The sequence below is a fragment of the Aotus nancymaae genome, unplaced genomic scaffold (genome assembly GCF_030222135.1).
Source record: "Aotus nancymaae isolate 86718 unplaced genomic scaffold, 86718_ANA_hifiasm-v0.15.2.pri h1tg000022l_1, whole genome shotgun sequence".
Classification (NCBI taxonomy): Eukaryota; Metazoa; Chordata; class Mammalia; order Primates; family Aotidae; genus Aotus; species Aotus nancymaae.
Genome location: NW_026988435.1, coordinates 14,593,252 through 14,665,340, shown reverse-complemented (window position 1 = coordinate 14,665,340; position 72,089 = coordinate 14,593,252).

Genomic DNA, 72,089 nt, shown 5'->3' with positions numbered 1-72,089 from the left:
TAAAACAGGAAAAATCTTCTAGAAAGTTATAGTAAAACTTGAAACAATGTATTGAAATGCTCTGAAGTAACTCCTGGATTTATGAGGAATCTGGTAGGTGATTTCTTCAAAACATGTCATATTATGCCCCTTCCTTGTCTAAACCCTTATATTTTTTCCCATTGCACTTCAAACACTTGTTCCTTACTTTAGGGTTCAAGGTCGTATGTAATCTGGTTTACAATTTTCCTGAACTCAACTCTTACTTCTCTGTATTATTATCTACACTGTAGTCCCAGTGTCCAATTTTCTTGTTAAGAAACTATTAAGCTTCTTTCTGCCTTAGGGTCCTTATCCATGCTATTATTTCTGAAAACATTTTTCCATACATTTCTTTCATGATTGATATTTGTCTCATTTCAAATTTCCTATTACATGTCAACTACTTAGAGAGACTTTTTCTGCACATACAATCTTAATATCTCCATCCATCACTACCCCGTTACTCTGCTTATTATCCATAAATAACTTGTCATTTCCTGAAGTTTTAACCTTCAATTTATTTGTTTCCTTGTTTACTGGCTGTCTTCTCACTTCTAGAATGTAAGTTTTATGAGAGTGCGGATATTGCATATCACATTCACTACTACACCATGTTGCATGTTATATTCAGTACTATACCCCTAACATTACAAACATTGACACGACTAAATGCTTGACAAAAATTTGTAAAATTAAGAAAAACAGTTCTTTAGAAATAGATTATGTTTTACTCTATTATCATTTATCCAGTCCTCCACTTTTCTATGACATGATTCTTATGAACATGATGGCTAATGAAAATCGTCATTTGGAATGACAAATCAATACCAAGGTTTGTGAAGCTAGTGTGAATGGATACAATAAGCAACATGAATTATAGACTGTTTGCTCTTTTTTCACTCAATTACCTTCTTCAGGGATGAATGGCTCAAATGACTGTTTCCCCTTTAAATTATATCTTAAGTTTAATCCATAAAGAAGAGAAAAATAGACACCGGGCCCTACTTGAGGGTGGAGAGTGAGAGGAGGATGAGGACTGAAAAACTACCTATCAGGTATTGTGCTCATTACTTGGGTAACAAAATAATCTGTACACCAAATCCACACAACAAACAATTTACCCAGTAACAAACCTGTATGTGGGCCCACCGAACCTAAAATAAATTTGGATAGAAAAAAATCTTAGATTTAATCTTTGTTTTTTAAAAAAGGGGTATTTGTTTATATTGCTATATAACAAATTGCCACCCACTTAGAAACTTTTAAACAATACCCATACATTATCTCAAAATTCTGGAGGACAGAAATCTGGATATGGAATGACTAGATTCTTTTCTTAGCACATCATAAGGTCAAAGTCTTGGTGTTAGGACAGGAAGTTTTCTCATCTAAAGCTCAAGATCCTCTTCCTAGCTCATATGGTTGTTGAGAATTTACTTCTCTGTGCTTTTGAGACTGAGGTTCTTCTTCCCTGCCAGCTATCTGCTAAGAGCTATAAGGCTGCAGATGTGACTCTCATTCATTCCCACATCACCCTCTTCATCTTCAATGTCTAACAGAGATTTTACCTCTTGTCATATTCTTCTCATACTTCTAATCTCTTTTTAAGTTTCACATAATAATCTATGACCACCAATAATAATCTCTCTCATTTTCTCTGTGAATCAACTGCTATCTAACATAACCAAATCCCAGGAGTGGTCGTTCATTATTTCCACAGTTTCGGCCCACACACAAAGGAGTGGGGAGACTATCCAGTGTTTATGATTAGCAGGCACAAATACTGAGGAACAATTTAGAATTCTGCCTATCATAAACAGATATAACCTTGATATTTAAACAATATATAAGTTTTATAAATATAATTTATATGAGTAGTTTTATCTAAAAAACAATGTAATTGCTGTAAAATAGGCAATAAAATATTAAAACAGTAAACACATCCTAATTTTATAGATGCATAACTTATACATAGATTGTTAAAGTCTTAGAGGACTAGTTAATCATAAATTGCATCATTCTCCACTACTGGTAAAAGATACTCAGATAAGTAAAATTTGCAATTCAAGGTATTTGTATAGGGATTTCATCTATCATTGAATGAGTACTTTCAGTTAATTAACATCCAGGAGATAACCAGTTTCCTTAGTAATCAACTTAAATTTAAATAAGATTTAATTTTATAATTAGATTATAATTTATACATTAAATGTGCAAATATAAACTGTTACCTGTTTATAATGCATGGAAGTAGGGCAAATGCTTTTGAGCTAATCAGCCATGTGAAGAGCATGTAATGTATTTTTGCTTTATAAGCGTTTATTCTTTCATTTAATTGAAAGGGAACCAGCTCAACCTGCAACTAATTGAAATTAAGTTTTTTGGGCTATAAATAACATCCAGAGAAGGAAGAGCTAGCATTTTGCTCCACTTTACCATTTGCTAGCTATACAGCCCTGACAAGTTTTTCCTGCAAGATATCTTTTCAATTACTCTTTTCAAAACCTCCTAGAATTGCTCCTATCAATGTATACACACTTCCATTCTCCTCAAATTCTTTACCATCACCATCAATCTTGAGACTAATATGACTAAACTCTTAACTCCTATTTATCTTGTTCAGAGCAAAAAGTTCAGGCTAGGATCACTCCTCGTCTTCCACATTCTAATCTCCATACTGTTGAGGGCACTTCTCATTCTAACTTGATGTGTCACACTTTTCTCAGTTTCAAAGCCCTATACTTGGCTCTGAAACTCAAGGACTGCTATAGGAAAAATCCTTTCTTTCCTCAGACTCTGGCTAGTTCTTTTCCCTTTTCGCTCCAACTTAGAATTGACTTTCTCCAAGGACACACCTGATAGGTCTCTCAAGTGTTGGATGATCTTTGTCCTCAGACTTCTGGTAATGCTAGGTCTTCAGGTATTGTAGGTTTCTTCCTTCTCACTGCAGCTTCTGGACTTTCCTCCAGTTCCTTCTCTACAACTCTCTAGATTTTAACCTTTTTTTTTTTTTTTTTTTTTTTAGGATTCTGTTTTAATCTTTCTAGTTGTATTTTATTACTGACTGCAAAATCAGTCTTTTCTCTTGAACATTTTTTTCTGCAATATTTTCTATCTTTTCTGTGATAAAATTCCTGTTTTAACTCATAATGCTTATATTTTAGTGTTTAGAAACATTCAATGGTACTTCCAAGAAAATTTTAGAAAACATTGAAAATAAAGGATTTCTCTAGAAACCATTTGTAGTTTGGTTTTGGTGTATGATAAATAATTTTTATAAACCTATTAGCAACAGAGGGAAAGCATCTTACCTGTAGAGGAGCAAAGACAAGAATTAAATCTGGTTTCTCCTCAGAAACCAGGCAAGCAAAAAGATACTGGAGTAAAATATGTAAAATTTTGTGAGAGAGAAAAAAAGAAAATAATGTAAAATGTTGTATCTTCGAAAATTATCCATCAAATGTGAAGGCGAAATATTTTCTCAGACAGAAATTAAGGGAATTTGTTGTCAGTAGACCTGCCTTGAAAGAAATGTTAAATGACTTTCTTTGGAAAAGAAGAAAAACCAACAAATGCAGACAGACTATACAATTAGAAAGTTTAAAGAAAAAGATTAAGGGATGCAATCCTGCCTATAACTTGGTTTTAGAACTTCTGAACCCCAGAATTGTAAGATAATAATATGTGTTTGCTTAAGGGGATAAAATATTAAAAGTTTATTATAAATCAAATCTTAATAGTAACAAAAAAGGGTACTTTTCATCACTATAGAAGCCTAGAAAAAAATGGAATGTCCACAGCAATAGTAGAGCAAAAATTCCAATTTTGAGAAATATAATTTCTCATTTTTAGTGACCAAGATACCTTAGAGAAATAACTGATTTTATTTATGAGAAAGAAAATGGGCATGATGAGCCTGAAACACATTGTCCTAACAAAAAGCTGTGAAGCCTAAATATATCTATATATTTTTCACACACATTGTGAAATGGTTATATCAAGCTAACTAAATAAAGTATATACTGCCTCACATATTTATTTTTCTGGTGAGAACCTTTAAAATCTATTCAGTAATTTTCAGGGATACATTTTTATTAACTATAGTCACTATGTTGTACAATAGATCACCCGTAGATATATATATAGATCTCTTTGTGTGTGTGTGTGTGTGTGTGTGTGCTCTATTATGATCTATTATGTTTGTGCATTAAAGCTAATCCAAAATTGAATTTCTATCTTCCAATTTAAAGTGAAGAAGCACACCGTATAAGTCATAAATATGATTAAAAGTAATACAAAGCTGTTGACTGTTTTGCTTAGATCTGATGATCTACCATTTGATTAATAAACATAGATCTTAATTTGTCAGTCTCCTTTAAATTTAATTCATTTAATCTGTGCTTCATTTTGGCAATACTTCTGTTATTCAAAGGGTTGGGAAAATCCTGGAATATAGACTCTTAGAATTTAACTATAACATTGATGTAGATTGGCTCAAATCTCTACATTTAGGAATTTCTTTTACAGATTCTGCCTCTAATTTAAATATTAAAGATTTTTAGTTTTATTGCCAATAACATCACTTCAGTTTAAACTGACATCTACTCATACACTGTTTAAAAAGCAGTGATATCCGTAGAACCTTATCACTATTTATGTGCATTAGTTCCAACATGCATATTAACATCTTTCCTCCTCTTTACCTAAATGAATCTCCCAAGATACAGTTTAAATACAGACTTATCTGTAAAAGCTTTCTTGAGTATTCTTATGCATGACATTCTCCCATTTTTGAATTCATTGTCAGCATGAGCCCTGCCATCAAATAATTTAAAATCCCTTGTTGATTCAATGAAACCAAACTTCAAAAAAATAACTAATGAAATGAACTAGGGTCAAAGGAGTTATGTAAACCAGAAGTGCATGTCTGAGGCAAGGAAAACCACCAGGAGTGGGTAATATCTGTGTTTACTTAAAAAAAGACAACAGGACCACAAAGAAAAATGCTGTCCACTTCAGGGATAAGAACTGGAAATGGTACTTTTGTAAATGAACATAACAGTGAGAAAAAAATTTACCATTACTCATTTCTAGAAAATTTATTAGGAAATGTATGTAAGGACACAATACGTTAAAAACAACTTGTGAAACTAAAATATTTACCCCAAATCACCATGTTTCCTAAATTCTATCTTAAAATGACTTTGGAAAGATACCACACCATGAATTAAATACAACTAGACATAATTTAAATCATTGTAAGTTGCAACTGTAGACATTTTTTCTAATGACTAGAACTTTTGTTGCCTTAAAGGAATATTATTAACAGAGCTATACAGTGAAAATTTGCCTAAATTTTTCTATCGTCATTCGAAAAAGAAATAATCTGATTCTTTAGAGGGGAAAAGGGCATTTTATCTCTTTACTACAGCATGATAGAAATATTTCTTAAAGAACATCAAACTCCCTTTGGTACCACTGAAACCTCAACTTGAATTGTATCTCCTAGAATTCCCACATGTTGTGAAAGGGATGCAATGGGAGGTAATTGAATCATAGGGCCCGTCTTTCTGGTGTTATTCTCATGATAGTGAGTAAGCCTCATGAGACCTGATAGGTATATCAGGGGTTTCTACTTTTGCTTCTTCCTCATTTTCTCTTGTCACCTCCATATAAGAAGTTCCTTTGTCTCCTACCATGATTTTGAGGCCTCGCCAGCAATGTGGAAATAAAAATCCAATTAAAATTATTTTTCACCCCAGTCTTGGGTATGTCTTTATTAGGGGTGTGAAAATGGACTAACACACCTCCATTCCTTATTTTGAACAGATAAATATTTCAGCTACCTGTTTGAAGTCCTCCAGCTTAAAATGTTTTAGATCCTACCCTGTATTTCCTAAAAAAACCTTCCCTTTTCCTAGTTTACCCTTGATCTCGCAGGATGATGGAGATCTCTGCTCTCATTCACTCACGTCTCAAGGAAGACAATATACTCAGTATCTTCTTCTTTACTTCTATGCTTTAATTTCTATTAAATTAATAGAAATTCATTAATTTAATTTGTATTTCTCTATTAGTTTCTGTATTCCTGCCTCGAAATATGTTCCAGTTTATCTTATCCTGAGGTATTTTTCTTTAGATCTTTACATTTCCTTTATCTGTTTCTTTTCTCTCTCTCAAAACCTTTTGAAATGTAGACATATCTTGTTGCTTTTGCTGGTTCATTATCTACTCCTCCAAATCTTAAAATCTGGTTTATGTTAATTAATTATTCTCAATGGCTTTCTTCAATATATTAGTATCTTTGTGCTTTTGGCAACTCCTAAAATGTTGTCACATTATTTCCTTCCGATATTCTTTCCTCTTGCTTTGTGGCTCTGGATCATTTCTCATCTCTACTGCTGCTTCTGGTCCCTCAACTGATTACTCTTTTTCCTGAGTTGCATTGAAATTCTTCTGTTCCATAGTGAACTTAATTTATGACATTAAATTAAAGAAGATATGTGGGTAAGAGAATATGTGTGAAAACACTCTTGCTATTAACTACAAAATAAATGAAAAAAATATGAATTATTATACTATAGATTACGTTTGTAATAATTATTTTATTTTTTATGTTATTATTATTTTCTCTCTCTTAGTTTAAGTCTTCCCTCTAGTAGATGAATTACACATTTGTATTCTATCTTCAGTGCTGGCATTTAGTCCCATTTATTGTTTTTATTTTCAAATGTATTTCCATTAGGATATCAACTGCATTTAGCATCTCAAATGTAGAATATGTAAAACTTTTACTCACCCTCTCTATTTCTTGGGAGAATAATTTTGGAACAGTGTCTGCTTTCTAAGCCTTCCCCACTTAAAAGTAGAAATCCTCTTGGTCACACAGAACTGAAGTTTTGGAACAGGATTAGACTTGAAAAGCAAGTACTCTGGATCCAAACTGCATTAACTTGAACTTTGACTTAGCACATTATTAAGGATGTGACCTTGAGATATTTATAAAGGTTTCATGATTTAGTTTCCTCATCTCAAAAGTGGGGATAATGATTGATATGATTTAGCTGTGTCCCAACCCAAAATCCCATCTTGAATTATAATCCCCACAATCCTTACAAGTCAATGGTGGGACCAGGTAGGGGTAGTTAGATCATAGGGGCAGTTTCCCCCGTGCTGTCCTCATGATAGTGATCGAATCTCATGAGGTCTGACGATTTTATAAGCATCTAGCATTTCCGCTGCTTGCACTATCTCCACACTGCTGCCCTATGAAGAAGGTGTCTACTTCTTTGCCTTCTGCCTTGACTGGAAGTCTCCTACGGACTCCCCAGCAATATGGAAACTGTGAGTCCATCAAACCTCTTTCCTTTATAAATTACCCAGTCTTTGATATTTCTTCATAGCAGTGCGAAAATGTACTAATACAATGACAAAAACTTATCTCACATGGTTTTCCTGTGGATTCAATGTGTTGAAATTTGCAACACTTAGAGTTACCTAACCAGCATACTATAAGCATTATATTTGAGTATATTATTATTGCACCTCTTTTCTCCTATTACTTGCTATTTTGTTAGTTTTTATTAGACTTTCTGCTCTTACAAAAATAAAACCCTACTTAATTTCAGAAAATCTGTATCTGATCTCAGTTCTAGCACTTCCTAGACATTTTTGCAAATCACTTAAAGGTAGGGAAATTTAGACTGGGTATGGTGGCTCATGGCTATAATCCCAGCATTTTGAGAAGCTGAGGTGGATCACAAGGTCAGGAATTCGAGACCAGCCTGGCCAACATAGTAAAACCCTGTTTCTACGAAAAATACAAAAATTAGGCAGGAGTGGTGGTGGGCACCTCTAATCCAGCTGGTTGGGAGGCTGAAGCAGGAAAACAGCTTGAACACAGGAGGCGGAGTTTGCAGCAAACTGAGATATTTGGTTACAATTTAAACATACTTCCATGTTTCTGCCTCTAATCCGTTTTCAATAAATGACAAATAGAGGTTTCTTAAATCAATAAACATATGCCAAATAAAAGTAAAAACATGTCTGGATGGAATTTCTACTTCTCAGTGTTTTCTCTTCTTTAGCCAATTTGTATATCACCTATATTATTTAATTTTATACTTTAATATATACAACACTTTCAATAACTTTTCCAATGAGATAAGGGTTAAATAAAAAGAAAAAAAAAGCAAATGCTCATGTTTACTTTCTCAACGTTTTTTATTTTTCAATGTTTGAGATAATCCCTCTCTTAAATATAAAACTTGAAAATAATGTCAAAAACTCTCATAACAAATAATTATTTTTATGTATAAGTGAAAAGACACTTGCTTGAATCCAACTAAAGTTATAAATTTCTTTTACAGCAATCCAGTAATGCATTACTTTAGCAATAATCATTTTCTCTGTTTAGGAGAGACATTACATAAGTTATTAACAGCTTAATATCCTAGAAATCTGATATAGATGACACAAAAAAATAAAAAGGTCATGTTTAAGAATTATTTTAATGAATTCTTAGTTTAATTGATTTCTAAACTTGATTCTTAAGCTGCTTTTTTTTACAAGCCTGTTGTGTTGTTTACTATTTAAATTATATCTCAATTATCATGTATTAGAATAAAAAGTAATTTGTTATTTATGTCAGCATACACCATCTCATATAAAGTAATGACATTAATTATTTTCTAATCTTCTCTTTGGCATGAACAATTTCAGACATTATTTTTTACTTGTTACATCCAATATTTTTTTCATTATGTCTCCTAGCAAATATTTTCTCTCTCTGGAGTAGTGCAAAATGTAACATAAAATATTTTATCTTTACTTTTTGCTTCTTATCCTACTTTTGTTTTCTCCCACACACAAACATCTGAAAGAAAATATGATATTATTTATTTACTACTACATTGAGAAAAGGAAGTGCCTTTTATGAAAACGTCTGGCTTCACGGACATGTAACAAGATATTTATCCTTGCATGTCTGAACTCTTCCATTTTATCAATTCTTCCATGAATACATATGTGTATTTTTATATGCAAAAGAAGCAAAAAGGTCACTGTTGTTCAATAAACCACTGACTGCTTAGTAAATTATTAAGTAATAATTTGGAGTTATATGTGGTACTGAAAATAATTATTTGGTCATTACTAACTGATTTTTAAAGTTTTAAGATTGTTAATATTTATAATATAGTTTTTTTCCTTAACCATATCCCTGCAAGGAAAAAAAGTAGTATTTGAGTTTTCTCAGGATTGAAAAGAAAGTAATAATGTGTTTCCAGCCAAAACCACCAGCATTCCTTGGAGAAATCCTTGAATCCAAATTTGAGGAAAAATATGAAGATGAGTATGTAACACCTTTTTCCCAGAAAGCAAGGAAATTTTTGTAGTATGATTGGAATATATTCAAAGGTCCAGAATCTGATTGAAAGTTGCTCCCATGGGTCAAATTTAGGACAAATAATGAAATTTATAAAAGATCAATAAATTAAAAAAAGATTGATAGTAACAGATTATAAAAATTTGAATGCAAAATTTTTCATGTGATGTGATGATGTTTAACAAAAGAAGGAGGAGTGTAAGGAGAAAATTTTTCTGAGCAATAAAACGTAATATACATTGATTAAAAAGATCACTTTCTTTGTCACTACTGATACTATAATTATCAATGGACCTAAAGAACTGAATAAAATGCTATTGGAGAACATGATATTTATAGGATATTTTAAAGCATCTCAAAGTATCACCTAGCTAACTACTTATTCATTGCAAAGAGAAATAAAATGCTTTTGCAATGGAGAATTTCGATGAACACTACCTTAACACAGTGGTTAAACTTAGCACAGAAATAATGGTACATGCTAACTCTATGTGCCTACATTGTGATGCAATGAAAACATGCCACCACTTGGGAAATGTTTTTGGCAACAAAGTTTAACCTAGTTGTGATTATGAAGAAATATCACACATATCCAGATTGTGTGTCATCCCATATGGGGATTGATTATACAAGTAGACAACGGCAGGAGTATATATAAAAAATAAACTGCCGAGGCCGGGCGCGGTGGCTCACGCCTGTAATCCCAGCACTTTGGGAGGCCGAGGCGGGTGGATCACGAGCTCAAGAGATCGAGACCATCCTGGTCAACATGGTGAAACCCCGTCTCTACTAAAAATACAAAAAATTAGCTGGGCATGGTGGTGTTTGCCTGTAATCCCAGCTACTCAGGAGGCTGAGGCAGGAGAATTGCCTGAACCCAGGAGGCGGAGGTTGCTGTGAGCCGAGATCGTGCCATTACGCTCCAGCCTGGGTAACAAAAGCGAAACTCCGTCTCAAATAAAATAAAATAAAATAAAATAAAATAAACTGCCGGGCGTGGTGGCTCACGCCTGTAATCCCAGCACTTTGGGAGGCCGAGGCGGGTGGATCACGAGGTCAAGAGATCGAGACCATCCTGGTCAACATGGTGAAACTCCGTCTCTACTAAAAATACAAAAAATTAGCTGGGCATGGTGATGCATGCCTGTAATCCCAGCTACTCAGGAGGCTGAGGCAGGAGAATTGCCTGAACCCAGGAAACGGAGATTGCTGTGAGCCGAGATCGTGCCATTGCGCTCCAGCCTGGGTAACAAGAGCGAAACTCCATCTCAAACAAAACAAAACAAAACAAAAAAACCCCGTAGGGGTGAGGGAAAGGATATGGGGTGGGGAGCGCAGAGGCATTTCATTTGGGCACTACAGAAAAGAGAAGCCAATGTAGGAATATAAAAGCAATTATTTAGAGGTCAGCCTTGGAGCAGATAGTGATTTTGATGTCTATTCTAGTGGAAAATAAGTTTGAAAATGTAGTTGGGGTGTAGATTTGGAGAAGTTTGAGAGTACACATTTGGATATGATACTGCAGGAAACTGAGAACAGTTGAAAGGAGTAATGGCAAACAAACATGAATTCAGAAAAATTAATCAGATGGATTTTATTTATGCTTTTTCAGGTGTCTACAGGGAGAGTGTGATGCTTGGCAATTGTTAAAGTGGTCATTACAACAATCTAAATGTGGTGCTGGAAACAGACATTTAAGAGCAATACAGATGCTTTAGAAGGGAGTATTCATAGTTCATGAGAAGTTACTGAAATTTGTGTCAAGATAAAGCGAGTTTTTAAGAATAGCTTCTGGAATTAAACTAAATGAATGGAAGAATATGAGCCCTACTGAAAGAAATAGTATTCTCTCTTGCTGTTATGAAAATCTGGCTGATACTACAGTAGAAATAATGCATCAGTTGAAGAAATAAATGACTAATGCTCATGGTAAGAACAGCATTCTGTGGTTTTGCATGTTTATCACCAGATCTTCTGAAAATTATTTTGAGTTTTCATTTCTTTCTTCTCTTTTTCTCTACATCTCTTTCTTCTACTTTCCTTCCCTTCCCTCCTTTCTTTAATTTCCACTTTTCCTTCTTCTCTCCCTTTCTCCCTTCCTCACTATATTTAATTTGTGTTTTTAAAAATAAAATGTTTATTAAGCATTTATTCTGAGACTGTTTTATTTCCCTTTTCTCTCAGGGTCAGTAACAAGCCTTGTGAGTTATTTCAACACTGAGATTAGATATTTGAGCTTTGGATTGTGAAGTCAGCCTGTTCAGTCTGATAAACTACCACTTCATTTACATAGATAATGAAAATATCAACTCCATTATTAAGATAAATTATAAATGAATGTATGAATTATTGAGTGCAATAAATAAATCTGTATAATAAAAAAAATCTATGGACCAAAATTTATTACAATCATATATCAACAATAAAGCATGTGTGCATGAATGGGTGCATGTGCGTGTGGGTTTATCTTGTGAGTATGTGGGTACACAAAACCAATTATTGTCTTTTGAATCAATTCTCCCTGAGAGTGGAGATTAAGGCTTGATGACATTTTAAACCTATTTCAGCCATTTGGAATAAATTTATCAATTTCAACTCAAATCTTCTTGATAAACCTAAATTTGTATCCCTATTTCTCCACTAATGCACTAATGCATGGTCCCTTATCATTCTCTCCACTTTGCAGGATCTTAATGTTTTGCCTTTTATGTTTCTTAAGATTTAATCACTAGCATTGTGAATATTGTATGTTTCTCCTCATCTTTCTCCAGAGTAAAAATTTGAAGGTTTTTGTCAGTTCATACAAATTATGTTGTGCCAAGCACATGATAGATATTAGAATTGTGTATATTTCATGATCAGGTGAGTTGAATTAGCTTATCAGAAGAATGGTTACTTTATTTGTTTTGTGAAAGAAAGCTAAGTGGATTAGGTGACTCCCAACAGAAGGTGAATTTAAGGACACATGATTTAAACCTTGAAATATTACAGAAAGTATGCCATGTTTAGAAGTAAGACTGAATGATTTTTATATAAATACTAATGTCATTTTTATGTTCTCACTAGTTCACTTCCTGCCATGCCAAAGCATTTAGGCTATTTTGTATCCGCCATATGTAGGCATGGATATGTTTAGCATTAAGCAGAAAAGAGTCACAGATAACCTTGCAGGGATTTTCAAGTCCCAGGGTAAGAAAGAAGCCAGGGATGATGCCCTTGACCTTTCAATTGGCATGAAAGTAGCAGCAAGAGCAGTAGAATCTGAATGAAGTCAGTAGTCAGAAAAAGAGAATGCTTTAATGACAACCTGAAAGAATCAGTGACTGAAGACCAAATTCGACAAAGAAAATCTCAGAAGATATTCATATGGACAAATTACTTCAGGGCTAGGTGATTCCAACAACATCTCAGTACTAAGTAAGCACCCCAGTTTGAGTGAGTTCGGGAGTTCGGGTAAAAATGCATATCAAATTTCAAAAGAAAAAATAGCCTTATAAAGATTGTATACCTTATTGCCATATTTTAACTGAGCTTTGCCTCTGAAATGTTGAGTTAGCACTTTTTAAAAAGGCATTAACCTGGCCTTACTTTACGGAGTCCACAGTTTTTAACCAAATGACCCAATTTCCTTTTTATTCATTTACTAAGCATTTCTTATTTTACCTTCTTTTGCAGGGTCGATTATGTTCGTCATAATACTTATTGTATTATCTGGTAATGGCAATAATAGTTATAGCAGATAATAGTGGTAATAGTAATTGTAGAAACAGCAGCAGGTGGCAGAAAAACACCTAAAAATTTTGAACAAGCATTGGGCGAGGCACATTCTCTATCAATTGTGCTAAGCATTTTCTCTAGAGTAACTCATTTAATATTCTCAGCAACTCTTGAGATAAGTGAGATTTTATCCTATTACATAAACGAGAAAACTTAGGTTCAGAAAAATTAAGCCACTTCCTCACGTTATTCAGATGATAAGTGTGAGCTGTAATTCCCATTGAGAGCTTGCTCTCCCAGTCCTCCTAGTAGACAACATGATACAAAGGGGAAAAACTAGGCAGGCAGCAAGCGTTAGCTCTTTCCCTGACTGTTGCAGGGGCTTTCAAACTTTGGCAGGTCACCAGTATCTGAAGAATTTCTTGAAATACGGTTGGCTGGGCATTTTCCCCTGGGTTTCTGATTAATTAAGACTGAAATAAGACCCCAAAATGGCCATTTCTAAGTTCCCAGATGATGCTGTTGTTGCTGGTTCAAGCCTCACACTTTGAGAGCCAATGCTCTAGGTTTAGATATGTGAAGGAAACCCACAAAGATAAAAAAATGGTCTTATTGAAGGAAGTGTAGGAGCTATTTATACTTGGATAAGGGCATGCGATCATCTAATTTTAGGCTCCTATTCAAAAGAGATTTCCTCATGTCTGAAATGTAAACATTAAAAAATTATTTGTTTCTACCACTATATTTTCTCCTTGTTAAAATGAAATTAATATTATGAAAAGGATCATATCTATTCATACAGTTATGGTTACTTCAGTGGACACAAACGTAATATAAAGATGAAATATATGGTGCTTATTTTTAAGAACCTTAAAATCTGGAAAATGAAAGCAAATCTATAAGCAAATAAGGCAGCAAAGCTTATACATGTTTTGCACAAAGGCAAAAATGTATTTATGGCATAAAAACAGAGTATAAATATTCTACTTGAATTGGAGTGTGCAGTGGGAGGTAAGATAGAAAAGTTAGATGGAGAATTTGATGTCTTAGCTAAATGCTGAAAACTAGGAAGATTTGCACTAATCACCAATCAATCACATAGAGCAAGGGCTTAGGATAGTAAAGTGTGGGACGGAGGGAGAATGCTGTAATAGGTAGTGAAGAAAGTGAAGGTACCAGATTAGCATAATTATGTATTTAACTAAAGCATTTGAACTTCCTGCTGCACATGATAGTGAACCTTTGAATGTTTTTTGATGAGTGTAAAATATTTTCCACTTTGTAATTTATACAGCATGGTCTGACAAGTTTGAAGAGTTTACTGACCAAGAGGCAGATCAAGATCAGTTTCATTAATTTTACTAATGAATTAGTCATAAGAAAAGATGAGTTCCCACACAAGGAAGTGGTAATTATATATAAACAGGAATTGAATTTGACAGCTGATTAAGAAGTGAGATTGACAGGATTTTTAGAAGTGTCTCTTGCTGGTGTTGATAGATACTAAATGAAAAATGAATCAGGTTCTAGCTTAAAATTGTTAGTCCAGTGATTCTCCGACTTCAGCATATCAGAATGATGTGAGAACTTATAAGTATACTAATACACAGGCCAGACCACTTTCAATCTATTCAGAATTTTTGGGATCATTTGTAATTCCCAGCTGATTCAATTTTGCAGCCCAGTTGAATAATCACTAGTATACTAAATAATGGTGCTATTTAATAAATAGAAAACAGATCTCTAATACGGAGCAGACTTTTTTTTTTTTTTTTTTTTTTTTTTTTGAGACGGAGTTTCGCTCTTGATACCCAGGCTGGAGTGCAATGGCGCGATCTCGGCTCACCGCAACCTCCGCCTCCTGGGTTCAGGCAATTCTCCTGCCTCAGCCTCCTGAGTAGCTGGGATTACAGGCACGCGCCACCATGCCCAGCTAATTTTTTGTATTAGTAGAGACGGGGTTTCACCATGTTGACCAGGATGGTCTCGATCTCTTGACCTCGTGATCCACCCGCCTCGGCCTCCCAAAGTGCTGGGATTACAGGCTTGAGCCACCGCGCCCGGCCTCGGAGCAGACTTTTAAAAAAGAATACAGAGAGAGGAATAGTTGGAAGATATAGGAAAAGAAATGAGATAACTAAAAAATAAATGGCCTGGAGATGGAGACAATACAAGAATAGAGAACAAAAGACACATGTTGAAATATTAAACTTTAAATTTGAGAAGGTATGCTTTGGTTTCTGAGATCAAAGGAAAGTAGGTAATGCTCAAGTACCTGGAAAAAAAACTAATAGGAAACTTTATCCTCATATCTTTGGTGTCTAGTCTTGAAAGCCACCTCTGATGCTAGAGCATGACCCCAGATTTGTATTTTCCCTGTAAACTTAATAGGTGATAAAAGTATGTATTAGAAATCAGTCTAGGATACTCTGTGACATGTGTCAGTGACTGAAGACTGGGCATGCAAGGAATGCACAAACAGATATTACATTTTTTGAAAGAAGGTACAAGCAAGCATAGTAGTTTATGTAAAAAAGAAAATCCCAATAAAATATACAAGCCCTAAGCATATTAAAACCATGGGTTTCTTTCTGCTTGTGGGTTATATTTTGTAACCGTTGCCCAAAAGCATTGTTTTCAAGCCTACTTTTTTATCAAGAAAAGTTTGTCTAAAAAGAATTACAAAGAAACATAAAATGACAAATAAGAATCAACTAGAATGGCTGTAGCCCAAGCTGTGAAAGGAAGTCATTGTTCCTATACACCCATATCGCCACTACAGATTGATGGTCACTGATTGAGAGTATATCAACTTATTTTCTGAGAAATCAAATGGATAAAACTTGGGATTCAATGAAAACTCTCTTTTTGAACAAAATGAGGAACAAGCATTAAAGCTACAGCTATTATTTTTAATATGGTAGCTACTAATTGTAGGTGGTTATTAGGCCTTTGCATTATATAGTCCAAAATCTAATATGCACACTTGATTTAATAAATATAGCAAAAAGAAGGATACATTAATAATAGTTATAATATTGATTACATATTGAAATAACACTATTTTGAATATATTCGATTAAATAAAATATATTGTTAAAATTAAGTTTACCTCTGTCTTTTCTACCTTTTTAAATGCAGCTGAATTATTCTGTGTTAATAACTTAGTAATAACAAGTGAAATTACTTTAGCTATTCATGAATACCTTCCACAGCTTTCAACATAAGGACTTATTTTTAAACTTTTTTTTTTTTTTTTTTTTTTTGCTAAGCATAAAAGATTATGTGTAGGATAATTAATGCCTAATTGAGTTAAGCAAACTCTAAAAGGGCCTCCAATAATTCTAGCTTCAAGAAGTCCACAGCCTTGTGTTATATCTTCCGCCTGAGTACTTTGCTTCTAATCAACAGAATGCAGCAAAATTGAGGAGATGTCACTTCTTGGATGAGGTTACAAAAGATTGTAACTTCTCCATTGCTAGCACGCTTTCTCAATTACCTTCTCAACTTGCATGCTTTGATAAAGCAAACTGCTCTATGAGAGAGGCCCATATGGCACAGAATTGCCAGCAGCCTCAGGTCAACAGCCGGCAGAGAACAGAGGCCCTCAGTCCAATAGTGTGTGGAAGAACAAAGTGCTGCAACAATCACTGAGTGAGTTTGCAAATGGTTTCCTCTCCAGTTGAGACTTGAGTGAGATCTCAGATCCTAAACCAGTAACTTGGTTACAGCTTCTTCAATGACAGTGAAGCAGAGTAACTAGCTACGCCATAGCTGGATTGTTGACCCATAGAAACTGTAATATAAGTATGTGTTAACTGCTAAATTTGGGGGTAATTTGTCATTCATTCATCAGTGACTAATACACTCATAGATCAATTAAAACCTTTTTGGCAGTTTCTTCTGATGCCCCTCAGGTTCTGCTTCTCTGAGTGCAATGATAGTTTTAAAAAAACAGGCTTTCTGGCGGGGCGCAGTGGTTCAAGCCTGTAATTCCAGTCCTTTGGAAGGCTGAGATGGGAAGATCACGTGAGTTGAGGGATTTGAGACCAGCCTGGCCAACCTAGTGAAACCCCAACTCTACTGAAAAAAAAAAAAAAAAAAAAAAAAAGAAAGAAAGAAAGAAAAAAATACAGTACAGTACAAAAAAAAAAAAAGGCTTTCTAATGTCAGAGAGTCTTTATGACTTAATCATTTAGACGCCATGGTAATCAGTATTATCTGGAACTGATAGAACCCTGATTAAACGGAAGGGGAAATTTTGGTGGTGTTTTTGTTTGTCTCCTGACAGTCCATGGAAGTGCTGAGGACAGGAGAGCCATGCTGGAGACCCAGTTTGCTAAAACACAGAACGGGATGCTAAGGAAACTGCTCCAGCTTTTGCTGCTCCCTCTGAGCTCTGGCATAACTCCCATAGCCAGTGCAGTCGCTGATACAGGAAGGGACTGCGCTTTAAAATAACTAGGTCCTTTGAAAGCTGGAGATACGTTTTCTTTTACCAAATCATCCCCTCCAAATGGAAGTATCTTGTGAGTTTATCAGACTAGTAAAGTCAACGTTGTATCTCTGAATCTTGACTCTTACAGAGGCTGATATTTTCAGTATTTCTGAGTTTCATCTCTTGGAATAATGGTACTTATGAGGCTAAAAATTATCCTAATATAACCAGGATTAATAAAAATAAATAAAGCACAAATGTCAAAGAAATAAGAACAGGTGTTGCTAAATAGGCATTATGTTGTTTAATGAGTAGCTACGAAGGGAAGAAATGAGGTGGTTGACCAACAGTGAGAAACAGGATATTATCTCACCAACTATAACACAAAATTCATATAAATATTTCCAAATTGTTCTACATTTTCAGTTATTATTCTGAGATTGGAAGGAGGAGAAAAAGTCCTTTGATTCCAAACTAAAGGAAATTCACATGCCTAATGATGTACACTTGGAAAGTCATTCCAATTTGCATTTTGGAAGATGAAAAGGAAGTCAACAATGTAAATCTACATCTAAAAAAAATGAAATATTCATTTAAAAAGGAGAAGCTCAGTAAATAAGGTAAAGCCTTATATCTGAAATTCAAACACATATTTGAAAAGGAAGTGAATCACACTAATTACAAAGAAAAAGGGAATAGAACAGTAAAGAAACAAAAGTTGTAAAAGATGTATTTTAATAGTTTAGTTTCAGGTATCATAGTGTTTTGTTGATTATGGATGGGTGGTTGTCCCTCATTACTGGATAGGCAGAAAACATTGTTGTTATCAACTATAAAAATTCCCACATGATATAATATTTTGGTACCATAATCTAGTTTTCTAGAATTTTAAGTAAGATGCTGCTCTCTGTCTCCAAGCCTGGAATATGTGTTTTTCTTACTTCTGATACCCACTTTAACTGTTGTTACACTTAAACTGTATTATAATTTCCTGTTTATATCTCTGGAATTCTATTTGACTATAAATTATTTTAGGACACAGAATAGTTCTCATTTGTCCTTATAATCATATTTGTTACCAAAACCTGATGCAAAAAATTACAGGTGCTACATAGATTTCTGTGGAAACTAAAAATGTGACTTACCTGACATTTCCCATACATTTGGTAAACTAAACCATGTCAATCTATGAAATAAGAATACTAGGACTTTTAAAAAATTATAAAACCTATAGAAGAAATATAATTAGTGTTTAATTTTTGATATATTAAATGCATTAGATTTTAAGATGTTGAGTAACATTAGATTAATATGGAATTATGAACTTTGGAAATCAGTCCTCAAAATAGCTTCAGAGAAATAGATCAGTTTTGAAATCATTTGGCATTCATAATTATTTGATTGAGTTTAGCCTAAAGCTGCCTCCCTACATATTTTAAGTTTATTCTAAAGATATTCCTGTATATGGTGAACTATAACCTAAGTGGATGTGTAAACAGACTGTAACCTTTTTGTGCCAATCATTGAGTTTTGACCAATTAAAGGGGGCCAAGTGTTCAAACCATGCTCAAATGAGGTAAAAGCTGAAACCAATCCAGCCATTTCTGTACCTCATTTCTGTTTTCTGTCTATACTCACTTTCCTTTTTCTGTCTATAAATCTTATTCCAACACATGGCTGAGCTGGAATTTCTCTGAGCCTACTCTGGAAGAGGAGGCTCCCCTATTAATGAATTATTATTTTTTCAAGAAATTCAACTCTGTTGAATTCCATGTGGCTAAGAAAATTTTTAACATAACAGAAGGCATACTTTTTTTCTGATTGTACAATGACGAGATTTAAAAAATTTTAAGAACATGTGTTGTCTGAAACTGACTTTTCTGTTGTTTATTGATAAATTTATTTGGAATTCTGCTTGCAATATTATTTTTACATAAAGGTTATGGATGTAGAATGCACATAAGGCTACCTCTCCTTTATAAATACCATCTTAAAATGCAGAGGCTCTTCACTAGCTCTTTTATGACAGTCAGCCTGAAATAAATATTGTAAAATACTGCTTAATGTATATCATTATTATGTTTTAAAATTATCTCATTTTCAAAGAAAACAAATATTTCAAAGAAAACAAATATTTCCTAATATTGTCTCATTTTCAAAGAAAACAAATATTCTTTCATATATTTACTCAAGAACTTTAACTGTGAGTCTTTGTCAAGTCCCAAAGATACCACCAATTGCCCTTAGTTTATTGGTCACTAAAACAAAAAATACTATTAGCTCTGTAGGGTCTTGGTAGCATATGGCGAAGAGAGGTTACAGGTAGGATGCTTATAAGAGTTTGGGATTGATATAAGGTGGATTTTTAAAATTAGAATCCTAATCAGCATTTGCAATATACTGGTTTACAAATATTGCTCACAGTGACTTGAACTGAACATTTTGATGTGAGTTTGAAGATTACAGCCATCTATATCTCTGAGAAAAGAATGATTACTCTGACTTTTCAAGGGGTCTAGTGTTTGGATAAAAGGATATTCTGACAGTTCTTAAATAATGTTATTAGCAACTTCATCTTGCAAGTGTTTTTTGCAACTTAACTTTCTGGATTAGAAATTTCTTAGAATAATAAAATCCCACCAATGCAGGTTTTTAATTAGAAATTTAACTTACTGTAACCCTTAAACTTTTTAGCTGTAGGTTTTAGTTTGCCCCTGCTATCTTACTATGTACCTTTATGGAACTCACTGTCTATAAGAGTAGAAGACTAGATGCGTGACAAACTCAAGGTCACATATAGAGTGTTTAGGAACAGACAAATATTTCTTGATGGTTTCTAACTGTATATACAATTTAATTATAAGTGTATTATAATATTCATTAATGACATGAGTCATAGTGACTTATCATTAAAGATTTAGCAAAATAAATACAGAAGAGACACTGTATATGCAATTTAATTATAAGTGTATTATAATATTCATTAATGACATGAGTCATAGTGACTTATCATTAAAGATTTAGCAAAATAAATACAGAAGAGACACTAGTATAATTGTTTATTATTCAATCAGTGCCTGTAAAGATTTTTCCAGTGTCCATATTTTCCTATATTGGTTATGGAACCACCTCTCTCTGTATATTTTAAAATTAATTGTCATATGTGCAGTTGCTGGCTCGTTTCATATCATTCACGTTGAAAAAGGACAGTAAAAGGTCATGGCATTTCAGAATCCATATTAAAACAATTCAGGTCTTATTGCCACGTACATTTCCTTAACAACATTGTGAGTTACTCATTACACCATTACTCATTGGGCTGCATTATCCAATGTGTAATCCATAGATATTGGCTTCTGTTGACTCACTGAATGTTTTTTACTATGGCATTCAATGACTCCGTCAATTATGTAAAGAGCACAGACAATGTGCTAGGTATTAAAGGTACTGAATAACTGTATCATCAAAAACATTTATATAGTTTCTAAAAATTGATATTGCTTTGATAAATTTTACTAGTGGTCTTACTAGTCAAACCACTAGTCTATTTATGTCAGGTTAAATCTATTGGCATATTTCTTAACATTTTTTAGTTTTTGAAATCATTAGCTACCTAAATGAATTTCATTCAACAGATAACAAGAAGAGTTTCCCTAATTTTTCAATCATTTAAATAGTTAATGAACTTCGGAGAGTTTATCTTGTCCAATGTGCTACACATGCACAAAGAGGAGAAAGAAAAAAAGATTTGTTTCTGCTTTTGTCTGATTTGATATAGGCTTGACATAATAAGAAATATGGTTAATTGATATTTCAATATTTTATACATCTAGAAGAAAAAATAAATATTACAAATTCTACCTTATCATTTTGTGATCTAAGTAACTAAAGCTCAGAAATTTTAAAGGAATTGCCTAGAAGAAGACACAGACCCTTTCAGTGGAAGATTAAATTTCAGTATTTAATTAGGCTGGGCGTGGTAGCTCATGCCTGTAATCCCAGCACTTTGGGAGACCAAGATGGGTGGATCCCAAGGTCAGGAGTTCAAGACCAGCCTGCCCAACATGATGAAACCCTGTCTCTACTAAAAACTACAAAAATTAGTCAGGTGTGGTGGCAGGCATCTGTCATCTCAGCTACTTAGAAGACTGGGGCAGAAGAACCAGGGCGGCAGAGGTTGCAGTGAGCTGAGATTGTGCCATTGCACTCCAGCCTAGGTGACAGAGTGAGACTCTATCCCCCCACCAAAAAAAAAAAAAAAGTGAAACTCAGGCTATTAAGACTCCAAGTCTAGTTCTTGACTTACTGATTAATATTTTGCTATAGGAAAAAGAAGACAACAAAAAAAATAGGGAAAGTGTGTCCGACATCGGTATCTTATCAAAACAGACTGTTGGTTGTTGGTTGTCACACCTAGAGGGAAACAACCGCCCACTTTAATAACACCAACAGAGAGGTAGAGTGATTTATAAAAGATGTCAACCATCTTTTTAGCCTCTACTGAAGGGACTAAGCAATATCTAGAGTTGCCATTCATTTATTAATTGTGGAGTCAAAAGAAACAGTTAAGAACGTAAATACTGGTGAAAAAGAAAAGCAAACTTGAAAGCAAATTGAGAAAATCATATTAGCTTAAGTCAAATAAAGAATATGTATAACATGATGTAAAAAAATCCCAGTCTAAGAACACTCAGTAATTTGGATATAATAGAGTGATTCAATGAAGAGCAGGGTAGCAAGATCACTGGCTGATGGCAAATAGGTATTGAAAAGTTGATTTAAAAATTAGGAGGATGATTATAGTGGCAACATCAAAGGATTCTAATTGAAATAGTAAAATACTCAGAATGACAAATGAAAAGGCCAAAGTTATCAGAAATGCAATGTGATATAGCAATAAAAACTCTTTTCCTCATTGTTCTTTGTTAGAAGAGAGTAGCAGTCTGCAAAAGTTCTTAGGGGTTCAAATATTATTTGAAGAAGGGTCCTATATGTTAGAGCCATTAGAGGAATCTGGAAGATCTAGAGATGATACCTTAAATTCAAGATTTTTATGAAGTACAATTGGTTCAGCAACATATCAGTTTCACAGAGTTTTCAATATTGTAGTACAAGACAATTTTTCAGTTTTACTTTAAGTTCTGGGGTACACGTGCAGAACATGCAGATTTGTAACATACAGATACATGTGCCATCATGGAAGTTCTGGGGTACACGTGCAGAATATGCAGATTTGTTACATACGGATACATGTACCATCATGGGTTGCTGCATCCCATCAATCTGTACATGACAATTTAGTCGCATTTTTTGGCATACATGTATTATAGAAATATTCAAACTAATTTTTAAAGTTACTTGAAATATGTGTATTTGTGTCACTCTGTGGTAGATGTCTCTACTTCATATTTAAAATGTTTCCTTAAGTGCTAGCATTGGAATTGCAATGGGAGCGGTAAGGAGGGACTGGTGGAAAGAGACCAACCATGCCTATAATCCAAAATCTAGTAAACATGGGGTGTTCAGGGAAAAAAATCAATAAATCACCGAGGTTTAACTGCAATGGTGGAACTACTGGCTACTATAGAATAGTTGGGCAGAATAGCAAACGTTAGATTTATTTTAAAGACATTCCTCTATCATCTATAATGACATTTATAGAGTTAGACATGAGATTTAAAAAATGCAGAATCTAAATCTAACTGAGGTGCAGTTTTTGTTATTATTAGCTTAAAGGTCAGTGCTAATATTGAGAAAGACTCTTTCTTTAACCAGAGAGGTTCCTCTGAGTTTTTTGTTTGTCTACTCCTAATCCTTGGGCCTTGATGTCAAGAGCCTAGTTGGAGCAAAAAATCTTGTCAAATAAGTTTAGCAAGAAGCCTCACCATGGATGTCCACTCACTCTCAATATCTAATCAAATTCCTCATCCTCCACCACCCCCAAGGGGTATGTGATCACCCTGTCCTGTTCTCAGCAATAATCTTGTTCATTTAACCAGAAGGTTCCCTTACTCCTGATATTTCCTTTTAGTAATTTTTCATCTACTGATCCTTTCTCTGTTCCTTGGCTATAAATCCCACTTGTTCATGCTGTGTTAGGAGTTAAGCTCAATTTTCCTCCCCTACTGCAAAACTCTATTGCAGTAGTCCCTTGTATAAAGTCTTCATTACCATCTATAACAAGTGTCAGAATACATTTTTGTTTAACAATATCACTGGAAAAGTGCCTGAGGGAATTAATATAAATAAGCATGATAAAAATGACCTAAAATTAATACCAAGATGTATACCACTAGGAAGTAAAGAGAGAATGTGGAATTATGTCCATATATCTTACAAGGCACTCAGTTTTTTTTTTTGTTTGTTTGTTTGTTTGTTTGAAGCCTATTCCTCAAATATTATACAAGGATCCTGTGATGAGAAATCTGTATTTGAAGCCAAATAGTTACAGGTTAAAATCCTGGTTTTTTTTTGTTGTTGTTTGTTTGTTTATTTTGTCTTATCTGTTGCTTCTTCCTGAGCATGATTTAGAGCCACTTCTCAAACTGGAGTTTCCTTATGTAAAGTAAAAATAATATCTTTCCTTCCTATACTAATAGTAATTTAAATGTTAAGGTTACATTTTATGTAAGCACTTAATTAGAAGCTCAAAAATATAGGCATTATGGAATGCTCTGACTAGAAACCACTTTTCCTCTGATAGAACTTTTAAAGACAAAATAGATGATGTCGGGGTCAGTTGGATCCTTATGACCCCCATGCATATCTAAGTTATTTCTGTCAAAAATTTCCAGGAGCTGAAGTAGTAAAGACAATTGTCAATTTTTCCCTTGAATAAGGCCTAGTAAAGTTTTAAGATTAGAAATTTGGCCATCTACCACAGATATGGAAACCATGGCTATGAAAATAGTGGATGACCCATTTGAAGATGTGGTATGGAACTTTAAATAGAATAACACATTATTTTCAGTTTTAAAATAGCAGTCCATTGATTCAGACACCAACTCTCCATATTTAAAGAGTACATGAAACTTTTTGAAGTGATCTCTAAATATCCTGAGTTTGGAAAGATATAATCTATCATTCTCACTTATATGGAGAGCTGCCACATAATGATATGTAATACTATTAAATGGGAAATTCAGATTAGAATCTCATCTCTTATGAACTAAATCTTTTATTCCAAAATGAAAGTGTTGCATTTTTCAATAAAATGTGGTTTCTTCAATATTTAGAATTCAATATCTGCAAAAGCCAAATTAAAAGGAGCTTAATTGTCAGAAGGGAAATGTGAAGATGGCAATGGAAAGGAATAGAATACTTGGCTCATTTACTTTTCCCCACTTTCAATGACTGTCTTTTGTAATGATTATCTTTAGGTCTGTGTTTGGTAGTTTCTTTTCTTCTCAATTATAAAATTTTAATCATTATCTGGGGTCTATGAAATGAAATAAATTAAAAGCAACTCTGAATTATTCAGGGTAATGTTCAAGAGCTATTTACCAATTCTGCCATAATATTTAAATCATATATGAAAATTATTTATATATTATAATTATATATTATATAATATACATTATTTTCAAATTATCTATAATTATATAATAAACATACATAATAAAATTATTAATTATGCTTATATATAAACATTATGTATAATTTGAATATGTTTAGTTTGAGATATATAAATTATATATAATTTGAATGTTATAATATGGCAGAATAGGTACTTTTTGCAGTAAGACTGGATACCAAGATTCTATCCAACCCTCAATTGCCTACCCTATGCACACATATTCAGCTACACTGCTATTCTTTTGTACTTGCATCCAACCGCCTTAAACCTCATTCCTTTGTTCGAATGCCCAAAAATCAGGTACTGAAACCAGTTTATAATTTATATTGACCACAGAGGGGCACACCTCAAAAGCAACGTAAGCTGATGGAATATTTTCCAAAGCATAATTTATTATCATTATCATCATCAGTGCTATCCTATGGCCCCTGTCTAAACAGGCCAAGATTATGTTAAGATGGCTTATTCAATGAAATATGTATCTCTGCAATTAGATGGTTTATTACTCTTTTGAGTTTGATATTATCTATACTTAAAGGAGAGTTGCATTTTCTTACAATTTCTATCTTTCTTTTAGAATATATTAGTTACCCATATTTTAGTGTCTTTTGCTCATGAGTGCTCTTGGTTATAATAAATGCATGAACTTATTTATAATAAATGCATGCACTATAACCCAGGGGACCAGGCCAGCCAAGACATGGTCACTGGGTGCCAGCCAGCACCTGGGCCAGGCACCAGGTGGGAAGGGCTCTGGCAGATCAGCCCCGCATGCCCCACAGCCCCACAGTGGGGCCCATCCAGGGTCACACACATGCCCCCAGGAGCAGGACGTCCCTGGGGCTAGAGTCCAGATGGATGGGTGGGGAGCCTCACCCTGTGCCCTTTGACTCCACTTGTAGGTGCCCTTGCTGGGCTCCTGTGCACTGCCCCACACCCTGCTCTGTCACCAGCCCCATTGTCATGTCATAAGAGCTCAGCTGCCCAGTGCCCCACCCGGACATAGACTAGTGGGTGACTCAGGACTACCCTCTCCATTTCTGACCATTGTATTGGTCTGTGCACAACTTCCCAAACATGGGAAATATTTTGAGTAAATTTCTTTCCTGGATCCAGCGCAGGCCCCAGCAGCAGTGGCAACTGCAAGGGGCACCTCCTGTCTATGCAGACTCTTTGGCTAACCAGGTTGACCCCGCAGTTCCTGCACGTGCGCCGGCCTCACAAGGGTCACCTCCTCTGTATGGAGACACTTCAACTGGCCAGGATCACCCTGCAGTTCCTGCACATGCGCCGGCCTCACAAGGGTCACCTCCTCTGTATGCAGACTCTTCAGCCGGCCAGGATCACCCTGCAGTTCCTGCGCGTGCACCTCCCCGGGGAGCGCTACACTTTCATCAATTTTTTTTGACCCCTGAGCCGGGCCTTCAGCTCTGTATTTCGGTCAGTTGCAACATCATAACCTCAAGCGACGAACGACGGGACCCTCCTCCTCTTGTCTGGAGGCACCCCACGAGGAATACACCCATGCTGTCTCCACACAACTTTTCAGACAGCAGAAGCACCGTGGGGATCCCTGCTGTAAAAGACGGAGTCCCAAAGACAGAGCTGAGGGCGGAGGAAGAGCCAGACGAACCGATGGAGCTGGATGATCAGGTAGAGACCCAGGGGCAGGAGGAGGAGAAAGGGGGCCCCTGTAGCAGTGGGGGAGCAGCATCTATCTCGAGGCCCCTGGAGACTCAGGGAAACCTTGCTTCCATTGACTGCAGTCCCAGGGCCTTAAAGGGAAATGTCCATAGCAGGAGCCTGACAGAAATGAACAGGACTGACAAGGCCCAGGTGCCTGTGAGTTTCCACTCCAAGGGCCATGGAGTGCCCAGTGCACACAGCCATGCAGGAGGCGTCCTTCCCTTTGGGAAGCCTGACCCAGTGTGGAGATCACTCCAGCGCAGAGACCCCTAAGTGTCTCCGCCATAATGGAGTTTGAGCCCAGACACATTTCTCCCTCCCTGGAAGCAGTCGAGCTGAGGAAAAGAAGGAACTGAAAGGAGTTTGATATTGCAAAAGTCTATTTCTGGTTCACTGACCTAATATTATGGCTGGGTGAAGGCTGTGTGGTTTTATTAGGCATTGTGTTTCTTGAAGTTTTTGTACTGGGCTAGTTTTATCACTTTGTTTACCAGGTATTCACTGAAGCTTGCGATTATTCGCATGCCATTTGAAATTGTTGTCCTCAAGATTTATCGCTTGCTTTGACAGTTGTAAAATGTTATCTTATTCCTGTAAGTAGAAAAGGTCATCTGTTTGTTTTATGGTTTTTTGGATCAATCTTTATGTACTAGTTTTATCTTGATCCCCAGGCTTGCAATGTTCTATTCCCCTTTGTTGTAATGATTTGACGTCAGCCATTGTGGGCTGAAAAGTATATAATGAGACCCTGTGCATGAAATAAACTGCTGACTGGGGCATTGCCTCATCAGTCCTCCAGACCCCATCTTTCTGTCATTCTTTTCTTCTGTGCACTCTCTCTTCCAGGAATTGGGGCCCAGTTCCATCCCAAGAGGCCCCAACAACCCAGCTCCAGCAGTGCTCCCTGGCCCAGTTCCCGGCTGTGACTCCATCGAAACAGCAATGGAGTGGGAGGACACCCAGCCCAAGGATGCTACAACTCTTGCAGCAAGCAGCTGTTCCCTACGCACAGCTGGCAGCCACAGTCTTCAACTGGTCCCTCCCCAGGAATGGAGGTGGGAGAGAGACGTGGGGCCCCTACCTGCTAAACGTCCCCGCAAATCCCTGGAACGATTCCGAGACACCACAGGTGGATGTAGAAGAGCAACATCTAGGAGACTTAAAAAGAAACATGGAAGAAACAACAAGATGTGATAAACTGCAGTGCCAGCCAGCCTGCCCCGATGTCTCCCCACCCTGCCCTGATGTCTCCCCACCCTGCCCCGATGTCTCCCCACCCTGCCCCGATGTCTTCCCCACCCTGCCCCAGCCCATCTACATGTCACAAATCCCAGCTCCTCAGTAAAAAACTGGGAAATGACAACCTTTTTGTATATAGTATTCTGTAGCCATTAAAAGTGATGTTTCTGAAAAGTTTCTAATAAAACTGAAAAATACCTATGTGATAATCTTAGGTTATTGTCTAACTTAATTAAAATATTTTAAAAAGCAGAACAAAAATTCAACATTTTGTATGATTGTACCTACATTAAAATATGTCTAGAAAATGCAGCCAGAGGAAACAAAAACTCATTGCCTCAAATTGCCCTAAAGCCCAGGGCACTGCCCATGGCCAGGGAGGGTGAGTCCTGGAAGCACAGAGGCTGCTGACTCCCAGCCCCCAGTGCCTGGTTTCTCCCTTCACATGAATGCAGGTCCCAGCATCTCGTGATTGATGGGAGCAGCCCTGGCCCACTTGGAGACTGGCCTCTCCTCTTGGAAGACCGGAAGATGCTCATGGATGCTGGATGCGAGGTATCCTGAGGGCTCTGCAGATCTCCTGTGGGGCTCACACGGGGGCCAGAGCCTCAGGCTCTGAGACCTGAAAATGGAGTTGGCAGGATGGGTGGGGTAGAGAAGAAAGTTCTCGGGATGTCCTGGCACTTTTTTTCCTGTATTTTGGATTGGATATGAAATGTGTCTTTTGGCTTTTGGCACAATTAAAATCCAAGAAGGGAACAAGAAATTTCATTTTTGTTGCTATTTGCTTTTCTTTTTTTCTCCAGAAAAACAATATTTGAATAATTGGCAGCACACCTGGGTTCTGGTGAGGGCCAACTTCTTATTGCATCTCTACAGGGTGAAAAGCAGGGAGTGAGAAGTCAAGCTCTCTTGGGTCTTTTAATGAGTGTACCGATCCCATCATAAGGCTCCACCCTCATGGCTTAATTACCTTCAAAGGCCCCAGTCCTACTATCACATTGGAGGTTAGGAGGACAACACATGAATTTGGGAAGAGGACAGAAACATTGAGCCACAGCCCCTCTCTAAAGTGTTCAGGCTTTACAGGACTAGCACAAGTTCTCAAGCAGGAATGCAGACCCTGCAGCCGTTTTTGCAGGGTCAAATTCCCACTTCACTGGGACTGGTGTTCTAAGCCCCTCTGAGGACTTTTGTCATCCCTCACTCTGGCCTAAATCTAAAACATAGCAGCCCATTTCATCAACATCATGCATTCTCACAGGGGCACAAATTGATCTGTGGGGAAGATAAGACAAAAATTGTTAGCTCTGTTTATGTGTAAAGCACAGATAGAGGGTACATGAACAGATACACAGTTTATCTGGGGGTAAAGGGTACATGAAGAGATACACAGTTTATCTGGGGATAGAGGGGACATGCACTGATATACAGTTTATCTGGGGTATTACAATTTCTCTTTGGAAAGGAGTAAATAGATGACAAATGTCTAAAAGGCTCCTTAAGAGAGAAATAATGGGGAAAAAAAAGCGGAGGAACACTGGTCTGTATCGTGTGGCAAGATAACTACAGGTATTCTCTCAGTGGGACCAGAGGGTTCCTAGGAATTGGGAAGGGGTCAGAGGTGGGTGGGCTCTGGTCTATGAGTGACCCCGACTGCCCACCACACCCCTCACAGGGCCCCCTTTGAGAGGGAACAGTCTTGAACTTTGGGGTCAGGGATGGAAAGTGAAAGAGGACCCTCAAGGTCCTGGACATGGGCCTCTCTGGTTGTCCCTGAGCCTCTCCCAGGGAAGAGCTCAGCTGGTGGAGACCCACTGTGCTCCTTGTGTGGGCTTGGAGGAGATGCCCAGGCCCACCCCCCCAAACCTGAAGTCTCCACTCTGGGAAACTCAGCCAGCAGCTTGCCCATGAGCAAATCACAGATGCACCTTCCTTCCTACTCACCTCCCCTCCCTCCTAGAATCCCTGGGCTGGTGGGGCCTATTGGCGGTGTCCTTCTACCCCTGAGGCTGGAATCTGGTGCTAGCAAAGCTCAGCTTGTGTGGAACAGAGAGTGATCCCAAGCCAGGGTTATTCCCACCAGCACCAACAGTAGCCCCAGCAATAAAGGCCCCTCCTGGCAAGTGGAGGCTCCACTGCACTCTTTCTAGTCAGTAACCCACCCCTGCACCATCTAAGGTTACCACTGTCCTGGTATTTTCCACCATAGATGACTTTTGCATTTTTTTTTTTTTTTTTTTTTTTGAGACAGAGTCTCTGTTACCCAGGCTGGATGGAGTACAGGGGTGCCATCTTGGTTTGCTGCAACTTCCTCTTCCTGGGTTCAAGCGATTCTCATGCCTCAGCCTCACGAGTAGCTTGCAATTACAGGTATGCACCCCCATACCCAGCTGATTATTGTATTTTTAGTAGAGATGGGGTTTCAGCATGTTGGTCAGGCTGGTCTTGAACTCCTGGAAGAGGGAGCTGTCTCCACCTGCTTTGGCCTCTCAAAGTGCTGGGATTACAGGTGTAAGCCATCATGCCCAGCCAACTTTGGCATGTTTTGAATTCATGTAAGTGGAATCACACAGTATTCACTCTGCAGTGTGTTTCCTTCTTTCACTCATCTTAATGCCTGTGAAACACATCCATGCTGTGGCTTGTATCTAGTTCACACATTTTCATTGCTGAAGAGCATTCCATTGTATGGAGGGACTACAATTCATTCATTCACATTTCCTTCTTGATGGACATTTGAATTTATTCTATATTTAGGCTATTATAAATAAAGCTGCTTTCAACATTATTTTGCAATTCTTTAGATATGCTTCCATGTCTCTTATGTAAAGACAAAGGAATGAATTCCTGGGTTATAGGGGAGGCATATAACTTGAACTTTATAAGAAGCTGACAATTTTCCAAAGTAGATGTACCATTTGCGTTTCCAACCACAACTCCCGTGGATTGGTTTTTTGTCAACATTAGGAAATATCAGTCATTTTAATTTTATTAATTTTAATCGGTGCAGTGGTATTTCAATTTGCTTTTAATTTGTATTTTCCTAATGACCGATGATGTTGGGTCCTTTTCATGTGCTTGCTTATCACTTGTGTATCTTTTTTGAGAAGCGCCTACTCAAAAGGGAAAAGGGTTTGACCTATGAATTGCAATTCAAAAAATAATCACTTTTCTATTTTAGAATAAGTTTCCATTTATGTCAGAAAAAAATTCCATAAAGTGTAATTCTATGAGGATAGGAAGATTGGTAATAATTCCAGCTGCAGACTGGCCATCTCCCCCTCATTTTCAAGGCATCAAAACTCCTTAACCCAATTCCAGAGCTCTTTACTATGACTAAGCTGTCCTTGGTCTAAGTACCATTTTGTCCAAGCAAGCATAATGTCCAGTAAGCCTTTGTTCAGAGCAATTGGTCACTAAACTCTTTTCTTATCAATGGGACCTCACGGTTTAAATGTCACCTCAACTTTCCAGCCTTCCCTTGTAAGATTTCCATGGGTTATTCTGATTACTTTAACCAATGGCAAAAAAGCCAACGTCCAACCACCTAAATATGCAGATTTCCCTACAGAATGAGGTTGGACGTTATCATCACAAACAAAAGTTACCTGCTGGTGAGAGACCTAGGCTGTCATCAGCTCTGGCATCTCTGGATGTCCGGTGAGGCCCGTGGGTCCTTTTCCAGAATAATGCTTTAAAATGACTCAATAAAATAAAGCACATTTAAAAGTAATAATATAACAAAATATAAAAATTAAATTGGCAATATGATAATATGTACGCCGCTCTATGTGCCTCCAGTGGGGCTTTCTGAATGGTATAAATCTGAAATAGTGACAAGCATGAACAATTCTATAAGATATCAAGACCAATATCCTATTTCTCACAGTGACACAGTCATGGGTACTGCTGACCATGCTCTGGTTTGTTGGCAACATACATAGTTGAACAGAATGCTAATTTTTGCTCAAAGATGAGTGAAAAATAAAAATGCACTTTTTCAATTTATGAGTTCATGGAACTTTGCTGTGGACTGAGTGTATTTCCCAAAATGTAAATGTTGAGGCGCAACCCCCAATGTGACCGTACTTGGAGATAATAGGTAATTGGGGTTAAATTAGGTACATGTGGGGTTCTAATCAGATTAAACAGAAGAAGAGGGAGCTGCCTCCCATCCTCCACATACAGGCACACCAGGAAAAGGCCATGGGAGGACACAATGAGGTGGTGTGTCATGTAAGCCTGGGAAACAGTCCTCATCAGAAATGGGAACAGCTAGAAACTAGCTCTTGTACTTCCCAGCCTTCCAAACTGCGAGAAAGTAGCTTCTGCTTTTTAAGCCACTCAGTCTGTGGTATTTTGTTTCATCAGCAAAGCATAATAAGACAGGAATGAAGGCTAAGACAAGACCCACCCCCAGCACCCCTCTTTGCTGGATGGGTGGGGAGCCTCACCCTGTGCCCTTTGACTCCACTTGTAGGTGCCCTTGCTGGGCTCCTGTGCACTGCCCCACACCCTGCTCTGTCACCAGCCCCATTGTCATGTCATAAGAGCCCAGCTGCCCAGTGCCCCACCCGGACATAGACTAGTGGGTGACTCAGGACTACCCTCTCCATTTCTGACCATTGTATTGGTCTGTGCACAACTTCCCAAACATGGGAAATATTTTGAGTAAATTTCTTTCGTGGTTCCAACGCAGGCCCCAGCAGCAGTGGCAACTGCAAGGGGCACCTCCTCTGTATGCAGACACTTCAACTGGCCAGGATCACCCTGCAGTTCCTGCACGTGCGCCGGCCTCACAAGGGTCACCTCCTCTGTATGCAGACACTTCAACTGGCCAGGATCACGCTGCAGTTCCTGCACATGCGCCGGCCTCACAAGCGTCACCTCCTCTGTATGCAGACTCTTCAGCCGGCCAGGATCACCCTGCAGTTCCTGCGCGTGCACCTCCCCGGGGAGTGCTACACTTTCATCAATTTTTTTTGACCCCTGAGCCGGGCCTTCAGCTCTGTATTTCGGTCAGTTGCAACATCATAACCTCAAGCGACGAACGACGGGACCCTCCTCCTCTTGTCTGGAGGCACCCCACGAGGAATACACCCATGCTGTCTCCACACAACTTTTCAGACAGCAGAAGCACCGTGGGGATCCCTGCTGTAAAAGACGGAGTCCCAAAGACAGAGCTGAGGGCGGAGGAAGAGCCAGACGAACCGATGGAGCTGGATGATCAGGTAGAGACCCAGGGGCAGGAGGAGGAGAAAGGGGGCCCCTGTAGCAGTGGGGGAGCAGCATCTATCTCGAGGCCCCTGGAGACTCAGGGAAACCTTGCTTCCGTTGACTGCAGTCCCAGGGCCTTAAAGGGAAATGTCCATAGCAGGAGCCTGACAGAAATGAACAGGACTGACAAGGCCCAGGTGCCTGTGAGTTTCCACTCCAAGGGCCATGGAGTGCCCAGTGCACACAGCCATGCAGGAGGCGTCCTTCCCTTTGGGAAGCCTGACCCAGTGTGGAGATCACTCCAGCACAGAGACCCCTAAGTGTCTCCGCCATAATGGAGTTTGAGCCCAGACACATTTCTCCCTCCCTGAAAGCAGTCGAGCTGAGGGAAAGAAGGAACTGAAAGGAGTTTGATATTGCAAAAGTCTATTTCTGGTTCACTGACCTAATATTATGGCTGGGTGAAGGCTGTGTGGTTTTATTAGGCATTGTGTTTCTTGAAGTTTTTGTACTGGGCTAGTTTTATCACTTTGTTTACCAGGTATTCACTGAAGCTTGCGATTATTCGCATGCCATTTGAAATTGTTGTCCTCAAGATTTATCGCTTGCTTTGACAGTTGTAAAATGTTATCTTATTCCTGTAAGTAGAAAAGGTCATCTGTTTGTTTTATGGTTTTTTGGATCAATCTTTATGTACTAGTTTTATCTTGATCCCCAGGCTTGCAATGTTCTATTCCCCTTTGTTGTAATGATTTGACGTCAGCCATTGTGGGCTGAAAAGTATATAATGAGACCCTGTGCATGAAATAAACTGCTGACTGGGGCATTGCCTCATCAGTCCTCCAGACCCCATCTTTCTGTCATTCTTTTCTTCTGTGCACTCTCTCTTCCAGGAATTGGGGCCCGGTTCCATCCCAAGAGGCCCCAACAACCCAGCTCCAGCAGTGCTCCCTGGCCCAGTTCCCGGCTGTGACTCCATCGAAACAGCAATGGAGTGGGAGGACACCCAGCCCAAGGATGCTACAACTCTTGCAGCAAGCAGCTGTTCCCTACGCACAGCTGGCAGCCACAGTCTTCAACTGGTCCCTCCCCAGGAATGGAGGTGGGAGAGAGACGTGGGGCCCCTACCTGCTAAACGTCCCCGCAAATCCCTGGAACGATTCCGAGACACCACAGGTGGATGTAGAAGAGCAACATCTAGGAGACTTAAAAAGAAACATGGAAGAAACAACAAGATGTGATAAACTGCAGTGCCAGCCAGCCTGCCCCGATGTCTCCCCACCCTGCCCTGATGTCTCCCCACCCTGCCCCGATGTCTCCCCACCCTGCCCCGATGTCTTCCCCACCCTGCCCCAGCCCATCTACATGTCACAAATCCCAGCTCCTCAGTAAAAAACTGGGAAATGACAACCTTTTTGTATATAGTATTCTGTAGCCATTAAAAGTGATGTTTCTGAAAAGTTTCTAATAAAACTGAAAAATACCTATGTGATAATCTTAGGTTATTGTCTAACTTAATTAAAATATTTTAAAAAGCAGGACAAAAATTCAACATTTTGTATGATTGTACCTACATTAAAACATGTCTCACATTGACTCTAGGAGAACCAAAACACCACTGTGCCCTCCAGTCAAGAAAGAGGCTTATGGAGGTCATGTCATCAGTGGAGTTTTAGCTTGGGTTCATTGCATAGTGGGCTCTGTGGGTCTCTCAGCCCATGCTATGGTTATTTCTCTAAATCTAAAATGTATAATTGGAATAGATGTAATTACCAACTAGGAGATTTCCTACATTGATTTTCTGACCAGTATAATGAGGGCTGCTATGGTGAGAAAAGCCAACTGGAAGCCATTGCAACTTCCTATACCTGGGAAAACAGTCAATTAAAAGCAATGCCACATTTCTGGAAGTATTGCAAAGATTAACACCAACATCAGTGACTTTAAGTGCAAATACATCTCTCTTCAACTGTCCTTTTTGGCCTGTGAGGAAGTCAAATGGATATTGGAGAATGACAATGAATTATTACAAGCTTAAGCAGGTGGCTAAAACAATTCTAGCTGCTGTGCCAAGTGGGTTCATTGCTTGAACAAATCAGCATATCTCCTGGTATCTGACATGCACCTATCTGGCAAATGCATTTTTCCTTATACCTGCCAATAAGGACTACCGGAAGTAGTTTGCTTTCAACTGGCCAAGCCAGAAATACAGCTTCATTGCTCTACCTCAGGAGTATACCAACTGTCCAGCCCCGTGTCACAGGATATTTTGCAGGATCTTAAATGCTTTCCCTCCCATAAGCTAGCACACTCGCCATTGCATTGATGATGTTACACTGACTGGACCTAGACAGTGAGAAGGAGAAAGTTCTCTAGATTACTGGTAAAACATTTGTGTGCTTATGGTGGGAAGGTGGGAAATAAATCTGACCCAAATTCAGGGGCCTTTTTCTCTGGTGAAATATTGCCATGAGGAAATTTCTAGGGGTCCAGAGGTAGAGGGGATGTTAGATACCTCTTTTAAAATGAAGAGTAAGCTGTTCAATCTGTCCCTTCCTAGAAAGGAAAAAGCAGCACAGCACTTAGTGGCCTCTTTGGATTTTGGAAGGAACATATTCCTCATTCAGGTGTGTTACTCTAGCTTATTCACACAGCGACCTGAAAAGTAGCTGGTTTGGAGTGTGGCCAAGAATGAGAGAAGGCTCTGCAGCGGTTCTAGGCAGCTGCACAAGTTGCTCTATCACTTGGGCTTTATGTTCCAGCAGATTCAATGGTACTTGAAGTGTTGGTGTCAGGTGTTAGAGACAAGCTGCCTCTGAAAACCGGCTGCATGTAAGCCAACCCCTTCTCCCACTCTGATTGCTCTGCAGCTGCATTCTTGAACCCCTACCTACAAGCCACAACAAGGCTTCCAGATGTGCTGCAATTAAGCAAAGCCTGATTACAGCCATCCAGGCAGCTCCAGGGAGGACAGGGAAAACATACGTTGGTTATCCATACTTGTAAATTCCTGTTTGACACATATCTGTAAAAAACTCCTGGTTTCTCGCTTTTTTAAAAAACTGCCACCACAAAAGTCACAGGATAATGTATTGTAGGTCTGATCTAAGTTAACAAACTATCTCTGTGCCTGTTACCAGCGGATAGATTACCTCAGTCCTAAAAGCCCCTCATGTCCCTCTCACCTCTATAAACCCCTGGTTCTGTGAGCTCAGGGCTGCCTCCTCTGATTGTTACGGAGCAGCCCGCAGGTTAAGAAAACTTGCTTGCCTGACTTTGGGTCTATTCTCCTTTCTCTTGGCTACCCTTATACTCATGAAAGCTCCTGACACCGCAAGGCCACCAAGGGTGGGGCCAGATCACTTCTGTTTGGAATCATATAATCCCCACACCTCCTGATTAGAAACCACACATGCCACAGGCTACATTGCGCCATGAATTCCGCGCTCCTTTCTCAGATCCTGTCTTTTACATCAGCTAAATTCCACTCTCCATTCCCAAAACAAGATTCTCAAGGGTGAGTGCCGATGACGGGTGGACTCCACCTGCCTGAGCTCAGTAGTTCAGGGGTTGGGCGGGTGGTGTCTGTGAAGCAGCAGATCATGCCAGAGTCCAGCCCAAAAATCTCCAGGGACTCCCTCCTGCCTTGGGAATGCAGCCCCAGTCCAGAACTGGTGGGGAAGTGCTGGGGCCTCACAGACCACTGCTAGTTCCCGGATCACCGCCCCGGTTTCTGTGACAGATTCCTCCCAGACCTCGCTATACCCCCTTAGTGTTTCCTGAGACTTCCAAAAGCACGTCTGGATCCAGCGCCTGCTGTTGGAAATGCAGGGTTTTGGAAGGCAGGGTGGCGTAACAGGAGGCGGCCCCTGCTGGACAGGAGTGGGTGCGCACCTGCCCAGAGCTGACACTCAGGCTTGGGTAGTGGGAACCTTCTGAGAACACGTTACTCCTTTCCACTGGCATGTCTGCCCTTTCCTTAACAAGTTTGGAGCGCTTTTTGAGTATTATGGGTAGTAGTAACCCTCTATCTGTAAAAATGCATTGAGAATATTTTTTCCAGGTCTATTTCACTTTGTAACTTTCTGGAATCTATTTGCCAGAAAGTCTTTTTAAAAAATACATCAAATATGTATATTTTCTTTAAAAATATTTAGAATTTTCTGGCTTGCTTTAAAAGGTTTCTAAACTTCTAGGTTATTTTAAAAACATTCTGCCAAATTTCCCTTCTAGATATTTATTATTCTATCTTTTTTACAGTGAAAAGCTTTAATTTATTTATTATTGAACTACGTAGTGAGTAGAATTTTAGCATTATTTGATTCTAGGCAAATAACCAATTGTGTCAAGATCACTTATTAAATAAACATTTTCCCCATTAAATCGAAATAATACCTTTTGTTTTCCATTTCATTTCTGTAGACATTGTAATTTACTTCTATACTCTCTAAGCTGTTCCTAACTTAATTGTATTGATTATAGAGCCTTTATAATGTTTTATTTATTCTTCTACTGAAATTGTAAGATATGAAACTTAATCTTCTTAGTGCCATTCAGATGCTAACTGGAGCTCTATTCAATTTATATAACTTGGGCTGGGCACAGTGGCTGACGCCCTAATCCCAGCTACTTAGGAGGCTGAGGCAGGAGAATGGCTTGAACCTGGGAGGCAGAAGTTGCAGTGGGCTGAGATTGTGCTATTGCACTGTAACCTGGTAGACATAGAAAGAGTCTGTCTCAAAAAAATACAAAAAAAAATTTATATAACTTGGGGAAGAAATGAAACATGCAGTCCTATCTTGTCATCAGAGACAGCAATCTCCTTCCATTTGTTCATCTACTATTTTATGCCCTTCAATTCCAACAATGTCCCTGAATATTCCAATGATGTCACTTTGGAATTACTTTTGTAATTGGAAGGCAGGGCCCGGGTCCCAGGACAAGATTCTCCTCTCTCCAAATGGTTTAGATGTTTAAATATTTAGTATTGAATAATTCAAAAAATAATACACTCTATGCTTGATATTTTCTTGTAAATGTCATAGGACTGTAGCACTGCATCATTTAAGATGGAGTTTGGGGGGTTTGTTTATCAGTAAGTTTTATTATCATAAAAGTTTAAATGCTAATTTGGAAAAGAAAACAACACAGGTTCAAATAGAAACAACACCTAGCTCATATTAATTTTACTATTCAAAAAAGGAACATTTAGAAGCCATTTTTATAGATAATTAATTTACTAAAGTAACTTTCCTGAATTGACCAAAACTTACACCTTATATGTAATCATGTATGATTGCATGTATGTACCAACATTTAAAAAATAATCACGACTCCTTTCTCTCAAAAAGTATACAATTCATTCTACTTTCTATTGCTCTTTCTCCCTCTCTACTTATCTGTGCATAGAGGTCACAGTGAATGTGTTCTTAACTGAATCTGAATCTGAGCTCTATTTATATGCTCTACATAAGTTCCCTGACCCTCTGGACCCAAGTTCTGACTAGTCACAAAGCACTGGGATAATACAATCTACCATGATTTTTTAGAAATATGTGACTATGAGAAACAGAATGTTTTGTCAAATATGACATCAAAATCCATACAAAACTGAGGTCTTTAAGACAATGCTACTGTGTAATCAACATTTAGACTTTAAGACCTTGATCTTTTTTCAAGATGTCAGAAACTTTACTTCTGCATTTGACACTTCATCAGGAGACAAAGGTTACTGATAAAAAGTCCTGGCATGTAGCAATTCTGCCTGTGCATGAACTGTGCTCACAGAGCAATGCGGAGATAGAGAATCTCGTGTGAAGAATGGAAAGGAGCAAGCAGAATCTTCAAGCAGTTGTTTTGACGCAGTTGAGGGTGAAGTTATTTTAAGCAGCAAAAGGAAAGTTCTTTGGGGATTCATGGTGACAGCCTCAGTCAGCCCTGTTCTGTGTCTGGATTAGGGGATGGTATACAATTGCAAGTGTCAGGCGAGACTGGTATTCAACAGCCAAAGGCTGAAATTTTCTACCTAAGCAACTTCCCAAACCTATGAGACAGAGTTTACTATTCAAGTCAAAGCTCAGGTATAAACAGCAGACAACGATCAGAAGTCTTAACAGATTAGCACTGCCCAGTGTGGTGTTCACTTTGAAAATGAAAATCATCACTATCAGCATATACGCCCATCTACTTGTCTACAAATTTTCAAATCTGGTTTACTAACACAGAAAGGAATGGAATGTCAGGTGTCTCTGGGTTTACCACAACACAGCATGGACCTCTTATTTTCCATCTTTGGATGTAAGTCTTCACAGGTTAGAGAATCAAAAGTATTATTAAAATTACATAGTAATGATGAATAGGGTCCTTGGCTTATTAAAAAAGAAAATCACACCATTCCAGACAACTGGCTAGAGCTTGGTAAAAGAAAAAGGAATATAAATGTGAACTTACCTAATTCACACATAAATAAAAGTAAACTTGAATATCTACAGGGTCTGTGTTATAAAACAGAAAGGAATCAATTCTACTGGCTAAGCTCCCTCAGAAAACCAATTGTCTTCCTTCTATTTCTTTCTTGCTTGGCTGCCATGACTGCACTGCTACATAGAATGAGAGAACCAGATAATTATGTATAGGCTGCATGATCAAATAGAAAAAGTGGGGTTGCATTTTCATTGTCCAAGAAGTAGCCTATTGTTCTACATACTTCTTTGCATGGCTGTGTTAAAAATTTTCCAACAAGTATTTACTTCTATGCATTGCTGAAGAACACAGGGAATGTATTTGAGGCCAATTCAATTTTTAATTCATTTACAAAGGAATTCTAAATAAATTATTGTTCCGAGATTCTTGCATTTTCTTAGGAAAATCTCTTTCCTAAGAAGAAATAAAACTAGAAAGAACATTTCAACTTCATTTATAACAGCTTCTCACATCCTTCCCCTTTGGCATCATCAGTGTAAACGCATCTTATTCTATTTCAGTTTTCATTGGCATGGAAAAGGACTAGCAGTTCTTTTCTGGCAGCCAGCAAAACAGAAAACACAGCAAGTCAGTTATTAAAATTTAAAGCACTCTTTTTTATTCTTGGCAATTGTAACTATGACTCACAGTTCAGGAGAGTGGTGAAAATGTAAGTGTGGCTTAAAATCGTAAAGTTGCTTGCTTAAGACTAACAATTTCATGATCTTGAGCTGGTTCCAAAAAATAAATATAGAGGAAGTTCATTTTCTATTCTAAACTATTTTCTAATCTTTGATGAAACTTTTAGGTGTAATCCTAAAAATACACAACGTAGGACTTGTTTCTGATTTAAAAAAAGAAGAGTGGAAAGAAAGAACATTACAAAAATGACTTTATTTAGAGGGAAACTGTTGTAAAGTAGAGCCTGCCTGCTATTTTGAGATCTAATACAATTTCCTAGATTTTATATTGTAAGCATCAACTTGAGGAGAAACAAAGAGAAAATTCAGTGCCAAATCTGCCCATTGAAAAACACATATCCTCTCAAGAATGATGATCTATAATTAAAGCCAATCATTTCAGAAAGATTAGAAATGGCAAACAGCAGCCCAGAGGGATAGTGTAGTGATTTGCACCCACCATTTTGATGGCGATACACTGTAATTAGACTCAATTCAAGAGCAGGTTTGGGGATAATGAGGATGATGAGGATGGTGACTCAGAACACTCAACAACACAGTTTGAGTAAAGATGATAAAAAAAATTATGAAAGCCAATGAGATACTCAAATTAGTTTGAAATAATAACTGAAACAATTATTTATTATAATCTTCTCTCTAAACTTATTTTCATTTTATTGTACCTGCCTTGGCAAACTTTAATGTTAGATTAAACCCAACTAATTTTCTTCATGCTCAGTGTTCATACCTGGCTAATGACTACAGCTAGATGGCTTTATATATGGAGAGTTTACCAAAAAAACACCTTTGTAGACATTCAACAGTGCTTTATTTATCTTACTATATTCCTCTTGTTAACTACTCTAGCACCCTGCAAAATAACATATTCAATGTTAATCTAATTATTTATAGATGCATAGCCAATCTCCCTCAAATCTTAGTGGTTTAGATTAATAATTTATATAAATTAATATATATAATATATTATATTTGTTATTATTATATTATTAATTACTTATATATGCATATTATATATTATTATATATTATACATATATATTATATATAAATATAATATATATTATATATATTAATTACATCGTTATTATTAATATATATAATATATTATATTATAATATATAATATAAATATACATATATTTATATATAATATATTATATTATATTATTATTTTATATAATATATTATATTATATAAAATATAATTATATAAAAAATAATATTATTTTATATAATATATTATATTATATAAAATATAATTATATAAAAAATAATATTATTTTATATAATATAATATATAAAGTAATAATAACATAATGTATTTTACTGGTGAAAGTAATAAAATGTATTTTACTGGTGAAAGCAGTAAGTAGTGAGATTCAGGAAGGCTGAAAAATATAATATAATATATTATATAAATTATAATATATTTATCTCATAGTTCTATGGATTGCCTTTGTTCAGCTTAGTAGTTATCTCTTTTCCTTGCATATTGATGTTGTCTGGGGATAGAGTCATCTGAATTCTTAATTGAATTGCTTAATTGAAGCCACATGAGTTGGCTTCAATGTGTTTTCTTACTCACATGTTTGGTATTTTGTTGCTCCTCTTTAGCTCTCTTTGTATGGCATCTGATCTCTGGTATCACTCCTCATGGCTTTGGCTTCTTGTAACATGAGAGTCTCAGGACAACCACACTTCTGATATGGTTCTGTCTTCCAAAAAAGGAGAATCAAAGCTGAGTTTCCCATTACAGGCTATACGTGGGATTAGCAGAGTCATTTTGGCTGTATTTTACTGGTGAAAGCAGTCAGTGTAAGTAGTGAGATTCAGGAAGGCTGAAAAATAGACTTCAATTCTTAATTGGAAAGTGGTAAAGTCACAGAGCTGAAGAGCATGTGAAATGGGAAATACTGTTTAGTGCCTCTTTGAAAAATACACCTGCTATCCATTCACAATTATTTTAAATTTCTCAATGTCATCCCTACTTTCTTCCTCATCAGCACACCATTAGCCTTATAAATGCTGTCACTTCTTACTTTACAGTGAACATTGAAGTCATAAGGTGGATACCAACTCAAATTTTCACTGACAACTTTGTAAGGGTTTCAGCATCTGCACTCACCTCTTTCTTTTTCTCTCCCATCATCAATGGAGGATATATGCTTTTAAGAAAGACTCGACTCTCCATATCTTCTGTAAATTTCATCCCTATATTCTTTTCTGTCACCTTGCCCTGTTGCTTAACTCCTTCTCTCCAAGATCCTTGACTTCCAAATTTCTACTATTTAGTTATATGTTTACAAAACATGGCTCAGTTTTCTCCAATCATTAAAACAAACAGGCAGACATTCAACAAAATAAAGCAGAAGTTTCTTGCTCTTCAATGTACGCACTCAGTATCCATGAGGACATAATCTTACTTGTTTCCTGGATTTTACTGTAAAAATTTTCAAAGATTTGTCACCATTGACTTTTCCCATATATTCTAAAGGAGCTTGTTCCAGTGTCAAAAAAAAGTAACTGGTTTCTTTGGTGTTTATCATATTAGAAATCTTAAGCTGCCTTTGACAAAATAGACCATTTATTGTGGCTTAAAATACACTGAAGTATTGCTCTTTCTGATTCAATATCTTACAATGGTTTATAGAAAGATAGCACTTTCTGAATTTAGTTAAATTTGCCCCAAGGCCTAGAGAAGAATCGGCAGGCAGAATCGATGACCTTTTCGTCCAATGTAAAGGGCTCAGTCAGGTCAGGTTCATTGTGTCTGCTTTCCTTATCCTTTAAGATGATTTCTCTCCCAGGAATTTCCTCAGTCTCTTAGAATTCTTTTGGTTCATCCCCACGAATGCATTAGAGAACACTGAATCACAGTTAAGGTTAAGCTTGCACCAGCAATATACTGGGTGAACTAAAAAAATACACATATGTCATTCATGAAAACATAGTGGTCAGTGGACTCAACATAGTCAAGTTAATAAATACTAAAAAAAATTCATCTCCTTAAAATGTAAAATTGTCACTATTTAAAAAACGTCTTTGGCCAAGTAAAGGACAGTAAAAGATAAAATCAAATGTCTTAAGGCTTCAATTGGAAATAAAAAATTAAAAATGCATCAATAACCTGATTATTTTTTCATGAATTGTTTAAAATTTAGCTATAGGAACAAATTCATGAGCCTTTAAAAATTCTATAATTACATTTATAATGGGTAAAAACCTCAAAAGTGTATTAAATTATCTTTTTCTTATATAATTAGACAACTGTGACATACAGAATTGTTCAGACTTCAATCAACTCTTTGATTTAATGCTTCACTGCAATTCTAGCAGGTGGAAGTAGAAATCAAAAATAAAATTTGGTACATTTTGTGCTCTGAAATAGACTGTAATTATAAGTTCTTTTTATACAATTTATTAAATAAGAGGAAAAAAACAAAAACAGAAGCTCTGTTGGCTGGCTATTCAGAAATATCAGAAAAAGCAAGAATTTAGAATCCTGATTAGGATTCAGAATTCTCAATAAATTAAGCTCTTTGTTGAATGATGTTAGAAGGATGAGAAGGTTTATGAGACCCCTATTTACAGAAGATGCTAACATTCGGCTCATTATTACATTCAAGAAGCAGTGGTGATATATAATCATTCTAAAATGTTTTTTTTTTTTTGTAATACTATATCTCTAAGGTACTGTACATATATATCATTAACATGTAACGAATAAAAAGTTAATAACATTTAATTCTATATTTGCATTATCATTAATTAGTAAATTTAGATAATTATTTGTGTGAACCATACATTTCTTATTGTATGTTTTTGTAGTTATGTGTGAATATAGACACAGGACCTTGAGAAAATCAATCAACAGAATAAAAATCAAATAACTAGAAAATTGAGACTTTTGAGAAATTGAGAAAAAAATTTTTTTTTTAATTGTACTTTAGGTTCTGGGGTACATGTGCAGGTTATGCAGGATTGTTGCATAGGTACATACATGGCAAGGTGGTTTGCTGCCTCCATTCCCCGATCACCTATATCTGACATTTCTCCCCATGTTTCTCTCCCCAACCTCCCTGCACCCCACTGTCCCTCTCTTAGCACCCCCAACAGACCCCAGTGTGCAATGCCCCCCTCCCTATGTCCATGTGTTGTCATTGTTCAAAACCCACCTATGAGTGAGAACATGAGGTGTTTGATTTTCTGTTCTTGTGTCAGTTGGCTGAGAATGATGGTTTCTAGATTTATCCATGTCCTTACAAAGGACATGAATTCATCCTTTTTTATGGCTGTATAGTATCCCATGGTGTATATGTGCCACATTTTCCTTGTCTAGTCTCTCATTGATGGGCATTTGGGTTGTTTCCAAGTCTTTGCTATTGTAAACAGAGCCTCAATGAGCATACGTGTGCATGTGTCTTTATAATACAACGATTTATAATCCTTTAGGTATATAACCAGTAATGGGATTGCTGGGTCAAATGGAATTTCTATTTCCAGATCCTTAAGGAATGGCCACACTGTCTTTCACAATGGTTGAACTAATTTACACTCCCACCAACAGTGTAAAACTGTTTCTATTTCTTCACATCCTCTCCAGCATCTGTTGTCTCCAGATTTTATAATGATCGCCATTCAAACTGATGTGAGGTGGTATCTGAATATGGTTTTGATTTGTATTTCTCTAATGACCAGTGATGATGAGCATTTTTTCATATGTTTGTTGGCCTCATATACGTCTTCTTTTGAAAAGTGTCTATCCGTATCCTTCACGAACTTTTGAATTGGGATTTTTTTTTTCTAGTAAATCTGCTTTAGTTCTTTGTAGATTGTGAGTATTAGCCCTTTGTCAGATGGGTAGATTGAAAAAATTTTTTCACATTCTGTTGGTTGCCAGTTCACTCTAATGATTGTTTCTTTTGCTGTGCATAACTCTGGAGCTTAATTACAAAATTGAGAAGTTTTATGACAAGAAAATTTAGGAAATGAGGAAGACAATGATGCAAAATATTGGAAATATTACTTTATGTACCTGTTTTTGTCTTTTCACATAACTTACAGCAACTGTCTTTGGGAATATAATCATAATAAGTGTCTATAAAATTTAATTCATATATCAGATTATAGTGCAAGTACTAAGAGTATCTATATGGTTTTGAAAATTCTAAAGGTTTTAAAACATGTGAAAAGTATAGTATATACTATACCCTATATACAAAGTACATAATACACTATATATACTGTATATACTATGTATACTCATGGTATATACTATATTCTATATACTCTATATACAAAGTATATATACTATACTCTATACTGATAGTATATACTCTATATTACTTTATATGGTATACATTATACTCTAGTGATTTTGTACCCATTTTTGTGTTTTTATATAACTTACAGCTACTTTCTATGGGAAAATAATCATAACAAATGTCTATAAAATTTAAGGCATGTATCAGATTATACTGCAAATGCTATGAGTATCTATATAGTTTTGAATATCCTAATAGAGTATCATATATATATATACACTATATATTATAGTGTATACTATATACTATATATTATACTCTATATAAAATAGTATATATGTACAGTATAGTATATACTATATACTCATACTATATACAATACTCTATACTCATAGTATATACTATCTGTATATACTCCATGTAGATAGCATATAGTATATATAGATAGTATAAAGTATACATTATAGTAGTGAATATTTCATCAATTATTTAGTTGCTGCTGTATAAGAATGTTAGGATGAATGCTACAGTCCTTCCCTTTCTTTCTCAGTTTACAGAGGCATTGGTTACTTCGTATTCACCAAATGTGTATAAGGAGTTTTTATTAAGCTAAAAAACATTATTTTTCATTAGTAATTAATTTTAACCAATTTTTCAGTAATGTGAAGTGATGAAGTATACAACTATCGTATACTATAGTATATGCTATACTATATACTATTTATTCCCATCATTAATGAGGTCATATAATATAGTATATAGTATAGTACACTATACTATGTATATATATATACACACTAAACTATACTACATAAACACACATACTGTACAAATTATACTATACACCATCATATGCTATACTCTATATACACCTATAGTTACAGTATATAGTATAGTATGCTATAGTATATAGTACAGTATTATATACACACACATAGTTGTGGCATTTAGTATAGTATACTATACTATAGTATATATCACACATTAAAATATTAGGAAAAGTTTTTTTTTTTTTTTTTTTTTTTTGAGATGGAGTCTTGCTCTGTTGCCAGACTGGAGTGCAGTGACGTAGTCTCGGCTCACGCAACCTCCACCTCCTGGACTCAAGCGATTCTTCTGCCTCAGCCTCCCAAGTAGCTGGGACCACAGGCATGCGCCACCACGCCCAGCTAATTTTTGTATTTTTAGTAGAGACGGGATTTCACCATGGCCAGGATGGTCTCGATCTCTTGACCTCGTGATCCGCACGCCTCAGCCTCCCAAAGTGCTGGGATTACAGGCGTGAGCCACCGCGCCCGGCCCAGGAAAAAATTTTAATATACACACATATATATACACACATTTACATATATAAATATGAATATAATGTTATTTAGTTTTTATTTATATCTAAATTTGTGCTGTGGCTATCTTTCATGTCATGTTTTTGTGAGAAAATATTTGAAGAATCAGTACTATGGTGAACTGTTTGAACTCTCTGGTAACATTTTTTGTAAAAGAGAACAAAAAAATATAGAGATCATAAAAACCAGCTAGGAAAGAACTGATTTGGAAAGGGAATAAAGACCGGCAACATAAAATTTAACCAACCTAATTCGTATTTAAGTTATTTTTCAGCTAGTTATGCAGCAGATAGAAAAGCATAGGCTATAGGAATTTGTTACAAATGACTTTTTAAAGAGCATTAGTTAGACATATTATTCAAACTGAAATGGAATGTGAAATCCATAATGTTAAGTCTTTAAGCGAAGAAAGACAAACTTGGTAAGTTAGTATACTTTTTGTGTCTGATAGTTAAGTCTAATAGTAAAGGCTTTACAGTTAAACCATTCTGGGTCTAAATTTCAGTTTGTCAAGTTTTATTTTGTGATAGCGGACAAGCTGCTGAATCTTTGTTTCTGAGTTTTAGGTTTTTTAATCTATAGGAGAGGCTTAGCAATAGCACTCAGTTCATGAAGGTGTTAGGAACATTACATAGCAAATGGCAATAAAGCAGTTATTCTAATGTCTGACATAGGAAACAGTCCAAATAAATTAACATAGCTTTAATCAATTAGCTACTTCATGTATTCCAAAATTACATGATTCAAATTTACTTTCATATAGTAATTACTTAGCTTGTCTCTCTTCAGCTTTGGTTAATTACTATCTTTGTGTTAATTTCTTCCATTTTCTTGATCCTTTTTCTCTCTGTTGCCCTTCTTATATCCACAGGCAAGGCTATGACATGGTTACTATTGACTAAGTTATGCCCCTGCCCAAATTCATACCTTGAAGTCCTAACCCCTAGCCCACCTCAGAAGGTGACTGTGATTGGAGATAGGGCCTTAATGAGGTATGTAATGTTGGAAGAGGTCATCTGATTGGGCCCTAATCCAATGTGACCTGTGGTTTTGTAAGAAGAGGCAGAAGCACTACAGATGCTTGTCATAGAGAGGTCACATGAGGACACAGCGAGAAGGTGACCATCTTCTGCAGGGCAAGGAGAGAAGCCTGAGGAAAGAATAACCTTGATGACACCTTGATCTTGGACTTCCACTCGTAATCACACAGAACTGCACCATTTCCATACTGAAAACTTTAACATTTTTATCTATTTATTATCTCATCCCTTCCCCTTTATCATATGATCATGTTTAGTGCATCTGATATTTTCCTTCTTCTGACCATGTATTCTTCAAAAATTTTCCAAGTATTAGAGATTTTCATTCTACTCTTAGTCTTAATTTTTTTTCTTATTCTATCTACATTGAACCACGTCAGTTGTCCTATCTAGAGTACCCTTGATTTTTCCCTTATCTTTAATGAGACCAAACATAAAACTTGATATGTTTGGATGAACCCTTATTAAGATACCACTGCATCACTGCTAACAGTTGCAAAGGAAAGTTGTAAATATAGATGATTGTCTACTTAAAATTCCTGTCTCTCAGAATTAGGTAATTCCTTATTGTTAATTTTTACTCATTTAAATTATTTTCCTTAATACATAATCTAATGTGTCCTTTTCTATTTTTGTTAAGCTCCCAAATAAGAGTTGAATTATTTCCTTCCTTCCCTCTCGTCTTCCCTCCTTCCCTTCCTTCCCTTCCTTCCTTTCCTTCCCTTCCCTTCCTTCCCTTCCTTCCTTCCTTCTTCTATTTTTTTTTCTCTTTCTCTCTCTCTTTTTGTTGACAGTGTTTTGCTTGGAAATCGGGGCTAGGATGCAGTGGCATGATCGTAGTTCACTGCAGCCTCAACCTGCTGTGCTCAAGTGATCCTCCCACCTTAGCCTCCAGAGTAGCTGGGTACACAGGCACAACCACGTCTAGCTGATTTTTGTGTTTTTGTAGAGATGGAGTTTTGCCATGTTGTCCAGGCTGGGTTCAAAGTCCTGAGCTCAAATGATCTGCCTGCCTCTACTTCCCAAAGTACTGGGATTACAGGTATGAGCTACAGCACCTGGCTGAGTTTGTCTTCTGAATAGCTTCCTCAACACATTGCATGAGACAACAGCTTGTCTATTTAAATGTATATAAGTACACACATGCACATACACACAACAGTTATGAATTTTGTCACAGAGCTCAGAGAATTTCTGTAAACTTTACATTATGCCCACCGTATTTATTTTGGTTTCTCAATATTGTATTTTATTACCTTCTACACTTCCCAATTTCTCTTTATGTCATCTTTGTAGAGTGATTGCTCTATTAGAATGTATCTGTGGGTTTGAATGTTAGCTTTTCTACACAACCATCTATCTTATTCTTCCATCTATGCCACAAGCAGCCAAGAACATGTCCTTCTCAACTTGTGTACCCAGGCCGGATACATGAAGCAACACACTCTGGTTCTCTGGGCCCAGTGGAAGAGGCTGACTTCTCTCTACTGGGGAGATCAGTTACTTCACGTCCTCATTTCATCCTCTCACCTTCAAAAGCTGGCCTGGGTTGCTAATTCATTAAAAAATGTAAAACCTATGTTTAGTACAAACTTCAGAACTTCCTTTATGCATGGAACTTTCCTTCATCTTCCTTCACCTTCTCTTTATTCTGTTCTACCTTTGAGTGAAAAGTTGACTATCACTTTCACCAGAGCTAATTCCTCCATTTGTATCCTCTGTTCAATCTATTCTATCTCTAGGGAATTTGTTCCATTATTTTCTTATTTTGCCTTGCTTCTCAAAACTTTCTCCATGGAATGCTTTTAACTACAAAATGCTTATGATTTTCTAGCCTTCAAACCCCTTTTCTTTTGCTATCACTCTAATATAACATCTTCTCTCTTTCATTATAATTGACATCAAATTTCTGTGCCTCTCTAACTCTTCACTACTTTTTCATCTCACTACTCTTTTAACATCACAACAATCACTTCACAATGGCAACTTTCATAGCATTTCCATAATCCCCTTCCTTCTCAACTAGTCAGTACTGTTTTATAAAAGGTTGTACTTTTCCACCTCTCAATTCGATACGAGACACTATGTAGTCTCTTATATAGGATTGTAAATGTCTAATGTCTGATGTAGGAAAGAGTCCAAATAAACTGTTAACATAGCTTCAATCAATTAGCTCCCTCATCTATTCCAGTTATATGATACAAATTTACTTTCACAGAGTAATTACTTAGCTTGCCTCTCTTCACCTTTGGTTAATTACTATCTTTATGTTTATTTCTTCCATTTTCTTTATCCTTTTTCTCTCTGTTCCCCTTCTTGTACCTACAGGCAAGGCTGCAACATGCCTGTATATCCTATATAAGAGACACTATATAGTTTCTTATATAGGATTGAAAAATTTTGCAGAATGGTTAATGGGAGTCACATTCTAAAAATTGCTTCTTGGGAAATAAGTAAGCTAAGGAAAGAGAGAATTGAAGCCCATTGACTTTAATAAAAGATGAAGATTCAGAATTTAAAATGAGGATGGTTGTAAGATAGTACATGTCTCACCTGAGTCATTTGGCCCTATGCAATGATTTCATAGAAATTATTAAAAGATAGCTAGGTCTTAAGAATATAAGAACAACAACAACACAAAAGAAAGCTGTTACACTGATAACTCTATGAAACACTGAAGCATAAATAAGAATACATTGGTTCTGCAATAGCAAAGGAACAAAGAGTGACTGGAAATCTTCCTATTTCACAAACTATTAAAACATGTGTTCATTCTGCGTATAGCTTATAATACAACTAATGTGTCAGAGTCCATTATTTTGTAATGTAAAGTATGAGTGTGTCCATACACATTTTTGGATTTTTTTTTCTGGGGACAATTATTCAAATAAAAAATACTTTTATCTTTAGACGCAGCATTGACACCTAAGAATCTCTACAAAATAAATAAAAGTGAAATCATGTAAAGGTATATGTACAATTATGTTAATTTCAGCATATTTTTATGTAGCAAAATTATAAATACAGATCTGGTCATCAATTTTAAAAAATGGACAAAACGTGGTATGCACACTAGGGAAATAAATGCCATTAAAATGTACATAGCCGTTAAAAATAATAAATATCCATTATTCTAGTTTAGGAGAGTTCTCCAAGTCATTTTTAAGTTAAAAAAGTACAGTGTATTAAATAAAAGGAAGGATGCTTACTATGTGTGATGGTTAATTTTTCATATCAGCTTGACTGAGTCACAGGGTTCCCAGACATTTGGCCAATAGTTATTGTGAGTATGTCTGTGTGGGTGTTTCTGGATAAGAATAGCAACTGAATTGCTAGACCAGAAAAACAGCCTGCCTTTCCTGATGTAAGTGAGGCCTCCCTAATGTGGGTGGTCCTCATCTAGTCTGTTGATGGCCTGAAGGGAACAAAAATGCTGACCATCCCATTAGCAGGAAGGAACTCTGGCTGCCTGCTTTGAGTTGGGACTTTGGTTCTTTCCTGCATTTAGACTTGAGCTGAAATTCCAGCTTTCTCTGGGTCTTGAGCCTGCTAGCATTGGGACCTTAACTAAGCTGTGGGCTCTTTTGGGTCTCCAGCTTGCCAACTTCTCTTTGTGGGACTTACGAGTCTTTGTATATGTGTATCTTATTGGTTCTGTTTCTCTGGAGGACCCTGACTTTCTACCAGTTTATTTTAGTAAATATTGAGTTATTCCAATTATTTTTACTTTTCAAATAGAGCATTTTTATTAATATTGTAAGCAGTAAAAACATTCAACTGGAATTTCTTTTTCTTTACATATTCATATATGAAATGCAGAAAAAGATGACATTTTCTTATACAACTGGAACTATTATGAATTTTTTTTTCTTTCTGCTACATAAATTTAAGATATTTTTCAAAGCACATCATTTTCAGCAAGAAAAGATTCTCAAATTTAGTAATGTTTAAAATCTTCCCTAATATTCCTTAAGTCCTTGGGAAGAAAAGAAAAAACATTATCGAAGATAAGTATTAGCACAAATTTTAAATCTATGTTTGCCTGCATTTCTCTCAAGGTAATTGCATTTATGTTATAACATGTTTAAGACACTCTCATATTTATTGCAGCACTACTCACAATGGCAAAACGTGAAATCAACCCACGAGTCCATCAATGGATGATTAGATTTAGAAATGTGATGTATATATACACAATGGCAAAAACAGGAATGAACTTAGGGAACATTAAGTGTAATAAGCCAGGCACGAAAGGACAAATGCTGCATGATCTCACTCATATGTAGATTTTTTTAAAAAAATTGATCCCGTAGAAGGAAGGAATAGAATAGTGGCTATCAGAGACTGGAGAGACTAAGGGGAGATGTTGGTCCATTGGGATAAAAGTACTGTTGGATAAGAGGAATAGTTCTAATGTTCTATTGCACAATAGGGTGACTATGGTTAACACTCATATGTTGTACATTTCAAAAGAGCTAAAAGAGAGGATTCTGAATGTTCTCACCAAATAGAAACAAGAGGAGATAGATATGCTAATTACCCTGATTTGACCATTATACTATATATATGTATATGTAAAATATCACAATATATCATAAATATGTACAGTTATGAATCAATTAAAAACACTGACACTTCAAAAATGTTTGAAAAAGTATTTATTCAGTTCTCAAACAGATGTGGGAGTTATGTCCAATATCTTTAAACATGTCTTGGCTTTAAATACGTTTACCAATTATCACTTCTTATTTTTTCTCAGATTTTTCAAGTTTCTTCCTTTTCAATCTAACCTTTTGCCTTTTCTTTTGACACTGGTCTTTGAAAAGTTCGTGTGAGAATAACAAGAGCATTTTTATATAAAAACTGCCAACTTCATTTTGTAGTCTAGAAGTTATGTATCACATATTTAAAAGTGCTTGGAAACAGCTGATGCATCTGTTTTTTTTCAAGACGATGCTAAAAGTCCCATCTAATTTAATGGTTGGAACAGTTCTTTACAAGTTATGTTGTAAAAATATTCATTAACATTGATGGAGAGTACTACTCAAACAGCAAAAATGTGTCTGCAAAAGCTCGTTAAGATTCAGAGGCACAAATAATGTAAGAATGCAAAATCTTTAGTAAAATTCAGTTGCAGGGGTTCTATCAGATGTCCATTTCAAATGGAATTTGTCTTGGTTTTAAATACAAAGGTTTTCACATTGAAAGTGACATTTGCAAAATGGTCCTTAATTTGCATGGGTTACATAGCTAATATGAAATTGAGATCATCTTACTTTGTTCATAGGTGTAGCAAAGCATGTTATTTAAAATTATTTTTCACTAAGCTTTTTTATTGGGCTATAAGAATAATATTTCACACTTTATATGTCTCTGATAAATTTGTGATAAACTGAAGTCTCCATGTAATTCCTTCAGCTAAAGGAGTATTTTCAGATTTTGAAATATCTTTTTAAGTACAGTTATGCAATCTATATTTAAGAAAATTATTTTTAATTTTGTTTTAATGTTTGAATGTCTACTACTCGTTTACTGAATACATGTAAATATTTTTAAATAAAAAAAGTTGATATAATAACTAATACTATTACAAAGACTAAATCATGTGTTTTATTACTCCTGGAGAAAATTATATTTTACTGCCATGTATAAAAATCTTGTAATGAATTAAAATTTGTTCCTTTATAAAGTACTTACATGTACATTGAACAGAAAAATAACTTATTGTCTAAGTTCTTTATGCCATATTGAAGTCAATTTTCTTTTTAATTATACATAAGGGAAATAGGTCAAGAAAAGCTTAATACTTAAAGCAGAAACTATAATTATCCAATATTGCTAAATAATTAAGAATTCAACTAGATTGTTATATTGTAAGGGAACTTACATTTTTAAAATAGTTGTAGTTGAACACTCTGGCTGTAGTTTATAATATTATTAAACCCAAGGTTTCCAATAATAATTTGATAATTAAAAGCTTTTCTCCCCTATTTTCGCAGAAAATTATGAAGAATGTCTTTGCAATATTGAATCAGGTATGACTTTATGATGGAAAGTCTTACTCTTCAGAAAATAAATTATTTTTTAATAAACACAAAAGATAAAATTATGGCTTGGAATATAAAAGAAATCTACTATAAAGACACACGTGCATGTATGTTCATTGTGGCACTGTTTAAAATAGCAGAGACTTGGAACCAACTGAAATGCCCATCATAGATAGACTAGATAAAGAAAATGTGACATATATACACCATGGAATACTACGCAGCCATAAAAAAGGATGAGTTCATGTCCTTTGCAGGGACATGGATGAAGCTGGAAACCATCATTCTCAGCAAACTGACACAAGAACATAAAACCAAACACCATGTTAGTCACAAGTGGGTGTTGAACAATAAGAACATGTGGACACGGGGAGGGGAACAACACACACCAGAGCCTGTTCTGGGGTAGGGGTCTAGGGGAGGGTTATCTGGGGGTGGGTGAATTGGGGAGGGATAACATTAGGAGAAATATCTAATGTAGATGATGAGAGGATGGATGCAGCAAACCACCATGGCATATGTATACTTATGTAACAGTCCTGCACAATCTGCACATGTACCCCAGAATTTGAAATATAATCAAAAAAAAAAAAGAAAAGAAAAAAAATCACTGTCAACAAATTTGTATTTTGGAGAAAGTAAAACCATTATTCAGTTAGCACATTTTCATTTCTAATTTATTTTAAACTTTCAGTTTTTTTTTCTAAGATTCTTAAGTTTTTTCATTTAAACCTCTTTAAATGCAAGTAACTCAAACATTAGTCAAGGAAGTGACCTTATGGTGAATTTGTATTTTCCAAAGTTTGAAGTTTGATGTATAGTTTTATGTAAACATAAATTAATGCATACTTAAAAATTTTTGAAGTAATAAAATTTCTCTTTGAACCCAAAAGATAGTAGGTAATTAAACTATGCCATCTTGTTAGTTCTCCTAAAGGTAACACTCGTGTCTGTCCACTAAGTCCCTACAGCATGAGGTAATATGAAGAATGGAAAGAAAAACTACCACTAAGAACCCCTGTATGAGATTTCCTTAATGTGCCCCCAAATTACATTATTTGGTACTACTTTGATGGCATTCTTTTCTGAAAATGTGCAATTCTTATAGTATTACATGAATATTTCAAAAATATGATATGTTTAATATCAGCTGAAGATGGTGTCTCAAAATGACAACACACACACAAGTACAAAGAATTGTGTCTATCTTAGATTAAAAAAAAATCTATAACAACAATAATGATGACAAGTCTCCCTCTCTATTCCTCCAAGAAGTGAATAAGAAAGGAGGAATGTGTTTGAAAGTCATACTCCCTTACAAACTGACAATAACCTAATAAATTATTCTCTGATTTTATTTTTTCTGATTCCAACGTCTGCACTTGGTCTCCCATCCCATTACCCAGATTTTAAAACTTTAGAGTTCTTAGTGCAGTCCTTGTAAATAATAAATTTTGTCTTAGTATGTCCCAGCTGCCCTAACAAATACCACCGACTGCCACACTGTGTGGTCTAAACATCAGATTATTTTTTCACAGTTATGGAGAATGGAAAGTCTAAGACCAAAGTGCCAAACAATTTTATTCCTGATGGGGACTTTCTATCTGGCTTGCAGATTGTCATATTCTCCTTGTGTCTTTACATGGAAGCAAAAAAACCCAAAACGAAAACAAAAACAAAAACAGAACACCTCTCCTGCTGTTTCATCTTATAAAGACACTAATTCCATTGCTTCAGAAGCCCACCTGTATAGTCTGTTCTCATGCTGCCAATAAAGACATACCTGAGACTGGGTAATTTATACAGGAAAGAGATTAAATGGACTCATAGTTTCACATGGCTAGGGAGGCCTCAGAATTATGGCAGAAGACGAAGGAAGAGCAAGGGATGTCTTACACGGTGTCAGGCATGAGGGCGTTTGCAGGGGAACTCCCCTTTATAAAATCATCAGATCTGGTTAGACTTTTTCACTACTGGGAGAACAGCACGGCAAAAACCCACCCCAATGATTCAGTGGCCTCCCGCAACATCCCTCCTAAGACATGTGAGGATTATTACAGTTCAAGGTGAGTCTTGGGTGGAGACACAGAGCTGAGCCGTATCATCACCCTTTCGACCTTATTTTAAATCAATTACTTCCGTACTCCAAATCCAGCCACAGTGCATTTTAGGGCTTTCACATGTGAACTTTGGGAGGCAGAGGAGAGACACATACACACAATTCCTAAAAAATATCAATTTCAGTATCAATGTAAGAATTTAAAAAATAGATTTCCACAATAATATTTTCAATTACTTAGATTTCCATTAATTTTCTCTATAGTTTATATTGCCATCATTTAGAAAACTGGAACATAGATTATCCTTATTTATATTAAAGTTTCCAACTTCAAGTTTGTGTACAATTTGTACACTCTCATTGATGTGATGATATTTTAATATAACTCTACTAAGGGCACTAATGTCACTCATATTTTTCCCATTTTTAATATACTAATGCATTAATAATCTTGCAATTTATTTACAGCTGGTAATAATAGAAGACATTATTAAAATACAGCCAAAAGAACCCAAAACCTAATGATCTGAGTGATAAAATGGATGTATAGAGAACAGTAATCTAACCATCTGTGTTAGTCTGATTGGACTGCCATAACAAAATACCATGGACTGGATAGCTTATAAACAGAAATTGTTTTCTCACATTTCTTTAGGCCAGAAGTTGACGATCAAGTTTCCATCAAGGTTGATTTCTTGTGATGAATCTCTTCTTGGCTTTCAAACATTTACCTTCTCACTGTGTCTCCACATGGGCTTTTCTCTGTACCTTGAAGAGAGAGAGAGAGAGAGCCCTTAAAAAAAAAAAAAAAACACTAGTCCTATCAGATTAGGACCTCATAACCTCATCTAATGTTAGTTATGTCCTTATAAACCATATCTCCTAATACAGTCATATTATAGTTTAAGGTTTCAACATATGAATTGGAGGGAGACTCAATTCAGTAACAATATCATCCATTTTTAAATCACTAGAGAATATATTTGAGTCTCAACATTGCTTTTTTAGTATCTCCCACCTTATCTGAATTCATTTTTCCAAAACTTGTAATTTATAATATTATTTCAACACATATTTAAGTATATATTATGTGCTAGCCTTTGTATAGAAGTGTTAAAAATTATGGACTTATATTTTCCTAGTACTTTTTATGTACTTCCAATGCCTAAATAAATTGGATACTGCTAGAAGCAAATTTTAGTTGTTTTTTTCTCAGTTTTTTTTTTAGATGAATTTTTGCTCCCAGGCGGGAGTACAATGACATCATCTTGGCTCACTGCAACCTCTGCCTCCTGGGTTCAAGCAATTCTCCTGCCTCCCATTTTTTCTCAGTTTTAAATGGTTTTGTTATTTTGTTTCCTGACAAGAGTTGTGTAGCTTATTTTGGACACTCCAGCATGAGAAAAGTAGCTTCATAAAATAAAAATTAAAATAATTAAAACTGTGTAATTAGAAAAATTAAATAAAATTTTTGAAAGTCAATTTGCTACACCTATAATGATTAATATGTGATACAGTATCAGTGAGATTCCCTATGGACATTGAAACATTAATTGATGATAAATGATTCAGAGATTGACTTTATTGCCTTCTTGCAGCTCCAATATAGATTATGGTAATTATTATTAAAAATAATTTCCTGTTTGACATTTTATACTGACACTAATCTTTTATTGGTCCATTTGAGAACTCTTTCTTAAATTATGCTGCTACTGCCTACTTAGCGCAATAATTAATGGAGCATCTAATAATTATGATAGTGAAATATGAACCTTATTTTTAAAATTTGAAGTGATGGAAATGATTAAAAACCGTAATCTTACTTTAGATAGCAAGCTGACTAATAGATATCACAGTCGTTATAAAAATGCTTCTCTTATTGACTCCCTAATATGCTTCCTTGCAGGTTCTATGCTATTATTTTCAACATTTTCCTCCTGATATGGTTTGGCTGTGTCCCCACCCAAATCTCAACTGAATTGTATTTCCCAGAATTCCCTTGTGTTGTGGAAGGGATCTCGGGGGAGGTAATTGAATCATGGGTGTCAGTCTTTCCTGTTCTATTCTTATGACAGTGAATAAGTCTCATGAGCTCTGATCAGTTTATCAGGGGATTCAGCTTTTGCTTCTTCCTCATTTTCTCTTGCAACCACCATGTAAGAAATGCCTTTTGCCCTCTGCAACGATTCTGAGGGCCCCCAGCCATGTGGAATTGTAAATTCAATTAAAATTCTTTTTCACCCCAGTCTTGAGTGTGTCTTAGTAGTGTGAAAATGGACTAATAAAAGTAAACTGGTACCAGTAGTGTGGGGTGTTGCTGAAAAGATACCCAACAATGTGTAAACGACTTTGGAACTGGGTAACAGGCAGAGATTGGAACAGTTTGAAGGGATCAGAAGAAGACAGAAAAGTGTGAGAAAGTTTGGAATTTCCTGGAGAATTGATGAATGGCTTTGCCCAAAATGCTGACATCAATATGGACAATAAAATCTAGGCTGAGGTGGTCTTAGATAGAGATGAGGTACTTGTTGGGAACTAGAGCAAAGGTGACTCTTTTTACATTGTAGCAAAGAGATTGGCATCAATTTGCCCCTGTCTTAGAGATTTTTGGAACTTTTAACATAGACAGATGATTTAAGGCATCTGGTAGAAGAAACTTCTGAGCAGCAAAGCATTCAAGATGTGACTTAGGTGCTGTTAAAGCATTCAGTTTTATAAAGGAAGCAGATCATAAAAGTCTGGGAAATTTGCAGCCTAACTGTGATAGAAAAGAAAAACCCATTTTCTGGGGAGAAATTCAAGCCAGCTGCAGACATTTGCATAAGTAGCAAGGAGCCTAATGTTAATCCCCAAGACCATGGGGAAAATATCTTCAGTCCATATAGAGACCTTCATGGCAGCCCCTCTTATCACAGGACTGGAAGTCCAGGAGGAAAAAGTGGGTTTGTGGACCAGGCCCAGTGTCCCCGTGCTGTGTGCAATCTAGGGACTTAGTACCCTGTGTCTCAGCTACTCCAGCCATGGCTGAATGGGGCCAATATAGAGCTCAGGCTGTGGCTTCAGAGGGTGGAAGCCCCAGGCCTTGACAGCTTCCATGTGGTGTTGAGCATGTGGGTGAACAGAAGAATTGAGATTTGGCAACCTCCACCTAGACTTTAGGAGACGTATGCAAACACTTGGATGCCCAGGCAAAAGTTTGCTGCAAGGGCAGGGGCCTCATGGAGAACCTCTGCTAGGGCAATGCAGAAGGAAAATGTGGGGTCAGAGCCACCACACAGAGTCCCTACTGGGGCACTGGCTAGTGCAGCTATGAGAAGAGGGCCATTGTCCTCCAGACCCTAGAATGGTAGATCCACTGACAGTTTGCACAGTGCACCTGGAAAAGCCACAGACACTCAATATGCCAGCCCTGGAAAGCAGCGGGAGGGAGACTGTATCTTGTAACACCACAGGGGCAAAGCTGCCCAAGACCATGGAATCCACCTTTTGCATCAAGGAGACCTGGATGTGAGACATGACGTCAAAGGAGATCATCTTAGAGCTAAAAATTTGACTGCCCTGTTGGATTTCAGACTTGCATGGGCCCTGTAATCCTTTTGTTTTGGACAATTTCTCCCATTTGGAATGGCTGCATTTATGCAATATGTGTACTCCCGTTGTATCTAGGAAGTAACTAGCTTGCTTTTGATTTTACAGGCTCATAGGTGAAAGGAACTTGCCTTGTCTCAGATGATTTGGACTGTGAAGTTTTGGGTTAATGCTGAAATGATAAGACTTTAGGGGACTGTTGGAAAGGCATGATTGGTTTTGAAATGTCAGGACATGAGATTTGGAGTGGCCAGGGCAGAATGATACGGTTTGGTTGTGTCTCCACTGAAACCTCAACTTGAATTGTATCTCCTAGAATTCCCATGTGTTGTGAAAGGGATGCAATGGGAGGTAATTGAATCATAGGGCCCGTCTTTCTGGTGTTATTCTTATGATAGTGAGTAAGCCTCATGAGATCTGATAGGTATATCAGGGGTTTCTACTTTTGCTTCTTCCTCATTTTCTCTTGTCACCTCCATGTAAGAAGTTCCTTTGTCTCCCACCATGATTTTGAGGCCTCCCCAGCAATGTGGAAATAAAAATCCAATTAAAACTCTTTTTCACCCCAGTCTTGGGTATGTCTTTATTAGCAGTGTGAAAATGGACTAACACACTTCCATTCCTTATTTTGAACAGATAAATATTTCTGCCACCTGTTTGAAGTTCTCCAGCTTAAAATGTTTTAGATCCTACCCTGTATTTCCTAATAAACCTTCCCTTTTCCTAGTTTACCCTTGATCTCTCAGGAAGATGGGGATCTCTGCTCTCATTCACTCATGTCTCAAGGAAGACAATCTACTCAGCATCTTCTTCTTTACTTCTATGCTTTAATTTCTATTAAATTAATAGAAATTCATTAATTTAATTTGTATCCATATTCCTGCCATATAGTTTTTTTCCTTAATCATATCCCTGCAAGGAAAAAAAATATTATTTCAGTTTTCTCAGGATTGAAAAGAAAGTAATAATGTGTTTCCAGCCACAACCACCAGCATTCCTTGGAGAAATCCTTGAATCCAAATCTGAGGAAAAATATGAAGATAAGTATGTAACACCTTTTTCCCAGAAAGCAAGGAACTTTTCATAGTATGATTGGAATATATTCAAAGGTCCAGAATCTGATTAAAAGGTGCTCCCATGGGTTAAATTTAGGACAAACAATGAAATTTTTAAAAAATCAATAAATTTAGAAAAAGATTTATAGTAACAGATTATAAAAATTTGAATGCAAAATTTTTCATGTGATGTGATGATGTTTAACAAAAGAAGGAGGAGTGTAAGGAGAAAGTATTTCTGAACAATAAAACGTAACATACATTGATTGAAAAGATCACTTTCTTTGTCACTACTGATGCTATAATTATCAATGGACCTAAAGAACTGAATAAAATGCTATTGGAGAACATGATATTTATAGGATATTTTACAGCATCTCAAAGTATCACCTAGCTAACTACTTATTCATTGTAAAGAGAAATAAAATGCCTTTGCAATGGAGAATTTCGATGAACACTACCTTAACACAGTAGATAAACTTAGCACAGAAATAATGGTACGCACTAACTCTATGTGTCTACACTGTGATGCAATGAAAATATGCCACCACTTGGGAAATGTTTTTGGCAACAAAGTTTAAACTATTTGTGATTATGAAGAAATATCACACATATCCAGATTGTGTGTCATCCCACATTGGGACTGATTATACAAATAGACAATGGCAGGAGTATATATAAAAATAAACTTTGCCCACAGTCTGCAGTAAACAGCCAATGAAGCCAACCCACTACTCACCTCCAAGTCAGACACATCATAGCCACACCATTCTCTCTAGCAACCAGTCTAGGAAGCCAAAAAAACAATTGGCCAAGATGTGATTAAAAACTGAGAGTTTCTCTAATTTCCATCCTCACTTTCAACTTAGGACTAATTAGAGCAAGCTAAATATACACCTGTAACAAATCACTTAGGATGTCTTGCTTCTACTTACCCCATCTACAGCTTTCCTAATGTAACAGTTCACCACTTCCCTGTCTATCTTTGACTCTATAACAAAATACAAGTAATGAGGGCTCCCTTGTGCATCAAACTCTGAATGAATAGACTTTACCGGTTCTCATTTTGGTCTTTTTTATTTATTTCTGCATATAATACATCTGGCCTTCCTAGACTTTTCAAAAAATCCATATTTTAAAAACAAATTATGAGGTGTGTTTTATACTAGATAAAAATAAGTATTCTTGGAGCAAAGTGTGCAAATTACTTTTAAATATTACAATGTATGTGTGTGTGTATGTGTTATTGTGTTTATGATTAGATGGAAGGAGATTCATCAAATGTGGTAAAAAGTATAAAATGTGATTATTAATATTAGGTAGGTGTTCATTGTATATTCTTTTATCTTTCTTATAGGTTTTTGATTTTTACAAATAAAGACAAAGAGGGAAGGAAAATACTGTGAAGAGATGATAAATCATGGTTATATCTATAATATAATCCTAAAGCTAACTTCTTTTTACTAATGTACCAAAGAAAACTGGAATTTATGTTCATGAGCAAGGTCATAGTACTCTTATTTATTCAGATCATGTTTTGATTTTAGCTGAGGTGTGATCCTCTGCATGAGCTAAAGACAGGCCATTAGATTTTAATGTAAATTGTCATTATGTACACACAGTAAACAGTCTACATATTTCTAGGAGGTCAAGTGACCAATATCATAAACATTTTGAAATATAAGTGTTTATTTACTTAAGGATAAGCACCTTTAATAAACAAGGATGACTATAAATTATTAAACAGTCTACATATTTCTAGGAGGTCAAGTGACCAATATCATAAACATTTTGAAATATAAGTGTGTTTATTTACTTAAGGATAAGCACTTTTAATAAACAAGGATGACTATAAATTAGTAAAATTAAAAACGTGAACCTACATTTGTGTATTTAGTAATAGTTGCTCCTTGTTTATTTATAATATCTCAGGGAATGGTTAAAATGCCCAAGAAAATGCTTATTTAATTTCTTTTAATATGATATAATACTAATTTACAGTTTTTGCTGCTTTATAATTTACACATTATTTACAGGTAGCACTATGTGATCTGTACTTGATACATACTACCCATAAAAAAGGAATTTAGTATTCTAGTTATTGCTTAAAATATAAAATTATTACTTAACCCATAAGATCAATGTGTATACAAAAACAAAATTTAAGCCAACAAAAATTTTACATCAAAACAGTTGGAGTAAACATATTATAAAATAATATTAATTAGTTTTACCTAATGATATTAGTTGGTTTAATAATATTACCAAGTTTTAAAGTTACTTCATTTTAGTTGCTTTACCATCCAGCTATTTCATTACTCTGGTAGTCCATACATTTACTTGGAAAAGATTAATTCAATATAAGGTGAGATTAATACATAGGTGGGAGTATTAGAAATCCTGAAAGACCTGAGAAAGTGTAAATAACATTGAGGAAAACCACAGAAATTGTCTGGCAAATAAGCAGCCAAAGAGTAAACTAATAGGAGGCCATGGGAAATCAAAAGACTAAGAACCTTAAAACGTGTCTTCTACTGTATTAAGTATTTTTCAAAAGATAATTAAGTTGATCAAAATCTAAAAACACTTATTAGGAGCTGACATTCAATCTACATAGTGTAGGGGATATTAACAGAAGTTAGAGGTGAGACAGAGGAGAGTTTGAATTTTAATTTCACCCCTAACAGCTGTGTATATTAGAAAATGTTACTTTCCTGAGCTCCATTTGCCTTGTCAGTAAAATGGGGTTATGGGTGTTAAATGCCCTAATATATGTAAAGTGGTTAACATCATGCTTAAAGAAATTGTTAGTTATTTAAGTAATAATGATGAAAATATTATTATTATGGTCAACCTTTAAATATTTATTATGCCCCAGCACTGTTAAAAGATCTTTAAATATATTAACTCATTTACTCTTCATAATATAACTACCAAGTCAATACTGTAATTATCTTGATTTGATAGTTAAAAACAGTAATGGAGGTCCAGAATAGCTAAGTAAGTTGGCCAAGAGAGTATTAAAGGCAGAATCATGTTCACTTTGGTCTGTTGGTTTCAGTACCCATGCTCTTAATCATGACTTGTGTTTCTTGTTGACCGAATCCTGTAGTGGCCCATCTCACTTATAATAAGAAGAGAACTGCTGTCCTCTGGAAAATATGAACTAAAATTATGGAATTCTGCTTGGTACATGCTGAATATGTGGGTTGATCATAGATGCAATTCACATGAATGCAGGCCATGGGACACTGTGGACTGGGCTGGCTAGAGAAAGCTTGCAACAAGAGTGGGAACTCATATGCTTGGGATTAGGAATAAGAGTCATAAAGTAGGGGTGAGGGAAAGGATACGGGGTGGGGAGGGCAGAGGCATTCCATTTGGGCACTACAGAAAAGAGATGCCAAGGTAGGAATATAAAAGCAATTATTTAGAGGTCAGTCTTGGAGGAGATAGTGATTTTTATGCTTAGGAATAGTGGAAAATAAGTTCGGAAATGTATGATTTAGGCTGTGGGTAAAGTGAGAATTCAGGGGATAAAACATTACAGGAAATAATGAAATTTAAGGAGTGGGAAGGGATTCAGTTTCTTATATAAAGATAGAGCCCCAGTATTAAGCAGGCAGCCCGCATGGAGTTTGATATTAACCAGAATAGTGACAACAGTTGAAGTGAGAAAATCTTTAAGTTGGATCTGTAAGTTCTTGGTGAATGAAGAGGTAGGACCACAAGGTTGGCAACTAGAGGTGTTGTGTAGTGTGTGCACATGTGTGTTTATGAATAATCATGCCATTATTCCATATCACAGAATATTTACATATTAACTATATGAGGTACCTTGGCAGTTATAACTGGTTTATGTCTTTCATTTGTTGAGAAATGTTGAAGGTGCAATTCAGATTGCTGGAAATATATATAATGGCAATCCCTCCACATCTTAAAGTTATAATATAAACTTTCCCAATTAATTAAGTGATGTGCAGTAAAATTTTACACTGCCTTTTAATGGCAATTTGCATCATAAACAAAAGAATAGGAAATGTTAATTGGTTCAAGAATGATTTTTCTAAGTAACTGCACTTATTTCCATTGTGGAGTGAAGCTCCAAAACTGAACTCAAGCTCTCTATATGCAGTTACGGCCTAGGTGAGCTTGTTGGAATGCGTGCTTATAATTACACTGAATAATCAATGAAAAAACAGGAAACTTCAAAGGCTAATGAATAGAATGCTGTATGGTATTTAAGGTTTTAAAAAAAGAACTATCTTTTCATTTATTTTCTTTGTGCCTTTTGCAAAACGAATTCCCACATTTCACCTGCATGAACTCTAACTGGGGCATATGATATTCTCTCGATCATATAGGCTCATTTCATTAATAAACCTGTTACTCACAGATTTATAAATTTCCATTTTTCAGCAACCACTTATCACTGTTTATTTTTTAAATAACTTCTATGTGTTACAAATTGCTTTCATGCTTCATCAAGACTGAAATCCTAAATAAAATAATGCTTTATGGTCTTTCATGTTAGAACACTTCATTGTCATTGATCATATCCTCTACCCTAATCTAATTTACTACTCCATCTAATCTAATCTACTACTAATCTAACATTAAAAACAACAAAAAAGTAAGAATTATCAGTTTTCATTTGCACTTAAAAGACCCCTTGGATTAACTATAATATTTGCCCTATTTTTAAAAAGTGCTTCCTAAATAATACAGTTCAGAAAATTGTGGTTTTAATAATTTATTAAACAAATCTATCCTATCAGCTAGATAGAAAAAATAAGTTCTATTGCTCTACACCATTTCAGGATGACTATAATTGACAATAATATATCATATACTTTTAAAATAACTAGAAGGAGGAGAATGAATATCCCTAACACAAATAAATGATAAATTTTTAAGATAAGAGATATATGAATTACCCTCATCTGCTCACTATACATTGTATATTGAAACATCACTAGTACCACAGGAATATGTACAATTATTATTTGCCAATATAATAAAATAAAACAAACAAAAACTAACACATACTTAAACTTAAAAAAATTCAAAACACACTCTTCAAAGATAATAATTCATTCAAATTTTTTCAGAAAATACTTTATTGCTATCAAAACAATAGCTTTAGGGGAATTTGCTGGAGTTCAGGCTATTTACTGAATATATGTGCTTTCTTAACCAATCTGAGTAGTTTTAAAATCTGCACATGCAGATGATAGCAGGAGACAATAAAATCTTTTCATGCATAATAGAGAAAAATCTAAATCCACAGAATACTTGGTAAATAGCCCTGGTAATATAAAGATTTAGGGAAAAAACAATGGAAACAATCTTTTTAAAAAAGAATATTTATTTACTAGATTACAAGTATCATGTGAAAACCCAGAAGCTGAATCACCAGGCTTTAAGCTGTGATTTTAGGAGATTTGGTTTTCCAGCATTCTCCTGGTTCCTCATGCTGACCAAGTCTGGCATCCTGGGCCCTGCTTATGTACCCATTATGACTATATTTCCACTCCCTCTCTCTACCTTTCTCAAACTGGTCGTTTATTTAAAATGAACTTATCGAGTGCCTAAGCTAGCCAATTGTGCTAAGCACAGTGTTAGGATTTGCTAACTCCTGTGAGGCATCATTTCTTTGAGAACGTGTTTTCTTCAATTGCTTGGACATGGGCAGCTTCTCCTCCCCTTACAGTAGGAAATCATGGAAAAGAAGACTCTAATCTTCCTGCGATGATAGATAACCACAGAGCACTGGACTTGAGAACTCAGAATTTGAAAATAGAAAACTCTGCAATTGAATCCTGATGAAGCTGTGTAATGTGTCAATTCAGCTACACTGAAATACTTTTTTTATTATTTCTTTTTTGGTAGGTTTCTGGCTAAATGGATCACAGAAAAGACTGTTGGGAGAGATTCAGAAAGTGAAAGTGAAGCAGCAGCCATTCTGTAGCTCTCACACTTTGTTACTCATTTGCTAACTTCTTTCCTTACTTTGAGTCAGTGGCCAAGCCTGCAAAGACTCCACCTTCCTTTTGTTCCTCTTTTAGCTTCATAAATTCCTATATCAGCTGTGTGTGTTAGGTATGGCATATACAACACCCATACCACTGAGATTCACAGGCAGTAACAACTGACTTAGCATTTAGCCTGCCCTCATGTGCTAAAGCTTGTGCTTTTGGGTTCCATTTAACTGCTTGCTCTCACCCACCTGACATCTATCCCTCCTTCTCTGCTGCCTGTGTTGTATGTACTTCAATGTCCAACATCAAATACAGAAACAAGATATTTACAGATACTACTTAACCAATTAGCATATGGTCAAGCCTCTGAAAATACTGTTTGAGGTCAAATCTCTATTAATTTATCCATTTCTGGTTCTCTGACTGAACACTGAGTGATATGCTTGATATCACCAATGACCACCCAGGTAATTTCGGAGTAATAAGTGATTTATCTTCATTAAATCTCAGTTTTATTTACTACAAAATGGGAGTTTTGTGTGAAATAAAAATTAACGTATGTGTTGCACTTAGCAAGAGATCAAACATTTTATAAACATTCAATCAATAATAACAATTATCATCACTCTATCCTAACAACCATCATGTTTTCTTCTCTTTTTGCTATTGGACTAAATACAAACAAAATAATACAACAGGAAAAAAAAAAAAAAACAGCCAGCAAATATAAAAAGAAAATACTACTATTCCCCAATGACAACTTAATCTTATTGTTATAATTATTATTTTCCTTCCAAGAGCCTGCAAAACAAAAAAACTAAAAAACCTGTTAGAGTCAGTGTTTATCTCAAGCTCACTACACATTAACAAATTCTTCCCAATAATCACTATGGGAAGTTTGCTTCTATAGAAAACATTTGAATCATTTAAACAGCATTGGTTTTTGCCTAAGTGATTCTTGTTGTAAGAACATTCCCTGCATCAGTTTGAAAATAGGAGCATCTAGAAAATCTACTAGATTATATTTAATGTTTTTTAGTATTTCTTAGTTTTCAAGTCAAGTAAAAAAGCTCATTTTAAAGTTTTTAACATGGGATAAAGTTAAGTTGGCTCCAGAAATCAATTAATTATATGGGAAAAGATAGGAAAATTAAAAATTGTAGAAATGAAAAATTATTTTATGTTACTATATATATAAAATACCATACTTAGGAATATCAGACCTGTGCAAGTGAGAAAATCATTACTTGCTTAAAATAGTCAAATGTCCATATCTTTCTGTAGTTCTCATTTATTAGATATAAAATGGTGTATTTATTAAAATATCCTTGAAAGCATCATAATATTATAAAAACGTTATAATAAAGGTGATATATCCTGGACATAATTCAATAAAAATTATAGATTTATTATATAATCTCTATAGTATATGTATACAATAGCATATATACAGAGAGAGAAAGACCTACAGAGACAAGAAATAAGAACACTCAAATATAGCTGATAGAAATATAAATTGGTATAGCTTTTAAAAAGTCAAGAAAGAAAATGTTTTAGTATATAGTAAAACAAATGTGTATTTACATGTGAATTCAGCAATTTCATTTTTTGGAGTAAAGACAAAGACTTATCTCCAACAATATGAAAATGCACATGCAACAGGTTATTCATTGTTTTTTGAAAGCAAGATATTGGGTGAAGATGTATTCATAAACATAAGAGATTTATTGAATAAACTATGACAATTATACACTAAAGTCTGTATTTCTTATTTAGAAAAACTGAGGGAAATCTGTTTTACCAAAAGTGGAGAAGCAGTCATACAATGTTTGGTGGAAAAAAACCTGATAGAGTGTCTATAGTGTGCTATCATTTGTGTAAAAAAAGAGGAGTAATAGGAAATATACATGTGTTTTTTTTTTACAAAACAAAACCTAGGAATGATAAATCTAAAACTAACGATAGTGCCCATATTAGTGGGTTGAATAGCATCCCCCAAAATTTGTCTCCACTATATACCTATGAACGTTATCTTATTTGAAAATAAGGTCTTTGTGGATATAGTCAGGTTAAGATGATCATATTGGACTACAGTAGGCCCTAAGTTCTTATTTTTGATATAACTTTTTATAGTAGTAGTAGAATCGTAGAGGCTCTGTTTTGTTCGTTTGTTTTTGTTTGTTTGTTTTTAAGGAAAAGACTTAGAGACACAGACACACAGAGGGAAGAAAGCCATGGAAAGACAAAGGTGAAGATTCGAGTTGTACTTCCACAAGCCCAAGAATGCAGATAACACCAGGAGTTAGAAGAAACAAGTAAGGATTCTTCCCTGGATTGATTGTTCAAAGGGAGCATGGCCCTGCTGAGACCCTAATTTCAGACTTCTAGGCTGCAGAACTATGAAAGAATGAATTCCTTTGTTTTTAGCCACTCTGCTTCTGTTGTTTTCTTATGGAAGCCCTGGGAAACTAATCTATCTATTTATACATGGAAATGGAAATGAGAGAAAAGGTGTTAAAGAGTGAGCTTCTCAGACCCCCTACCCCTTTTTGGTATTGTTTTGACTTTTGGACTCATTTTAATATTTACCGTAGTTATCAAAATAAAATGAAGAACATTGAGGGAAAAAAGTCTTTAAAATGAAATACAAACAAATGAACCTAACAATATTTCCATTCAACCTAATGGAAAAATGCAACCAAACTTAAGGGTGGAACAAAGAATGAATCCAGATAACTAGCAAACATGTTGTCACAGTATTTTGACTATTATACCTTCAGTGTAAAGACAAAAAAGACTTTCTAAAAGGTTGTGAAATCTAGTTAGCAAGGTTTTTGTATTGGCATAGATGGGTAATTTCAGAACTGCTTTCAATGTAATCTAAACTGACAAATGAAATTATATATTGTGAACAATGGTAGCAAGGTATTTCACTGTCGGAAAAGGGAGTAACCATATGAAAAGGGGTGGGGGAATAGAACAGATATTCTAGTATAAATTGAAATTGGGAGTATCAGCTTATGAGATAAACAGACATATACATACATGTATAGATGTATGTACGCATATATAGATCTGCGTATATTATAGACACATATCCATATATTATCTATTCTAGTGCTCTAGATATCACTTCTCAGAGACAGTTGGAGATGTTTAAGACTTTTTCCATACACTGTATGGCCAGTTTCATTTGGGTCTCAAAGGGCAACATTCGTTAGTTGCTATTTACTAAATTTTCCAGGGTATATTTATATAAATTTTTACTTGCTTTGAAACAACTTTTTTGATGTTATGTTTTAAAACTTATGATAATAAATATTTGCAGAGATAATGATTATAAAGTATTTAAAAGGTTGATGTAATATCATACAAATTGACGGAAAATCATATTCCATGAAAACATTATAGCTAATTAGAGGACAATGTTTCTTAGATGTCTACTCTCAAAAAGTAATTCATTTTATCCTCCATTTTGATTGGTGCTAATAAAATGTATTGAACAGAGTTCTTAAAGCATGCTATAACTAATAGAATTTTTTTTAATTTCTGATTTTTTATTTTCCAAAGTAATATTTATTTAAAATTATATCAAAAATTAAGTTTTGTCAGACTATGTCCACTTTGGCAAAATAAACTTTCTTTTTGTTTATGATCATTTTGTCTTTCACTATGAGTCAAATTATTAAGGTGAGTTTTCTTTTCAATTTATTGCAATTATCCTAGTAGACAGCACAAGATGCTGTTGAAGTCTTAGTTTTGAGGGTTAATATTAAATCACCTTTCTTAGATTTCTCTTCCTCTTTAGATCAATAATGCAAAAGGTCTAATGTTATGTCAAAGGACTTGCATTCATCAAACTGGAAATAACTTGTGGCTGTTCATTAGGATTATCCTCTCCTCCTTTTTAAAATATATTACTGAGGGATTTTTATTCAATCAATGAATAATAGAATATTTTATGAACCAAGTTAGAAAATAGACTGTGAGAAATGTATAGATAATTGGTAAACAGAACAAATCAGAATAAGTCCACAATTATAAAACATAAATTCCTTCCTTGCTAGATTAAAAATTGTATAAAAATAATATTATTCATAACATATATACTGTAGATTTGGAGGCTTTTATCACCATTTGCCATATATAAGATTTGGGTTTAGTAGAAATTTAGTAATTTGAAATTAACTTTTAGTCATTTTTAAAATTTTACATTTACATTTTATTTGCTATTTGGGGGATAGTGTAGTACTTACAGTCTGAAGATGTTTTTTGAAACCTGTATTGAAACATTTCAAAAATATCTAGTGGAGTTTCTTTATATCATCCTTCATATTTATTTTTGTCAATATGCTAACTTCTCATGAATGCTTTGCCTTGTGCTATAATCATCCAAAAATTACCCTAATGTTTCCTTAAAAAGTACTCTTTTAAAGAATCTGCTACATTAATAACTTCGTATAACATTTAATATGTAATTAAACAACATATTATGGATTTACTGAGGTAATTGAGTTAGGAGACGTTCATTGAAGTAACTATATTTCATTCAGTTATAGCTGGGATGTTGTAAAAGCAAGAAACAGACAGACTTATAATCACTTAAAGTCATATAAACTGCATAATTTCTTTAATTTATAATGTTATGTGACTTGAAAATATGCATACTAAAAGAAGCTTTACATCATTAATTATTAATAAAATGCATTTTAAAAACAATTAAATACTATGACATGCTTATTGAAATGGCTAATATTAAAAGATGCTGACTATCTGAAGTATTGTGGAGAATAGAGAGAATTGAGTGGAACTGGAACTCTGATACTCTGACATGTATGTAAAATGACACAACCACTTTGGAAAAAACAGTTCAATAACTTGTGGTGTTTTGTCTGCTAAGCGTATGTCAGCCATATGGTATAGCCATTCTACTCCTAGATATTTGCCCAAAGAAATGAAAAGGAAACATATGTCCATATATTGTATATCTATTATTATAACATAGATATTTGTAATAGTCTAAACCAACCTAAATGTCTATGAATGGCTAAATAAGTAACACATTATGGTGTACCAAAGAAATGGAATATTAGCAACAAAAATGGGTGAACTGCTAATAAAATCAACACCATGGATGAACCTAAAAATGTCTCTGAATAAGAGAAGCCAAGAACCTCCACTCCCCCAAAAATAGTATATATTAGGTGATTCCATTTATACAAAAGTCAAGAAAAGGTAAACTTTTTTTTTTTTTCTTTTTTTTTTTTTGA